At 44.8% G+C, this 72089-nt stretch overlaps 2 protein-coding genes across 2 annotated transcripts; both read right to left on the bottom strand.

Moving 5' to 3' along the window:
• Window positions 1-33994: 33994 nt before the first annotated feature.
• Window positions 33995-34680, bottom strand: LOC109754585 (cell number regulator 10). Its single transcript, XM_020313499.4, has one exon. It carries the CDS (start codon window positions 34600-34602, stop codon window positions 34135-34137), a length of 468 nt encoding a protein of 155 aa, XP_020169088.1. The 5' UTR covers window positions 34603-34680; the 3' UTR covers window positions 33995-34134.
• A 4154-nt stretch (window positions 34681-38834) lies between these two features.
• On the bottom strand, window positions 38835-39763 carry LOC109754584 (cell number regulator 10). Its single transcript, XM_020313498.4, has 2 exons — window positions 39576-39763; window positions 38835-39469 (listed from the first exon to the last, which is right to left on the bottom strand). Exons 1-2 carry the CDS (start codon window positions 39679-39681, stop codon window positions 39099-39101), a joined length of 477 nt encoding a protein of 158 aa, XP_020169087.1. The 5' UTR covers window positions 39682-39763; the 3' UTR covers window positions 38835-39098.
• Window positions 39764-72089: the final 32326 nt, after the last annotated feature.

Consider the following 72089-nt stretch of genomic DNA (forward strand, 5'->3'; position numbering starts at 1 on the left):
CTCCAAATGATGAGGTTCATGGCAGCAATGCGCGCCTCTCCTTTCGAAAAGAGTAACAGTGTGAGTGGGACTATATACCCCGAGGCGGAAGGAGCTAGGCGCTTCCTCACTTCGGCTAGACAGCGATGACGAGGCCAGAAGAGCTTCTATGAAGACTGCCATGGTGCGGTATAATGGCATCCCACAGGAGGTGCTCGTTGATCCCATGGTGCAGGAGGCCATCGCAGCAGTCAATGCTATCAAGGTTGGAGTGGGCGCCCCACAGAGCGACAAACGGAGGGCATTGGCCTTGCTGGATGATGTTGTGCCGGACAAGGGCACTGAATCTCCTGTCAAGGCGCAGTCTCAACCAATGGCAACTGAAGAACCTAGCTACCCCCTGGCTTCGGACCCTCTCCACGCTTTGTCGGGGTGGCCACCACAGCTGATGACATTGCTCTGCTGGAGATCGTGGCTCAGAACAAGGAGGATTCAGGCAGTGTAGCTGGGGTGAAAGGAGAAGAGCAAAAGGAACAAGCTAAGGAGGAGGAGGTCATGAAAACCTCTGACCTCCCAGATCAGGAACAAGACAAGGCTGGTGATGGCCAAGTGGATGCGCGGGGTGTTGGGGAACGTAGCATGCAATTTCAAAAAATTACTACGATCACGCAAGATCTATCTAGGAGATGCATAGCAACGAGAGGGGGAGAGTGTGTCCATGTACCCTCGTAGACCGAAAGCGGAAGCGTTAGTTTAACGCGGTTGATGTAGTCGAACGTCTTCACGATCCAACCGATCAAGTACCGAACGTATGGCACCTCCGAGTTCAGCACACGTTCAGCTCGATGACGTCCCTTGAACTCTTGATCCAGCAGAAGGTCGAGGGAGAGTTTCGTTAGCACGACGACGTGGTGACGGCGATGGTGATGTGATCCGCGGAGGGCTTCGCCTAATCACTACGACGCTATGACCGGAGGAGTAAACTGTGGAGGGGGGCACCGCACACGGCTAAGAAACAACTGTCGTGCTTTGGGGTGCCCCACTGCCCCCGTATATAAAGGAGGAGGGGAGGAGGCTGGCCACCAGGGGCGCGCCAGGGAAAGGGGAGTCCTACTAGGACTCCAGTCCTAGTAGGATTTGGCCCCCTTTTTTCCTTCTTTCGGAGGGGGGAAGGAGAGGGAGGAGGGGAAGGAAAGGGGGGCGCCGCCCCCTCCCCTCGTCCAATTCAGACTCCCATGGGGGGCGCGTGGCCACCCCATGTGGACTGTCTCCTCTCTCCCCTATTGCCCATGAGGCCCATTACTTTCCCCGGGGGGTTCCGGTAACCTCTCGGTACTTCGAAAAATATCTGAAACATTCCGGAACTATTGAGATGTCCGAATACCATCATCCAATATATAAATCTTCACCTCTCAAACATTTCGAGACTCCTTGTCATGTATGTGATCTCATTCGGGACTCCGAACAAACTTCGGTCACCAAAACACATAACACATAAAACAAATCGTCATCGAACGTTAAGCATGCGGACCCTACGGGTTCGAGAACTATGTAGACATGACCGAGACACCTCTCCGGTCAATAACCAATAGCGTAACCTGGATGCTCATATTGGCTCCCACATATTCTATGAAGATATTTATCGGTCGAACCGTTATGACAACATACGTTATTCCCTTTGTCATCGGTATGTTACTTACCCGAGATTCGATCGTTGGTATCCTCATACCTAGTTCAATCTCATTACCGGCAAGTCTCTTTACTCGTTCCTTAATGCATCATCCCGTAACTAACTGATTAGTCACATTGCTTGCAAGGCTTATTATGATGTGTATTACCGAGAGGGCCCAGAGATACCTCTCCGATACTCGGAGTGACAAATCCTAATCTCGATCTATGGCAACCCAACAAAACACCTTTGGATATACCTGTAGAGCATCTTTATAATCACCCATTTACGTTGTGACGTTTGATAGCACACAAGGTATTCCTTCGGTATTCGGGAGTTGCATAATCTCATAGTCAAAGGAACATGTATAAGTCATGAAGAAAGCAATAGCAATAAAACTTAACGATCATTATGCTAAGCTAACGGATGGGTCTTGTCCATCACATCATTCTCCTAATGGTGTGATCCCGTTAATCAAATGACAACACATGTCTATGGTTAGGAAACTTAACCATATTTGATTAATGAGCTAGTCTAGTAGAGGCTTACTAGGGACACTGTTTTGTCTATGTATCCACACATGTATCAAGTTTCCGGTTAATACAATTCTAGCATGAATAATAAACAGTTATCATGATATAAGGAAATATAAATAACAACTTTATTATTTCCTCTAGGGCATATTTCCTTAAGTCTCCCACTTGCACTAGAGTCAATAATCTAGATTACAATGTAATGATTCTAACACCCATGGAGTCTTGGTGTTGATCATGTTTTGCTCGTGGAAGAGGCTTAGGCAACGGGTCTGCCACATTCAGATCCGTATGTATTTTGCAAATCTCTATGTCTCCCTCCTTGACTTGATCACGGATGGAGTTGAAGCGTCTCTTGATGTGTTTGGTTCTTTTGTGAAATCTGGATTCCTTCGCCAAGGCTATTGCTCCAGTATAGTCACAAAAGATTTTCATTGGACCCGATGCACTAGGTATTACACCTAGATCAGATATGAACTCCTTCATCCAGACTCCTTCATTCACTGCTTCCGAAGCAGCTATGTACTCCAATTCACACCTAGATCCCGCCACGACGCTGTGCTTGGAACTGCACCAACTGACAGCTCCACCGTTCAATATAAATACGTATCCGGTTTTTGACTTAGAGTCATCCGGATTAGTGTCAAAGCTAGCATCGACGTAACCATTTACGATGAGCTCTTTGTCACCTCCATAAATGAGAAACATATCCTTAGTCCTTTTTAGGTACTTCAGGATGTTCTTGACCGTTGTCCAGTGATCCACTCCTGGATTACTTTGGTACCTCCCTGCTATACTTATAGCAAGGCACACATCAAGTCTGGTACACAGCATAGCATACATGATAGAACCTACGGATGAAGCATAGGGAATGACTTTCATTTTCTCTCTATCTTCTGAAGTGGTCGGGCATTGAGTCTGACTCAACTTCACACCTTGTAACACAAGCAAGAACCCTTTCTTTGACTGATCCATTTTGAACTTCTTCAAAACTTTATCAAGGTATGTGCTTTGTGAAAGTCCAATTAAGCGTCTTGATCTATCTCGATAGATCTTGATGCCCAATATATAAGCAGCTTCACCGAGGTCTAACATTGAAAAATTCTTATTCAAGTATCCTTTTATGCTATCCATAAATTCTATATCATTTCCAATCAACAATATGTCATCCACATATAATATTAGAAATGCTACAGAGCTCCCACTTACTTTCTTGTAAATACAAGCTTCTCTAAAAGTCTGTATAAAACCATATGCTTTGATCATCTCATCGAAGTGTATATTCCAACTCTGAGTGGTTTGCACAAGTCCATAAATGGATCGCGGGAGCTTGCACACTTTGTAAGCACCTTTAGGATCGACAAAACCTTCTGGTTGCATCATATAGAACTCTTCTTTAAGAAATCCATTAAGGAATGCAGTTTTGACATCCATTTGCCAGATTTCATAATCATAAAATGCGGCAATTGCTAACATGATTCGGACTGACTTAAGCATCGCTACGGTTGTGAAGGTCTCATCGTAGTCAACTCCATGAACTTGTTGAAAACCTTTTGCGACAAGTCGAGCTTTGTAGAGAGTAACATTACCATCAGCGTCAGTCTCTATGGCTTGCCGATCATCGGGCAAGTTCAGCAAAGTCCATACTTTGTTCTCATACATGGATGGCCTCAAGCCATTTTGCGGAATCTGGGCTCATCATCACTTCCTCATAGTTCATAGGTTCGTCATGGTCTAGTAACATGACTTACAGAACAGGATTACCGTACCACTCTGGTGCAAAACATGCTTTGTTTGACCTACGACATTTGGTAGTAACTTGATCTGAAGTTTCATGATCATCAGCATTAGCTTCCTCACTAATTGGTGTAGGCATCACTGGAACTGAATTCTGTGATGAACTAATTTCCAATTCAAAAGAAGGTGCAATTACCTCAGCAAGTTCTACTTTCCTCCCACTCACTTCTTTTGAGAGAAACTCCTTCTCTAGAAAGGATCCATTCTTAGCAACAAAGATCTTGCCTTTGGATCTGTGATAGAAGGTGTACCCAACTTTCTCTTTTGGGTATCCTATGAAGACGCACTTCTCCGATTTGGGTTCGAGCTTATCAGGCTAAAGCTTTTTCACATAAGCATCGCAACCCCAAACTACAAGAAACGACAACTTGTTTCTTGCCAAACCATAGTTCATACGGTGTCGTCTCAATGGATTTAGATGGTGCCCTATTTAAAGTGAATGCAGTTGTCGCTAATGCATAACCCCAAAATGATAGAGGTAAATCGATAAGAGACATCATAGATCGCACCATATCTAATAAAGTACGGTTACGACATTCAGATACACCATTACGCTGTGGTGTTCTAGGTGGCGTGAGTTGTGAAACTATTCCACATTGTTTTAAATGAAGGCCAAACTCGTAACTCAAATATTCGCCTCCGCGATCAGATCGTAGAAACTTTATTTGTTGTTGCGATGATTCTCCACTTCACACTGAAATTCTTTGAACTTTTCAAATGTTTCAGACTTGTGTTTCATTAAGTAGATATACCCATATATGCTCAAATCATCTGTGAAGGTCAAAAAATAACGATACCCGCCGCGAGTCTCAACACTCATCGGACCGCATACATCGTTATGTATTATTTCCAATAAGTCAGTAGCTCCCTCCATTGTTCCGGAGAATGGGGTCTTAGTCATCTTGCCCATGAGGCATGGTTCGCAAGCATCAAATGATCCATAATCAAGTGATTCCAAAATTCCATCTGCATGGAGTTTCTTCGTGCGCTTTACACCAATATGACCTAAACGGCAGTGCCACAAATATGTTGCACTATCATTATAAACTTTGCATCTTTTGGCACTAATATTATGAATATGTGTATCACCACGATCGAGATTCAACAAAAACAGACCACTCTTCAAGGGTGCATGACCATAAAAGATATTACTCATATAAATAGAACAACCATTATTCTCTGATTTAAATGAATAACCATCTCGCATTAAACAAGATCCAGATATAATGTTCATGCTTAATGCTGGCACCAAATAATAATTATTCAGGTCTAAAACTAATCCCGAAGGTAGATGTAGAGGTAGCGTGCCGACGGCGATCACATCGACCTTGGAACCATTCCCGACGCGCATCGTCACCTTGTCCTTAGCCAATCTTCGTTTAATCCGTAGTCCCTGTTTCGAGTTACAAATATGAGCAACCGAACCGGTATCAAATACTGATACGTCTGCAACGTATCTATAAATTTTGATTGTTCCATGCTATTATATTATCTGTTTTGGATGTTTAATGAGCTTTAATATGTTCTTTTATATTATTTTTGGGACTAACCTATTAAGCGGAGGCCCAGTGCCAGTTTCTATTTTTTTGCCTATTTGAGTGTTTTGGAGAAAAGGAATATCAAACGGGATCCAAACGGAACGAAACCTTCGCGAGGATCTTTCTTGGAACAAACGCAATCCAGGAGACTTGGGGTGGAAGTCAGAGACGCAACGAGGCGGCCACGAGGCAGGAGGGCGTGCCCAGGGGGCTAGGCGCGCCTCCCACCCTCGTGGCCCCTCGTAGCTCCACCGACCTAATTCTTTCGCCTATATATACTCTTATACCCTAAAAACATCAGGGGGAGCCACGAAACCAATTTTCCACCGCCGCAATCTTCTGTACCCGTGAGATCCCATCTTGGGGCCTTTTCCGGCGCTCCGCCAGAAGGGGAATCGATCACGGAGGGCTTCTACATCAACAGCATAGCCTCTCCGATGATGTGTGAGTAGTTTACCACAGACCTTTGGGTCCATAATTATTAGCTAGATGGCTTCTTCTCTCTCTTTGATTCTCAATACAAGTTCTCCTCGATGTTCTTGGAGATCTATTCGATGTAATACTTTTTGCGGTGTGTTTGCCGAGATCCGATGAATTGTGGATTTATGATCAAGTTTATCTATGAACAATATTTGGTTCTTCTCTGAATTCTTATATGCATGATTTGATATCTTTGCAAGTCTCTTCGAATTATGAGTTTGGTTTGGCCTACTAGATTGATCTTTCTTGCAATAGGAGAAGTGCTTAGCTTTGGGTTCAATCTTGCGGTGTCCTTTCCAAGTGACAGCAGGGGCAGCAAGGCACATATTGTATTGTTGCCATCGAGGATAAATAGATGGGGTTTATATCATATTGCTTGAGTTTATCCCTCTACATCATGTCATCTTGCTTAATGTGTTACTCTGTTCTTGTGAACTTAATACTCTAGATGCATGCTGGATAGCGGTCGATGTGTCGAGTAATAGTAGAACATGCAGAATCGTTTCGATCTACTTGACACGGACGTGATGCCTATATTCATGATCATTGCCTAGATATTCTCATAACTATGCTCTTTTCTATCAATTGCTCGGCAGTAATTTGTTCACCCACCGTAATACATGCTATCTTGAGAGAAGCCACTAGTGAAACCTATGGCCACCGGGTCTATTTTCCATCTTATAATCTTCTATTTTACATCATATAAGTTTCCAATCTACAACTCTAGTTTCCTATTTATTTTATTTTGTAATCTTTACTTTCCAATCTATACAACAAAATACGAAAAATATTTACTTTATTATCTTTATCATATCTCACTTTTGCGAGTGACCGTGAAGGGATTGACAACCCCTTTATCGCGTTGGTTGCAAGGTTCTTGATTATTTGTGCAGGTACTAGGCGATTTGTGTGTAGTCTCCTACTGGATTGATACCTTGGTTCTCAAAATTGAGGGAAATACTTACGCTACTTTGCTGCATCACCCTTTCCTCTTCAAGGGAAAACCAATGCATGCTCAAGAGGTAGCAAGAAGGATTTCTAGCGCCGTTGCCGAGGAGATCTACGCCAAGTCAAGACATACCAAGTACCCATCATAAACTCTTCTCCCTCGCATTACATTATTTGCCATTCGCCTCTCATTTTCCTCTCCCCCACTTCTAAAATGATTTTCGAAAACATTTGCCTTTGCCTTTGCCTTTGCCTTTTCTTCGCATTTTTCTCGTTCGTCTATTTTCACTTGTTTTTGTGTGCTTGTTTGTTGGATTGATTGCTTGTCACGATGGCTCAAGATAATACTAAATTATGTGACTTTTCCAATACCAACAACAATGATTTTCTTAGCACTCCGATTGCTCCTACTACCGATGCTGAATCTTGCGAAATTAATACCGCTTTGTTGAATCTTGTTATGAAAGATCAATTTTCTGGCCTTCCTAGTGAAGATGCCGCTACCCATCTAAACAACTTCATTGATTTGTGTGATATGCAAAAGAAAAAAGATGTGGATAATGATATTGTTAACTTGAAGTTGTTTCCGTTTTCGCTTAGAGATCGTGCTAAAACTTGGTTCTCTTCTTTGCCTAAAAATAGTATTGATTCTTGGAATAAGTGCAAAGATGCTTTTATCTCTAAGTATTTTCCTCCCGCTAAGATCATCTCTCTTAGAAACGATATTATGAATTTTAAGCAACTTGATCATGAGCATGTTGCACAAGCTTGGGAGAGAATGAAATTAATGATACGTAATTGCCCTACACATGGTTTGAATTTATGGATGATTATACAAAATATTTATGCCGGATTGAATTTTTCTTGTAGAAATCTTTTAGATTCGGCCGCGGGAGGCACTTCTATGGAAATCACTTTAGGAGAAGCTACTAAACTCCTAGATAATATTATGGATAATTATTCTCAATGGCACACCAAAAGATCCACTAGTAAAAAGGTTCATGCGATTGAAGAAATTAATGTTTTGAGTGGAAAGATGGATGAACTTATGAAACTGTTTGCTAATAAGAGTGTTTCTTCTGATCCTAATGATATGCCTTTGTCCACTTTGATTGAGAATAATAATGAATCTATGGATGTGAATTTTGTTGGTAGGAACAATTTTGGTAACAACGCGTATAGAGGAAATTTTAATTCCAGACCGTTTCCTAATAATTCCTCTAATAATTATGGTAATTCCTACAACAATTCTTATGGAAATTTTAATAAGATGCCCTCTGATTTTGAGCTTAGTGTTAAAGAATTTATGAGGTCGCAAAAGAATTTCAATGCTTTGGTTGAAGAAAAATTGCTTAAGATTGATGAGTTGGCTAGGAACGTGGATAGAATTTCTCTTGATGTTGATTCTTGAAACTTAGATCTATTCCATCTAAGCATGATATCAATGAGTCTCTCAAAGCCATTAGAACTTCCATTGATCAGTGCAAAGAAAGAACCGCTAGGATGCGTGGTAAAAAAGATTGCTTTATAAAAGCGTGTTCTTCTAGTTTTCATGATAATAATGATGAAGATCTAAAAGTGATTGATGTGACTCCTATTAAATCTTTGTTTTCCAATATGAATCTTGATAAAGATGGGACTGGAGGTGAGTCAACTTTAGTTAGAAGGTGTCCCAATGATTCGGAGTTTTTAGATCTTGTTGCTAAAATTAATAAAAGTGGGATTGAAGAGGTCAAAACTTTACATAGCAAAGAACCCACTATTTTGGATTTCAAGGAATTTAATTATGATAATTGCTCTTTGATAGATTGTATTTCCTTGTTGCAATTAGTGTTAAATTCTCCTCATGCTTATAGTCAAAACAAAGCTTTCACTAAACATATCGTTGATGCCTTAATGCAATCTTATGAAGAAAAGCTTGAACTAGAAGTTTCTATTCCTAGAAAACTTTATGATGAGTGGGAACCTACTATTAAAATTAAGATTAAATATTATGAATGCTATGCTTTGTGTGATTTGAGTGCTAGTGTTTCCATGATTCCAAAAACTTTGTGTGATGTGTTAGGTTTCCGTGAATTTGATGATTGTTCTTTAAATTTGCACCTTGCGGATTCCACCATTAAGAAACCTATGGGTAGGATTAATGATGTTCTTATTGTTGCAAATAGGAATTATGTGCCCGTAGATTTCATCGTTCTTGATATAGATTGCAATCCTACATGTCCTATTATCCTTGGTAGACCTTTCCTTAGAACGATTGGTGCAATTATTGATATGAAAGAACGAAATATTAGATTCCAATTTCCATTAAGGAAAGGCATGGAACACTTTCCTAGAAAGAAAATCAAATTACCTTATGAATCTATTATGAGAGCCACTGATGGATTGCATGCCAAAGATGACAATACCTAGATCTATTCTTGTTTTTATGCCTAGCTAGGGGCGTTAAACGATAGCGCTTGTTGGGAGGCAACCCAATTTTATTTTTGTTCCTTGCTTTTTGTTACTGTTTACTAATAAATAATTCATCTAGCCTCTGGTTAGATGTGGTTTTGTGTTTTAATTAGTGTTTGTGCCAAGTAATACCTTTAGGATAACCTAAGGTGATAGTTAATTTGATCTTGCTAAAAAACAGAAACTTTAGTGCGCACGATATTAGTTTTCATAAATCACAGGAACGTGCTTTTCAATTGATCCTTTTTGCAGAAGATTAAAAAACAAATTTCTTAGGACTTCCTAATCTCTCAGGATTTTTGGAGTGACAGAAGTATTCGAAAGTTACAGATTGCTACAGATTGTTCTATTTTTGACAGATTCTGTTTTTCGTGTGTTGTTTGCTTATTTTGATGAATCTATGAGTAGTATCGGGGGGTATGAATCATAGAGAAGTTGGAATACAGTAGGTTTAACACCAATACAAATAAACAATGAGTTCATTACAGTACCTTAAAGTGGTGGTTTGTTTTCTTATACTAACGAAGCTCACGAGATTTTCTGTTAAGTTTTGTGTTGTGAAGTTTTCAAGTTTTTGGGTAGACATTTGATGGATTTTGGAATAAGGAGTGGCAAGAGCCTAAGCTTGGGGATGCCCAAGGCACCCCAAGGTAAAATTCAAGGACAACCAAAAGCCTAAGCTTGGGGATGCCCCGGAAGGCATCCCCTCTTTCGTCTTCGTCTATCGGTAACTTTACTTGAGGCTATATTTTTATTCACCACATGATATGTGTTTTGCTTGGAGCATCTTGTATGATTTTAGTCTTTGATTTTAGTTTACCACAATCATCCTTGCTGTACAGACCTTTTGGGAGAGACACACATGAATCGGAATTTATTAGAATACTCTATGTGCTTCATTTATATCTTTTGAGCTAGATAATTTTGCTCTAATACTTCACTTATATCTTTGTAGAGCACGGTGGTGGTTTTATTTTATAGAAATTATTGATCTCTCATGCTTCACTTATATCATTTTGAGAGTCTTTTAGAACGGCATGGTAATTTGCTTTGGTTATAAAACTAGTCCTAATATGATGGGCATCCAAGATGGGTATAATAAAAACTTTCATATAAAGTGCATTGAATACTATGAGAAGTTTGATGCTTGATGATCGTTTTGAGATATGAGGATGGTGATATTAGAGTCATGCTAGTAGGGTAATTGTGAATTTGAGAAATACTTGTGTTGAGGTTTGCAAGTCTCATAGCATGCACGTATGGTAACCGTTGTGTGACAAATTTGAAGCATGATTTATTCTTTGATTGTCCTCCTTTGTGTGGAGGTCGGGATCACGCGATGGTTAACTCATACCAACCCTTCCCCTAGGGGCATGCGTGTAGTACTTTGTTTTGATGACTTGTAGATTTTTGCAATAAGTATGTGAGTTCTTTATGACTAATGTTGAGTCCATGGATTATACGCACTCTCACCCTTCCATCATTGCTAGCCTCTTCGGTACCATGCATTGCCCTTTCTCACCTCGATAAGTTGGTGCAAACTTCGCCGGTACATCCAAACCCCGTGATACGATATGCTCTATCACACATAAGCCTCCTTATATCTTCCTCAAAACAGCCACCATACCTACCTATTACGGCATTTCCATAGCCATTCCGAGATATATTGCCATGCAACTTTTCACCGTTCCGTTTGACACGTTTCATCATTGTCATATTGCTTTGCATGATCATGTAGTTGGCATCGTATTTGTGGCAAAGCCATCATTCATAATTTCATACATGTCACTCTTGATTCACTGCACATCCCGGTACACCGCCGGAGGCATTCACATAGAGTCATATTTTGTTCTAGGTATTGAGTTGTAATTCTCGAGTAGTAAATAAATAGAAGTGTGATGATTTTCATTATTAGAGCATTGTCCCGTGTGAGGAAATAAAAAAAGAAAGAGTCTCCAAAAAAAGTGGGAGGCTCCAAAAAAATGAGAGAAAAAGAGAGAAGGGACAATGTTTCTATCCGTTTTTTCACACTTGTGCTTCAAAGTAGCACCATGATCTTCATTATAGAGAGTCTCTTATTTTGTCACTTTCATATACTAGTGGGAATTTTCGTTATAGAACTTGGCTTGTATATTCCAACAATGGGCTTCCTCAAATGCCCTAGGTCTTCGTGAGCAAGCAAGTTGGATGCACACCCACTTAGTTTCTTTTGTTGAGCTTTCATACATTTATAGCTCTAGTGCATCCGTTGCATGGCAATCCCTACTCACTCACGTTGATATCTATTGATGGGCACTCCATAGCCCATTAATATGCCTAGTTGATGTGAGACCATCTTCCTCTTTTTTTGTCTTCTCCACAACCACCAATCTATTCCACCTATAGTGCTATGTCCATGGATCACGCTCATGTATTGCGTGAAAGTTGAGGAAGTTTGAAAAAACTAAAGTATGAAACCATTGCTTGGCTGAAACCGGAGTTGTGCATGATTTGAGTATTTTGTGTGACGAAGATGGAGCATAGCCAAACTATATGATTTTGTAGGGCTGAACTTCCTTTGGCCATGTTATTTTGAGAAGACATGATTACTTTGTTAGTATGCTTGGAGTATTATTATTTTTATGTCAATATTAAACTTTTGTCTTGAATCTTTCAGTCTGAACATTCATGCCACAATAAAGAAGATTACATTGATAATTATGCTAGGTAGCATTCCTGTAGCGACCAGACCTCAAACAGTCTAGTCTCTGTGCATCAGTGTCATCCCTGGATCGGTAATGCTGACACACGGCATCACTGAGTATAAGACCACGAACTATGGCACCTTACTCGTCGTCTGAAAAGTCTGCAACATGATACGTTGCAGCCCGAAAACGGGTCAGCACATGGAATATGCTGGCAATGTAACACATAGAGAGTAATGAACAGAATAATGCTATCACTACATGCATATTTGGTTGGTGGAAAGCTCTATGGTTACAGTTTTGCGAAAAGCCAATTTTTCCCTACCACAAAGGAATAAATTTTATTTAACTATCATGGTGGTTGTTAAACATTGAGAAGGTACCTCCAACTCAATCCCAATTAAGAATGTGATTAACCCAATCAAATTAAATTAAGTAACATGATGATGAGATTCACATGATAATCCAAGAACTAGATACTCAAGATGTCCATAACCGGGGACACGGCTAACCATGATTAGATTGTACACTCTGCAGAGGTTTGCGCACTTTTCCCCACAAGACTCGATCGCATCCGCTTGATTACCCGCACTACATGGTGTTTGAGAAACGGATGACCGAGACACAGTCTTTCAGAAACAATACTCTTTACTCCGGGTGGACAGTTACACCTACTTTCCCCTACATCTGCTAGCCCACCTCTTCAAGAGGTCATGTAACCTACTCAACTATGCTAGAGCCCATAATAGCTTGTGGCTGCACACGGAAATTTCTAGTATGAATAATCTCATGATCCCTTTGAGTTTGGGTGGCGGTCCATAGGATGATCACACGGGTACTCCGGGATATCCAAAAATACAGGCAACACTGGGTTCTCCAGGTGCCTCAATCCACCCAGATGTAAATTAAAGTAGCCACCTTAAGTTGAACCATTAATTAACAATCTCACATCTGTCATGGAAAAATCTCAAACCCAATCCACGTCTATGAGCATAGCATAGCAATATAAGCAAACGTAGAAGTAACTCCCAATGGTTTGATATAAACAGGGCAATAGGTAATACCTCAACTACTTCCCAAAACCCACATTTTAATCAGATCCTAATCATGCAATAGTTTGAAGATTGATCTAATGCAATAAAACTGGGTGGTAAAGAGGTATGATCAAAGTGTTACTTGCCTTGCTGATGATCCGTGAAACCTAGAGACTCGTGGTAGCACGCTTCGCACTCTGGGTACTCTATCGCAAACAAACAATACATACATAAGCAATCAAGCAAGGGTGCACGGATAAAACTCAAAATAAGAGATCTAACCAGAAAGTTCAACTTAAGAACTCCGGTTTGCAAAAAGAATCAAATCGAACAAAGCAACGAAACTCAAACAGCGAATGAAACAAGCTTTGTTTACTAATCTGGACCTAAGTCAAATTTTACAGTACCAAAATCTTGTTCAAGTTCGTTAAACAGAAAGAGGGTTTCGAGACTAAACTCTAGGCGCTTGAATCGCCTGATTCCGATAAACGAGCGAAAAGTTATACTAAAACGAAAAACAGATCGGAAATCGCGATCGAAAATAATCGCGAAAAATCCAAGAAAAAGAAAAACTGACGAACAGGCTAACGAATGAACGTTCGTTGTCTGTAACTATCGGGCGAAAACCGTTTGTCAAAACGAACATACGGGCGAACGTCCGCAAAATAAATAAACCGGGAAAAAAATAAACCGATCTATATATATAAAAAAACAACCGCGGGTTTTATAAAAAAACCGATCGGTTTTCCGGGAAAGACCGGCGGCGGCGGCTACCTCGGGTCCGGCGGGATTCCGGCGAGGCGCGGGACGGCGGCGGCTCCAGCGGCGGGCTCCGGCGGGGTTGGCGTCGGGCGGCGGGGCGGCGGTGAGGGCGGGCGGCGGCGGCTCCCTGCGGCGGCGGCGGAACGGCGACGGCGGCGGCGTTCGGCGGCGCGGGCGGAAAAAAATATATTTTAAAAAAAATCAAATTTGAAACTTAAATAAATCCTAGAAAAATAAATAAAAATCTAAAAATGCCAAAAAAAATTCTCTGTCTAAATAAAATATTTAGCACAAGATGAACATTTATTTGGGCCTAAAATGCAATTTTGAAAAACGCATATTTTTTCTAGTTCAAATAAAATCAAATATTTGTTTTTAATATTTTTCCTCCAATATTTCATTATTTTTGGAGAAGTCATATTATCCCCTCTCATATAATTGATATTTCGGAGAGAAAATAATTAAAATAAATGATCCTATTTTTAAAATTTAAGAAAACCCAAATATGAAAATAATGAAATCTCCAACTCTCTCCGTGGGTCCTTGAGTTGCATAGAATTTCTAGGATCGCAAAACAAAATGCAATAAAATATGTTATGCAAGAATGATCTACGTTTAACATTCCAATTTGAAAATTTGCGATGTTACAAACCTACCCCCCTTAAGATGAATCTCGCCCTCGAGATTCGGGTTGGCTAGAAAATAGGTGAGAGTGGTCCTTCCATAGATCTTCCTCTCGCTCCCACGTGGCTTCATCCTCAGTATGGTGACTCCACTGAACTTTGCAAAACTTGATAACCTTGCTGCGGGTGACTCGGCTGGCATATTCGAGAATCTTGACTGGTTTCTCCTCATAGGTCAAATCGCTATCCAGCTGAATCGCTTCCAATGGCACTGTATCTCTCAGTGGTATCTCAGCCATCTCTGCGTGGCACTTCTTCAGCTGAGAAACATGGAACACATCATGAACTCCCGACAATCCTCCGGGCAATTCCAACTTGTAAGCAACTTCACCCATACGCTCCAAAACTTTGTATGGTCCTACAAAACGTGGCGCTAACTTTCCCTTAACTCCAAAGCGCTTCACTCCTCGAAGTGGTGATACTCGAAGATAAACTCTGTCGCCGACTTCATAAACTGTCTCCTTGCATTTAGAATCCGCATAACTCTTCTGCCTGGACTGGGCTACCTTGAGCCTATCGCGAATCAACTTCACTTTCTGTTCAGACTCTTTAATCAAATCTGGTCCAAACAACTGGCGGTCTCCAACTTCGTCCCACAACAACGGTGTCCTGCACCTCCTTCCGTACAGAGCTTCAAAAGGGGCCATCTTCAAACTGGATTGATAACTGTTGTTGTAAGAGAACTCTGCGTACGGCAAATTGTCGTCCCAACTAGATCCATAATCTAGCGCACAAGCTCTCAGCATGTCCTCCAAAATCGGATTGACTCTCTCGGTCTGTCCGTCTGTTTGTGGATGAAAGACTGTACTGAACTCTAGCCTGGTACCCAAAGTTTCGTGCAATTGATTCCAAAACTTTGAAGTAAACTGGGTTCCTCTATCTGATACAATGGTCCTCGGAACTCCATGCAGACATACAATCTTGGTCATGTATATCTTTGCCAACTTAGCACTTGTATAAGTGCTCTTAACTGGGATGAAATGAGCTACCTTCGTCAAACGATCGACTACAACCCATATCGAGTCATAGCCTGAACGAGTCCTGGGCAATCCTGTGATAAAATCCATGCCTAGCTTATCCCACTTCCATTCGGGTATCGGCAATGGTTGTAGCAATCCTGCTGGCTTCTGATGCTCTGCCTTTACTCTCTGACATACATCACAAACTGCTACATACTCCGCAATATCCTTCTTCATTCCGGTCCAGCAGAAATTGTCCCTTAAATCCATGTACATCTTGGTATTTCCTGGGTGAATCAAATATGGTGAATCATGGGCCTCTTGCAAGATCAACTTCCTGATCTCTGGATCATTGGGCACATAAATGCGGTCCTCAAACCATAAGGTATCGTGCTCATCCTCACGAAATCCCTTGGCTTTTCCTTTACTCATCCTTTCCTTTATCTCGGCAATTTCCTTGTCTGTCTTCTGAGCTTCTCTGATCTTATCCATCAAAGTAAACTGAATCTCCAATGCTGCTACATAGCCTCTCGGAACTATTTCCAAACATAGTTCACGAAGATCTTCTGCTAACTCCTTGGGTAACTCTCCGGTCATGAGTGTGTTGACATGGCTCTTGCGGCTCAACGCATCGGCTACTACGTTAGCCTTCCCTGGGTGATAATGCAATCTCATATCATAATCCTTAATGAGCTCCAACCATCTCCTTTGCCTGAGATTCAACTCCTTCTGCGTGAAAATGTACTTCAAACTCTTGTGATCCGTGTACACCTCACAATGGTTTCCGATGAGAAAATGTCTCCACGTCTGCAACGCATGTACTACGGCTGCTAACTCCAAATCATGTGTAGCATAATTCAACTCATGGGGTTTAAGCTGTCGTGAGGCATATGAAACAACTCTTCCCTCCTGCATTAGCACTGCTCCAAGTCCTCGGCGAGAAGCGTCACAATATACTTCATAATCCTTGTGTTGATCTGGCAAAATCAACACTGGCGCTGTAACCAAACGTTTCTTCAACTCCTGGAAACTAGCCTCACATACAGTCCAATTGAATTTGGTGTCCTTCTTCAACAACTCTGTCATAGGCTTTGCAATCTTCGAGAAATTCTCGATGAATCTCCGGTAATATCCTGCGAGTCCCAGAAAACTCCGGATTTCTCCAACTGTCGTGGGTGACTCCCAATTTGTCACAGTGTTAACCTTGGTGGGATCTACTGCTATTCCTTCTCCGGATATAACATGTCCAAGGAATCCAACTTCCTTCAACCAAAACTCGCACTTGCTGAACTTGGCATATAACTGATGTTCTCTGAGCTTTCCAAGTACCAAACGCAAATGCTCCTTATGCTCTTCTTCATTCTTCGAATAGACCAGAATATCATCAATGAATACTACGACGAACTTATCCAAAAACTCCATAAACACTTTGTTCATCATGTTCATGAAATAGGCGGGTGCGTTAGTCAGGCCAAATGACATAACGGTGTACTCATATAGCCCATACCTTGCGGTAAAAGCTGTCTTGGGTATATCCTGCTCTCGAATCTTCAACTGGTGGTATCCTGATCGCAAATCAATCTTGAAAAATAGTTTAGCTCCTTGTAGTCGGTCAAACAGATCATTGATCATCGGCAGTGGGTACTTGTTCTTAATTGTTACTTCATTCAATCCACGATAATCAACAACCATCCTCAACGATCCATCTTTCTTCTTCACTAGAAGTACGGGTGATCCCCAAGGTGACAAACTTGGGCGAATATATCCTTTATCCAGTAACTCCTTAATCTGCTTCTTAATTTCTTCCAAATCCTTAGCGGGCATCCTGTACGGTCTCTTAGATATTGGCCCAGTGCCTGGCAAAAGCTCAATCAAAAACTCGATGTCTCTATCCGGTGGCATGCCTGGCAACTCCTCTGGAAATACGTCAGGGAAATCCTTCACCACTGGCACTTCCTCCTGTACAACTCCTGATAAGGAATTCACTTGAGTCCTCTTCGGCACATGCCGGGATACATACTTAATCCTTCTTCCTTCTGGGGTAGCAAGCAAAATCGTCTTACTGGCGCAATCGATGTTTCCTCCATACATCGATAGCCAATCCATTCCCAAAATCACATCCAAACCTTGCGACTCCAAAACTATTAGGTCTGAGGGGAAAACATGCCTACCTATGGTTAATGGCATCTGGAAACATCCTTGGCTTGCCATATACTCTGCTCCTGGCGAGGTTACTAACATAGGTGTTCTAAGAACTTTGGTGGGCAACTTAAACTTATCCACAAATCCCCTTGATATGTATGAATGCGATGCACCGGTATCCAAAAGAATGATTGTAGTAAATGACTTAACCAAAAACTTACCTATTACTGCATCAGGCTGTGCTTCAACCTCCTCCACATTAACGTGGTTCACCTGTCCCCTGTTGAAAGGGTTTGGCTTCTTCCTCGAGCTTCCATTGCCATTTCCATTCTTAGCTTCCGTACATTCAGTTGCATAATGTCCAGTCTTCTGGCACTTGAAACAAGTAACGTGGCTTTGATCCCTCTTGGCTGGGGTTGATGGGTTGGTACGGTTCTGTCCGTTGCTTCCTCCGTTCCCATTGCCATTCTTGGGGCCACTATGATTGTGCGAGCTCCCTCCATTATAATTGTGACCTCCATGGTTATGCTGAAGGTGTCCTCCCGAGTTCGGGGTAAAACGAGGCTTCTGGTGAGCTCTTGTACTATACTTTCCTTGTCCATACTTCCTCTTACGGCTCTCAATCTGCTGCTGCTTCCCTTCAATCATGAGAGCTCTATCTACCAACTCCTGGTAGTTGTTAAAAGTTGCCACCATCAACTGCATGCTCAGCTCATCATTCAGTCCTTCCAGAAACTTCTCCTGCTTAGCTGCATCCGTAGCAACGTCATCTGGGGCATAACGTGCTAACTTACTGAATTCCTCCACATACTGGCCAACGGTACGTCTTCCTTGGCGTAAGTTGCGAAACTCACGCTTCTTCATGGCCATAGCTCCTGCTGAAACATGGGCAGTACGGAAAGCTTACTGAAACTGGTCCCATGGGACGGTGTCAATGGGGTGAGTGGCTGTGTAATTCTCCCACCATGATGTTGCGGGTCCATCAAGCTGATGTGCGGCAAAACGCACTCTCTCCGCATCTGTGCATCCTGCAGTGGTCAGCTCCCTTCCAACCTTGCGGAGCCAATCATCTGCCACAATCGGCTCGGTGCTACTGGAGACACCGACGGATTCAGTCTAAGAAAACGGGCTAAGTGATCAACAGGTGGTGGTGGTGGTGGGTTGTTGTTGTTGTTGCCTTGGTTCTGAACTAGCGCTTGCATCAGGGCATTCTGCTGCTGAATCAACTGAGTGATCTCCAGTGGGAAAACAAATCCGGTGTCGCGTCTCAGAGGCATCTGATGGGTTTAGAAAAGATGAGAAAATAGGATAGAATGAGGTCTAGAGGGAAAACACTACCCATATGCACATGAGACAAACACAATCATATCACTCCAATCAATTCAAACAAGGCATACAATCGGTCTAACTATCGTTACAAAGTGCTTGGACTATACTATATACATGGTGGAATACTACTACTAATTTGGTGGTCTACCATAAAAATTGCTCAGTCGAAGACTCCATGATATCTGCTCCGGCTTCATCCTCCCAATCATCATCACTGGGGTTCGAGTCAGTGGCGTTGATGATGATGTAGTTCTCCGGGCAAGTAGAATCATCATCATCTCCTCCTGGTGCTGGGTCTCCCATGAAAACTCCTAGCTTCTTTATCAGGTCGTCATTCTTCTCCAACAATGTTGCGATTTCCTCCTCATATCCATCGCATGTAGCCTTGAGTTCTTCCTCCAGTTCCATGATCCTTGTCTTTGCCTTCTTCAGTTCTATCATGTCTGCGCACATCTGGTCCTCCTGCGACGAATGTGCTGGTTTAACTCCTGAATGAAAGCTACAATAGATCTATCCTTCCTGGTGCTGATCATCTCCCATTGCTCGTCTCGGCGCCCACAAATCTGATAGATAGTATCCTTGAGATCATTGTGGTACACTTCTCCAATGCGTCCCATGGTGATGTGGGCTGCCATGCTCTTTCCTAGACTCCAGGTTGGTGCATCAAAGGAAAACTCTATGGGCTCAGTGACTGGCATGAACGTCCTTCCTGGAACTTGAACTTGAATCATCCAGTGCTCCTCTTCTGGTAGTGTGGCGTTGTAGGTTCCGGTGAAGCTTGGTATTCCGATGTTCAGGTACTTAATAACTTCCTTCAAGTGTCGTCCAAAAGGTGTATCCTCATCCGGTTGCGCGAACTTGTTCCTTGCATCCGCCATCCTAAAAGAGTGGAAGAGAAGGAGAGGAGTTAGAAATGAGAAGAGAGTAGTGATCTAGGGCTTTAGCTTAGTGGTCGTGTCCTACAGTCAGCGTGTGCTCTGATACCATCTTTGTAGCGACCAGACCTCAAACAGTCTAGTCTCTGTGCATCAGTGTCATCCCTGGATCGGTAATGCTGACACGCACAGTACTTGAAGGATTTATAACAGAGTAGCAATCACACACTTATTACATCGAATATCTCAAAAGAGAACTTAATACAATAAATATGGCTTAAGGCCATCTAAAAAACAATAACAGCGGAAGGCTTGGAAGATAGAGTGAGTCCATCAACTCCAATGGCATCACTGAGTATAAGACCACGACCTATGGCACCTTACTCGTCGTCTGAAAAGTCGGCAACATGATATGTTGCAGCCCGAAAATGGGTCAGCACATGGTATGCTGGCAATGTAACACATAGAGAGTAATGAACAGAATAATGCTATCACTACATGCATATTTGGTTGGTGGAAAGCTCTATGGTTACAGTTTTGCGAAAAGCCAATTTTTCCCTACCACAAAGGAATAAATTTTATTTAACTATCATGGTGGTTGTTAAACATTGAGAAGGTACCTCCAACTCAATCCCAATTAAGAATGTGATTAACCCAATCAAATTAAATTAAGTAACATGATGATGAGATTCACATGATAATCCAAGAACTAGATACTCAAGATGTCCATAACCGGGGACACGGCTAACCATGATTAGATTGTACACTCTGCAGAGGTTTGCGCACTTTTCCCCACAAGACTCGATCGCCTCCGCTTGATTACTCGCACTACATGGTGTTTGAGAAACGGATGACCGAGACACAGTCTTTCAGAAACAATACTCTTTACTCCGGGTGGACAGTTACACCTACTTTCCCCTACATCTGCTAGCCCGCCTCTTCAAGAGGTCATGTAACCTACTCAACTATGCTAGAGCCCATAATAGCTTGTGGCTGCACACGGAAGTTTCTAGTATGAATAATCTCATGATCCCTTTGAGTTTGGGTGGCGGTCCATAGGATGATCACACGGGTACTCCGGGATATCCAAAAATACAGGCAACACTGGGTTCTCCAGGTGCCTCAATCCACCCAGATGTAAATTAAAGTAGCCACCTTAAGTTGAACCATTAATTAACAATCTCACATCTGTCATGGAAAAATCTCAAACCCAATCCACGTCTACGAGCATAGCATAGCAATATAAGCAAACGTAGAAGTAACTCCCAATGGTTTGATATAAACAGGGCAATAGGTACTACCTCAACTACTTCCCAAAACCCACATTTTCATCAGATCCTAATCATGCAATAGTTTGAGGATTGATCTAATGCAATAAAACTGGGTGGTAAAGAGGTATGATCAAAGTGTTACTTGCCTTGCTGATGATCCGTGAAACCTAGAGACTCGTAGTAGCACGCTTCGCACTCCGGGTACTCTATCGCAAACAAACAATACATACATAAGCAATCAAGCAAGGGTGCACGGATAAAACTCAAAATAAGAGATCTAACCAGAAAGTTCAACTTAAGAACTCCGCTTTGCAAAAAGAATCAAATCGAACGAAGCAACGAAACTCAAACGGCGAACGAAACAAGCTTCGTTTACTAGTCTGGACCTAAGTCAAATTTTACAGTACCAAAATCTTGTTCAAGTTGGTTAAACAGAAAGAGGGTTTCGAGACAAAACTCTAGGCGCTTGAATCGCCTGATTCCGATAAACGAGCGAAAAGTTATACTAAAACGAAAAACAGATCGGAAATCGCGATCGAAAATAATCGCGAAAAATTCGAGAAAAAGAAAAACTGACGAACAGGCTAACGAACGAACGTTCATTGTCTGTAACTATCGGGCGAAAACCGTTCGTTAAAACGAACATACGGACGAACGTCCGCAAAATAAATAAACCGGGAAAAAAAACTAAACCGATCTATATATATAAAAAACAACCGCGGGTTTTTATAAAAAAACCGATCGATTTTCCGAAAAAGACCGTCGGCGGCGGCTACCTCGGGTCCGGCGGGATTCCGGCGAGGCGCGGGACGGCGGCGGGCTCCGGCGGGGTTGGCGTTGGGCGGCGGGGCGGCGGTGAGGGCGGGCGGGCGGCGGCTCCCTGCGGCGGCGGCGAAACGGCGACGGCGGCGGCGTTCGGTGGCGGGGCGGCTCGGCTCGGGGTGGGGAAGAGGTGGCGGCGGGCGGGGTACTTAAAGGGGTCGGGGGCGTCCGACTTGGGGGAGGGGGCACCCCCGGGCGGCGGCGGCGGCGTTGGCCCGGACTCCGGCGGGAGTCCGGCTCGGCCACGCTCGGGCGAGGCGGCGCGGGCAGATGGGCCGGATGGGCCTTCGGCCCAGTTCGGTCCGCGGGCGAAAAAAATTTAAAAAAATCAATTTCGCCGAAACTTAAATATATCCTAGAAAAATAAATAAAAATGTAAAAATGCCAAAACAAATTTTTTCCGTCTAAATAAAATATTTAGAACAAGATGAACATTTATTTGGGCCTAAAATGCAATTTTGAAAAACGCATATTTTTCCTAGTTCAAATAAAATCAAATAGTTGTTTTTAATATTTTTCCTCCAATATTTCATTATTTTTGGAGAAGTCATATTATCCCCTCTCATATAATTGATATGAAATATTTTCGCAGAGAAAATAATTAAAACAAATGATCCTATTTTCAAAATTTGAGAAAACCCAAATATGAAAATAATGAAATCCCCAACTCTCTCCGTGGGTCCTTGAGTTGCATAGAATTTCTAGGATCGCAAAACAAAATGCAATAAAATATGTTATGCAAGAATGATCTACGTATAACATTCCAAATTGAAAATTTGGGATGTTACAATTGCACATCAAAAATTCTGTTTTTATCATTTACCTACTCGAGGACGAGCAGGAATTAAGCTTGGGGATGTTTGATACGTCTCCAACATATCTATAATTTTTTTATTGTTCCATGCTATTATATTATCGATTCTGGATGTTTAATGGGCTTTAATATGCTCTTTTATATTATTTTTGGGACTAACCTATTAACCAGAGGCCCAGTGCAAGTTTCTGTTTTTTGCCTATTTCAGTGTTTCACAGAAAAGGAATATCAAACGGAACGAAACCTTCGCGAGGATCTTTCTTGGAACAAACGCAATCCAGGAGACTTGGAGTGGAAGTCAGAGACGCAACAAGGCGGCCACGAGGTAGGAGGGCGCGCCCAGGGGGGTAGGTGCGCCCCCACCCTCGTGGGCCCCTCGTAGCTCCACCGACCTACTTCTTTCACCTATATATACTCGTATACCCTAAAAACATCAGGGGGAGCCACGAAACCACTTTTCCACCGCCGCAACCTTCTGTACCCGTGAGATGCCATCTTGGGGCCTTTTCCGGCGCTCCACCAGAGGGGGAATCGATCACGGTGGGCTTCTACATCAACACCATAGCCTCTCCGATGATGTGTGAGTAGTTTACCACAGACCTTCGGGTCCATAGTTATTAGCTAGATGGCTTCTTCTCTCTCTTTGATTCTCAATACAAAATGCTCCTCGATGTTCCTGGAGATCTACTCGATGTAATACTTTTTGCGGTGTGTTTGCCGAGATCCAATGAATTATGGATTTATGATCAAGTTTATCTATGGATAATATTTGGTTCTTCTCTGAATTCTTATATGCATGATTTGATATCTTTGTAAGTCCTTTCGAATTATCAGTTTGGTTTGGCCTACTAGATTGATCTTTCTTGCAATAGGAGAAGTGCTTAGCTTTGGGTTCAATCTTGCGGTGTCCTTTCCCAGTGACAGCAGGGGCAGCAAGGCACGTATTGTATTGTTGCCATCGAGGATAAAAAGATGGGGTTTATATCATATTGCTTGAGTTTATCCCTCTACATCATGTCATCTTGCTTAATGCGTTACTCTGTTCTTATGAACTTAATACTCTAGATGCATGCTGGATAGCGGTCGATGTGTGGAGTAATAGTAGTAGATGCAGAATCGTTTCGATCTACTTGACACGGACGTGATGCCTATATTCATGATCATTACCTAGATATTCTCATAACTATGCGCTTTTCTATCAATTGCTCGGCAATAATTTGTTCACCCACCGTAATACATGCTATCTTCAGAGAAGCCGCTAGTGAAACCTATGGCCCCCGGGTCTATTTTCGATCTTATAATCTTCTATTTTACATCATATAAGTTTCCGATCTACAACTCTAGTTTCCTATTTATTTTATTTTGTAACCTTTACTTCCCAATGTATACAAAAAATTTGAAAAATATTTACTTTATTATATTTATCAGATCTCACTTTTGCGAGTGACCGTGAAGGGATTGCCAACCCCTTTATCGCGTTGGTTGCAAGGTTGTTAATTGTTTGTGCAGCTACTAGGCAATTTGCGTGTAGTCTCCTACTGGATTGATACCTTGGTTCTCAAAACCTGAGGGAAATACTTACGCTACTTTGCTGCATCACCCTTTTCTCTCCAAGGGAAAACCAACGCATGCTCAAGAGGTAGCAAATACCCAGGCACTACTACGAGCATTAGTAAGGTACACATCAATAATATGTATATCAAATATACCTTTGTTCACTTTGCCATCCTTCTTATCCACCAAATACTTGGGGCAGTTCCGCTTCCAGTGACCAATCCCTTTGCAGTAGAAGCATTCAGTTTCAGGCTTAGGTCCAGACATGGGCTTCTTCCTGGGAGTGGCAACTTTCTTGCCATTCTTCTTCAAGTTCCCCTTCTTTCCTTTGCCCTTTTTCTTGAAACTAGTGGTCTTGTTAACCATCAACACTTGATGCTCCTTCTTGATTTCTACCTCCGGGGCTTTGAGCATTGCGAAGAGCTCGGGAATAGTCTTCTCCATCCCTTGCATATTATAGTTCATCACGAAGCCTTTATATCTTGGTAGCAGTGATTGAAGAACTCTGTCAATAACATTATCATCAGGAAGATTAACTCCCAGCTGAGTCAAGTGGTTATGGTACCTAGACATTTTGAGTATGTGTTCACTGACAGAACTGTTCTCCTCCATCTTGCAGCTATAGAACTTGTTGGAGACTTCATATCTCTCAACTCGGGCATTTTCTTGAAATATTAACTTCAACTCCTGGAACATCTCATATGCTCCATGATGTTCAAAACGTCTTTGAAGTCCAGATTCTAAGCCGTAAAGCATGGCATACTGAACTATCGAGTAGTCATCAGATCGAGCTTGCCAGACGTTCATAACATCAGCATCTGCTCCTGCAGCAGGCCTTGCACCTAGCGGTGCATCAAGGACATAATTCTTCTGTGCAGCAATGAGGATAATCCTCAAGTTACGGACCCAGTCCGTGTAGTTGCTGCCATCATCTTTCAACTTAGCTTTATCTAGGAATGCATTAAAATTCAAGGGAACGGTAGCACGGGCCATTGATCTACAACATAGATATGCAAAAACTATCAGGACTAAGTTCATGATAAATTAAGTTCAATTAATCATATTACTAAAGAACTCCCACTTAGATAGACATCCCTCGAGTCATCTAAATGATCACGTGATCCAAATCAACTAAACCATGTCCGATCATCACGTGAGATGGAGTAGTTTTCAATGGTGAACATCTCTATGTTGATCTATCTACTATATAATTCACGTTCGACCTTTCGGTCTCCAGTGTTCCGAGGCCATGTCTGTACATGCTAGGCTCATCAAGTTTAACCCGAGTATTCCGCACGTGCAAAACTGTCTTGCACCCGTTGTATGTGAACGTAGAGCTTATCAAACCCGATCATCACGTGGTGTCTCGGCGTGATGAACTGTCGCAACGGTGCATACTCAGGAAGAACAATTATACTTTGAAATTTTAGTAAGGGATCATCTTATATTGCTACCGCCGTACTAAGCAAAATAAGATGCATAAAAGATCAACATCACATGCACTCAAAATATGTGACATGATATGGCCATCATCATCTTGTGCTTTTTCTCCATCTCCAAAGAACCGTCATGATCTCCATTGTCACCGGCTGGACACCTTGATCACCATCGTAGCGTCGTGGTCGTCTCGCCAACTATTGCTTCTACAACTATCACTAACGTATAGTGATAAAGTAAAGCAATTACATGGCGTGTGCATCTCATACAATAAATCGACAACCATAAGGCTACTGCCAGTTGCCGATAACTGTTACAAAACATGATCATCTCATACAACAACGTATATCACATCATGTCTTGACCATATCACATCACAACAAGCCCTGCAAAAACAAGTTAGACGTCATCTACTTTGTTGTTGCAAGTTTTACGTGGCTGCTACGGGCTTCTAGTAAGAATCGTTCTTACCTACGCATCAAAACCACAACGATGTTTCGTCAAGTTTGTTGTTTTAACCTTCAACAAGGACGGGTCGTAGTCAAATTCGATTCGACTAAAGTTGGAGAAACAGACACCCGCCAGCCACCATTATGCAAAACAAGTAGCATGTCTGTTGGTGGAACCGGTCTCATGAACGCGGTCATGTAAGGTTGGTCCGGGCCGCTTCATCCAACAATATCGCCGAATCAAAATAAGATGTTGGTGGTAAGCAGTATGCCTATCATCTCCCGCAACTCTTTGTGTTCTACTCGTGCATATCATCTAAGCATAGACCTGGCTCGGATGCCACTGTTGAGAAATGTAGCATGCAATTTCGAAAACAATTCCTATGCTCATGCAAGATCTATCTAGGAGATGCATAGCAAAGAGAGGGGGAGAGTGTGTCCACGTACCCTCATAGACCGAAAGCGAAAGCGTTAGCTTAACGCGGTTGATGTAGTCGAACGTCTTCTCGATTCAACCGATCAAGCACCGAACGTACGGCACCTCCGAGTTCTGCACATGTTCAGCTCGATGACGTCCCTCGAACTCTTGATCCAGCAAAGTGTCGAGGGAGGGTTTCGTCAGCACGACGGCGTGGTGAAGTTATCTGCGCAGGGCTTCGCCTAAGCACTACGACAATATGACCGGAGGAGTAAACGGTGAGGGGGGCACCCCACACGGCTAAGAACAATTGATGTGCCTTAGAGGTGCCCCCCCACCCCCCTATATAAAGGAGGGAGGGAGAGGAGGCCGGCCCTAGGCGCGCTCCCAAGTGGGGAGGAGTCCTACTAGGACTCCAAGTCCAATTTGGACCCCCCCCCCTTCCTTTTACCGGAGAGGGAGAAGGAGAAGGAAAGGGGGGCCGCGCCCCCTCCCCTAGTCCAATTCGGAGTCCCCATGGGGGGCGCCACCCCTTGTGGGCTGCCTTGCCTCCCCCTTATGGCCCATATGGCCCATATCTTTCCCCCGGGGGGTTCCGGTAACCCCCTGGTACTCCGATATGTATCTGATGCACTTCGGAACACTTCCGGTGTTCGAATACTATCATCCAATATATCAATCTTTACCTCTTGACCATTTCGTGACTCCTCGTCATGTCCGTGATCTCATCCGGGCCTCCGAACAATCTTCGTTCACCAAAACACATAACTCATAATACAAATCGTCATCGAACGTTAAGTGTGCGGACCCTACGGGTTCGAGAACTATGTAGACATGACCGAGATACCCCTCCGGTCAATAACCAATAGCGTAACCTGGATGCTCATATTGGCTCCCACATATTCTACGAAGATCTTTATCGGTCGAACCGTTATGACAACATACGTCATTCCCTTTGTCATCGGTATGTTACTTGCCCGAGATTCGATCGTCGGTATCCTCATACCTAGTTCAATCTCGTTACCGGCAAGTCTGTTTACTCGTTCCGTAATGCTTCATCCCGTAACTAACTCATTAATCACATTGCTTGCAAGGCTTATTATGATGTGCATTACCGAGAGGGCCCAGAGATACCTCTCCGATACTCGAAGTGACAAATCCTAATCTCGATCTATGCCAACCCAACAAAACACCTTCGGAGATACCTGTAGATCATCTTTATAATCACCCATTTACGTTGTGACGTTTGATAGCACACAAGGTATTCCTCCGGTATTCGGGAGTTGCACAATCTCATAGTCAAAGGAACATGTATAAGTCATGAAGAAAGCAATAGCAATAAAACTTAACGATCATTATGCTAAGCTAACGAATGGGTCTTGTCCATCACATCATTCTCCTAATGATGTGATCATGTTAATCAAATGACAACACATGTCTATGGTTAAGAAACTTAACCATTTTTGATTAACGAGCTAGCCTAGTAGGGGCTTACTAGGGATACTGTTTTGTCTATGTATCCACACATGTACCAAGTTTCCGGCTAATACAATTCTAGCATGAATAATAAACATTTATCATGATATAAGAAAATATAAATAACAACTTTATTATTGCCTAGCATATTTCCTTCAAGGGTTTTCCCCGATGCTCGAGGAGGGGCACGGAGAAGGCCATGGCAGCGCCTACAAGAAGGGGACAACACCCACAGGTGTCGCTGCCGCTGGTATTTGTTCAATGATTTTGCCCAGGCCTATGACCGAACAATCCCACTGCCGCCGGATCAGGATTTGGACTTGTGGGGACCAAAATGCTCGTTGGACTTACTAACGCAGGGAGGCAAGTTCTGCTTGTCATCGAACGAAGGAGACATCGGGCGCCGCCGGACCCTCCACCAATCGCGCTGCACACACGAGCCGCCACCAACTGCCCAGAACCGCCGCACCAACCAGCCTGAGAAAGAGCGAGGCATGGCTGGACCAAGCTACCGGGAGAGGCAGACACCGGTGGATCTGGCTGCAGCAATCACTGGAGGTCAAGGGCTGGCCGAGGTAGAGCAGCCGGTGATTTGAAGTGGGAGGAGGGTAGGGGGCTGGATGAGGTGGTTCTCCACCACGAGCAGGGCAAGGAAGACCAATGCCGGGGTGCGGGGGAGATGGACCACGGGGGGAGCGGCACCCGCAACACCGCTTGCATGAGGCGTGGCAGTCACCTCAAGATTCAGCGCGGGGTGGGGGAAGGGCGGCTGGAGGAGGTGGTACTCCACCCCGAGCGGGATTGATTGTGTTCTCGCTCTCAGTCTCAGCTAATTCCTAAGCTAATTGCTTTATTTAGCGGGTAGCTAGCTGACCATTATTCTAAAGAGCCCTGTTATGTACACTAATTGTTTTCATTTTGCGCCAACTTTCAGGCTCAATACGAGTACATAGACGTTCAATTAGTACTGTTTCTATCAGATCAATTATCGATATTACTCTCTCCATCCGATAATATAAGAGCGCATTTGACACTACACTATCAAAAGCGTTCTTATATTATGGAAGGGAGGGTGCAGAATGTGCTCGTGAATACCAGCTGCACAAACACATAATCTGCAAATAAAAACGTCATATTCGGTACTAAAACTCTGAAAGATTGGTACCCTAAAAAAACTCTGAAAGATTGGAGACTGTCACGGTTCTCTCTCTCTAGGAGTTTTTTTTAGTTAGTACTCTTTCCGATCTAAAATAAGTATCGTGGTTCGAAGGGAGTATATGTTTGGCGCATCTGCCACGGTCTTTGTGCAGGACGAGAGCTACCCACAGGCGAGACGTACTCGCACCAAGATCACCTGCGTGCAAACTAATTGAGGTCGTCAAATGAGTTCCTACCGCCACACATGCACGTCATAGACCCGGCCACCAGCTCGTCCATGCAAGTTGGACGCAGTTTCTGTGCTCTTTCCTGCGGGGGCACTCAGGTCACGTGACGCGTCGGGTCCAGTTTCGTGCCACACTGCACATTCCCGTCGCGGCCAGCTTGACGTACGGCTCGAACACGCACGGTCCCCTGACCGGCTGTCCTGGAGTAAAGTCTGCAATAAACCTTGACTTTATAGAGGCGGACGCAAATCTCATCTTTAAATCCCGGAAATTGGTACCCTAATCTCTTTGATCCCGGTCTATTTTAACCCTATACATGTTTGGCGCATTGGGAATAGAAACGATCTCAGCCGGGTTTATCCGCTGCTCTCAAGTATAGGTCCACAAGTCATATTAGTCCCTCTTCGTCCCCGATCCCCCTTTCCCTCTCCACTGCCGATCCCTCTATATTTTCCTACGAGGCGGGCGGCGGGGTCTCGGTTTCGGTAGAGCGCGTCGTGGCCAGCGGAGCTCACATGCGATGCAGCTGAGGCCTGGCGGTCGCCGTCCTGCATGCGTGGCGAGACGCGGCGGCCAGCGCGCGCCAGCGGGGCGCGATGGCCAGCACGCGACTCGACCACAGCGAGCCGGCCGGTGACATGCGCGACCAGTGGGACGGGAGGCACGCGGTGGGCGGTGCGTAGGTGCGAGCAACTGCATGAAGCAAGTGGCGCCGGGCACAAAACCAAGCACGGCGCCGCGGCTACCAGCGAGCCGAGCCAAACGGCTACGCGGTCAGTGAGCAACAGTGCGGCCAACGGCTGGATGGACGCGTAGATGCGTACATGCATGCCTGTGGACAGACGGACATGAGTGCAGCCTACGGGACGTCGGCTTGGTATACGGCAAGGCTTGATGGCGTCTATGATCGCTACCTCTAGCTCATCCATAATGGCGTCAATGGCCGAGCCGGTCCCGTCGTTATGAGGTCGGACGTACGAGTCCCAGGTGAACACGCTGTTGAGGAGCTCATCGGCGCCGTTGTTATCGCCGCTGCACCGCACCTGACAGGCTAGCTAGCAAGTGTACTTTTGAGGTGATGCATATTACAAGTGGGCCCACGTAGTAAGTCGCAGTAGAAATCAATCCCGGCTGGGATCACATCTTTCCTATTGCACCAAATAACATTTTAGTCATGCAGGGTCGGGATCAACTGGGATTTGTAAATACAGGGTATCAATTTCAGGGATTTGAAGATGATGGTTCATTTGCGTCGGCCTCTACAACTTCAGGGTTTATTTCAGACTTCACTCGCTGTCCTGCATCCATCGGTCGTACTTGCCGATGCCGGCCGTGTCAGCTGGCCGATGTCGTCTTTCACTGTAGTGCTGGTCAAAATATTAGGCGCACGAAAGGAAGCGGCAACAAGTTACTCCCTCCTTTTTGGTTTATTGGTCTCGTCTTTTTGGTTCTTTTCATATTATAAGTCTCATTTTCACTTGTTCCACCACATGTTCACATTTCAAGGTGCATTAAATTGATGGATGCAAGGATTAGTAAAAGAAACCAATCAATGCATGTAACCATTCCTACTTACTAGTGGTCATCCATGCATACACACTGCAATTAATGCAGATTAAAGTTTGAATAAATTTGTGAACTACGAGATACATTCCTCCACTCACCACCTTGGTTGATAAGATTTCAGATTTAAGCCCTATAAACCGGAAAGGAGGGAGTACTACTCGGAAGATGTACGTTGATGGCGACACAAGTCAAACTAGCAAGAGGGGCATAATACTGCTACTGTTTTGAAACCTTTTTAATGTATTTCCTTCGTTCGCAAATTAAAAGTTTCTAGCGAGCGATGGCAGTGATGCGCAACTAGTTCCATGCAGAGAGTGCCTTGGCAAACGCACAAAGAGTTAGCGAATGGGCCGGCCCATGTAGGCGCTCCGCACTCATTAGCGAATGGGCACAGCTTTAGGATTCTTAAAAAAAGGCATGGCTTTATAGTTAGACTAAAAAAAGGGTATGGCTTTATAATTGGTTTTCTCAAACCCTTAAACTGGTTTTCTCGAAAACAAAAGCTGCAGTAGAAAGGCTAAAAAACCGTAAGACTAAAAATAAAATGAATTAAAAAAGTTAATGGAAAAGTATTCTAGAGTTTTAAAATGTTCAAGTTTTCAAATTGGTTTGAATAAAAAAAAGTTTGTGCATCTCAATTTTGTTTTAAATTTAAAAAATATTCTCAAAAATTGGGAAAACATCTTGAATTGAGATATTTTTCATGTATTTTAAAATATGTTAAATAAAAAAATTAAAATCTAGCAGAACCGAGGAAATATAAAAACAGAAAAAAAATACTAGGCGAACAGAAAAGATGCCCGAGCTACACCTTCGCGAAAAACAGGGAAAAATTGCCAACGAACAGAAGATATCACGTCAAAACCAGTAGGCCCCTCGTGTGTACATGGGTCAGCCCAAGTCTCTACGTTTATGCGTTTACTCGGCATTTTGTCGTAGAGAGTGACAAATAGGGGTTACCGTCATGAAAATTTAGGTTTTCTTTTTCAAACAAAGTTTAGATATCTTTTCTTTGTTAGTTTTGTGTTTTTTGGTGTTGGCGTCTCGGCGGTGGAGAGAACTGCCTCTGGAATATGTATCTTCTAACTTTACCCTCATCCTGCCTGGTCTTCGTGGCTGATGTTAGGGAGTTACTTGTGTTTTGGTTTGTTCCCTTTTTTCTTTCGTTATTATGAGAACATAGCAAAGCTCAAGTGGATAGCAGTGCGTGTCTACGCCTTGCCCGCCTGAGTTCAATGCCCGTGGCTACCATTTCTTCTTAAATGCCGACTCAGATGCTAGTATCCTAGAGTTTGCATTTTTTATATCATGGTCTTCTTCTTTGGCGGTACAACTAGTACTGCGATGAAGCATCGTTCAATTCTATCTTGTGAGGAGCAAAATTTCTTTTATGACCTGGATTGTAGCCTAGTGGTAGATATTGGTGGTGTGTGCTTGCTAACTAGGGTTAAATATCCTTAAATGTTAACGATCTGATGTCAACTTTGAGGTTTTTTTAGCGAACACACCGTGACATGTTCAACTTTTGTGTACAAAGCTTAAAGCAAGACACGTGGCAATCAATGATCGGTCCCATGCAACCTGCTGAGCGAGTTACAAGCTAATGACACTAAATGGGTGGCTCTGGATGTCAATCTGAGCGAACACATGTAAGATGCAAATTCCATTTCTTGGAACATGACAATTTTCACCAGGTCCTATTGGTATAGCATGACAATTTTGTTCTACGAGGATGGCAAACCTTGAAGAAATTAGAAATTTTCTTTTATAGGATGACAATTTTCCATGTTATCGTCATGAAAAATCTCTGCAAACGCATGTCAATTACTCTCCTGCAGCCTGACAAATTCCTCACAATATTTCTACTACCATTGCCTTTTTTTCGCAACATGTCAATAGCATGGCAAATATATCTATTTTGGCATGGCAATTCTCGGGCGTTCGTTGGGAGTGTTTTCCTTTGAAGAAACACTCCCAGATCGTAGCGTTCACTCTTGTAGGGAATGATAGTTCCTCAGGCTACCTCCTAAGGGAATGTCGGCGCAATATTGGGATCATCAAGAGCGAGTTTGATATATCGGATCTGTTTCTGCCCTAATTAAACTCCACTTGGCTCCTCCCCGTTGCACTAGTTTATGAGGCATCATCACCACCAGAGCTGAAGCCCCCAAACTCGTATGTTCCACTCTTCTTGAAAAGCAGCACACCTATTCCTCCTATTGGGTTAGCCTTTTTAACTCACATTATACCTGCGGCATGATTGATGACACACATGCCTGTTATTCTCAGTGTGAAATTATATGCTACCAACATTTGTTTAATATCTCAGCAACGGGATTAGGTGCATGGTTGATTTTGAAAGGTAAAAGGGATGAAAAACAAACTTAGATAACTAATAAGGCATCATATGTACTTGATATTTTTGGCTGGTCAAATCTTTTTCGGCCTAATAAAAGGACAAAAAGCCCGCAGTTTGCTCTTTTTTTTAAACAAATACTCCATCCATTTCAAAAATATAAGTGTATCAATTTTCCTGCAAGTCAAACAGTTGTATGTTTGACCAAGATTAGAGAGTAAAATATCAACATTTGCAATACCTACTAGATAATATATGAACATGCTTTTCATGATGGATCAAATGATAAATTTTTTGGTATTGTAGATATTGATATATTTTTCTAGACACTTGGTCAAACATGGACTTGGTTGATTTTTGAAGAAACTAATACACCTTATATTTTGGAACAGAGGGAGTATAGTATACAATACAATGAATAAAATGCAAATATAAAGTACATTGAAAAAGTGCATGGAGGCATTAGGGACGACACACGTTCTGGTAATCCTCCCACTCCTGACATCAACTCATAACTCTGGTGCACGGTGTGTGCACTTATAGCAAACCAAAACATTATTGAAGTTGCAAGAGCAAAACATCAAGTCATCACATCACTATCCAACATACTCACACAAGTTACTACGTACTAATACAATATATCAACAATTTATCAAACATAAAAGACGCAAACAGAAATGGCAATAATAAAGCAGCAGCTGAGTTCGAGCAGCTAGCCAGCTAGCGGCCCATCTCCTGAACGCCCGGCGGGTTGACGGCGCCGGCGCCGGCGCGGCGCTCCATGTTGAGGTGCCAGCCGATCTCGGGGTCGTAGCCGCGGGCCTTGAGCTCCTTGTACTGCTGCACGAGCGCGCATGGCTCGCAGCAGAAGTGGACGCAGCAGTCGCAGCAGGGCGCGTCCGGGAGCGCGTACTGGGCGCGCATCTTGGAGCGGTAGGTGCACGAGTAGATCCACTGGCAGCCCGTGAGCGAGCACAGGAGCGCGTACAGCGCGCCGCTGGTGCCGCACGACGTGGAGCCCCTGTCCACGATCTCCGCCACCTTGCCGAAGGTGATGCACGGGCACCAGTAGGTCACGCAGCAGAGGCCGCAGTCGTCGAAGCAGTCGAAGAGGCCGGAGGACCAGGCGGCCGGCGCCGCGCCGACGGGGACGCCGGTGACCGGCTGCGCGGCGGGCTTCATCTCCATAACGGCCGGTGAACTGGAAAGATGTGATGAGGTCTTTGTGTGTTGATGATGTATCTGGCTAGCTGTGGTGCCGGGAATGGGCAAGGTTGGGGTGCTTATATATAGGTGGTGATCCGGCGGGGGTGGGTACGAACGTTAATTAATCCATATGCGTTTGCTTGGTGATAAGCACCAGGAAAATTAGCTGCAGGTCAGAGAGGCGTTCCCTTGACCCGAACTAGCCGTGCGTACATACTCTATACATGTCTAAGTCGTTGAAGGTGACAGCCAAGCTGCCCCGAAGCTCACACCGTAGACTTGTAATCTTTTTTTTTACGAGAACATTTCTTCAGCGTGTGGTACTGTATACTCCACTAATAAGTAATAACACGGCTAATTGATTTTTTTTCAACTGGAAAATTCTTCGCCGTCTGCGCGTTTGTGTAATTTTGTTCGTTTTCTTCTTCTTATTGCTCGAGAGGGAATAACGTGCGTATTAATTACCAAACTACGGCAGATGCAAATTGTTTTGCCTAGTTTCAACTACTACGTGCGCGCTGGTTTTCTTCCCCGTTCATATGGCTTGACTTGTTGATTAAGTACCAACTCCGTATATGATTGTGCTTTTTAAGCCAGCCTCTCACTCTCACGTACGTCTCAGCTAACCCCAAATATAATTGTTTGTTGTGCAAACTTTCAAGTCCGACGTAAGAGTACATACGCACGCACGGATAATTGTTTCCTGGCAGATCAATCATTAAATCTGTCCCTAAACTATGCCATCTACATCTTGTAGTTGGCCTGTTGCACAAATTAATATTGCTAAGCTCGACAACAGTTTATTCAGCGTACGCATTCTGATAGATTAGCGCTGACTATCAAAGCTCATTGCAAAAAAATCTTTGATAAATATGACGAAGGGTTTTAGATCAATAAAGAAGGGGCACTTGCAAAGGGTGCCTATGGGACCAACGCGGCCCTGGCTCGCGGGCGCGTGGGGCCACGGGGACCGCCTTCCAGCCCTTTCAGGTGTCATACCAGGAAGGCAGGAAGTGATATCCTTTATCTTCGTCAATTTGACCACATTGCTTCTCGGGTACGCCTCAAGCAGCAGTTGGGAGAGTATGTATCCCTTTGGGAGTGGGTCAGTCAGCTTCAACTCACTCCCAACCAGGCGGACTCCATCTCTCAAAAAAAAAAAAACAGGTGGACTTCATTTCGTGCAAGTTGATCACTGATGGCGTTTACTCTGCGGCATCCGTCTATGCGGTCCAGTTCTATGGTTCATATCCCACTTTTGACTCGGTAAGATTTGGTCGGCAGACACGGAGCCAAAGTGCAAGTTCTTCGCCTGGCTCTCCCTTCATGGGCGTATTCGCACGGCGGACATGCTTGCAACCCAGGGCTGGACACACGACCCGTGATGTCAGCTATGCCTACAGGCGCCAAAGACTGCGACCCGGTTGTGCAAAGACTGCCCTTTCTCGGTCATGGTACGGAACCAAGTGATCAACTGGACAAACGAAGATCTCCCAATGGCTAACTTTCTGCTGAGCCCGTCGGCATCTCCAACTGGTGGGATGGGATGTTAAGGAACGAGTCCAAGAAGACATGCAAACGCCGGAGTGGTAGACTTATCTATACCATCTGGAATATCTAGAAAGAGAGAAATAGACGAGTCTTCATGGGACATCGCATGAGTCACCGTGAAGTGGCGATGTTGGCTTACGAGGACATCACGCAACGGCACGCCGCGTTTGTAGGTGCCGTGCCGACTACGGGCATTGGCTAATTATACCATGGTACCTTTTTATTAGCAGTTTCAGCCACGTTTTCCCGCAAAACGTGCAACCCTGTGTACATAAGGTTTCACCTCTTCCTCTCTTAATGAAAATAGGCAGTGGTCCTGCCGGTTCCTCAAAAAAGAAAAAGAAAAATAAGCACCCCTTTCATCCCGCATTTTCGCCCATCTTCACAATATTATACAAGCATGCATGCCATCATTCATCACAAATAATAAATCAACATGTAACATAGCACTATATATAAACCACAAACGAAATAGCTAGCAACTAACAATACTAATTAATACTCACAACTACTACCTCAATGCGAACCAACCTGTGGTTGGATGGTTAGGAGGACAGTGATATCCCAAGCCCATCAGAGTTGACGTTCTAGACTTGACACCGGTTTTCGCATATCTCTGGATTTATTTCAGCACTTTGGGCGATGTGCGTTCAATGGGAGGAGATGTTCCCGTTGACTACGAAGACGTCTGTGGCGACTTCATCAATCTCAAGATGATATACCTGGCTCCTTCTCTCGAAAATGCTCATAGGGGCAGTGTGTACATGCGTGCGTTCATAGGGGTGAGTGTGTGTGCATATGTCTGGGTGTCTGCGTCTATATCGTGTTAAAAAAACAACTACCTCACTCTCTGCCCCCCCCCCCCCCCACACACACGTAGCACATTTTATTAATTATACACAAGATTAACTAAATAGCTAGCTACTAACAATAGTAACTAATACTAACAACTACTAACTAATAACTTACTAACAACCAATAAACATTTCACATTTTACCTATAAAAGAATAGAAAATAATGGTGAAGAAGCTCACACTAGTTTATTGTCAGACGAGGAGATGAGCCGGTGGAGGAGGAGGTTGGCCGGGTGGAGGAGGAGCAGGTGGTAGAGGGGGTCGTTCGGGGCCCGTAGGGAGATTGCCGAAGTGCCACCCAAAGGAGGAGCGGTGGGGGACTAGCTCGCAAGGGAGACGGCCGGGAGATACGTGGAGCAGGGTGAGCGGAGACGAGAAGGCGGTGCAGTGGCAGTGGCGAGATGGCTAGGGTTACAACTGAGCCAGCCACGCACGGAATCCTTTATAAAACAGGAGTGATGATGATGAAGGGGCACAAGGCTAAGCCGAGTGCTTTCTTTCGAGCACTCGGCTTGAATTTGGCATTAAAAGAAGGCAGATGTATGGAGATTGTGACGCTAAAGAACACTTGTAGTGTTTGTTGTCACGGAGTCGTCAAGTGCGGTGAGGATGGCCCCGTGCCAGGTGCTTTGCCAAGCCTCGTGTGTAAGCCGAGTGTTTTTTGTGAAATATGCCGACTTATCTTTGTAAGCCAGGTATTTTTCAAGCGCTACTCAGTTTACTCTGGTCAAGGACGAGGGCCCTATAGTTGATTTGTATTTTTGGTGGGTACTCATCTTACAGTGGGCTGAAACCGAGTACCCGAGAAGTAGCACTCAACTTATGCCCAAACACTAGGCGCGGTGCATTTCTCATGTGACAACCATGTGATGTTATTTTCAGTGTGAACTTATATACCATTAACAACAAGTTTAATATATCTCAGGAACAAGATTAGGTACACATTATTTGACTTTGAAAGGTAAAAGGGCTGAAACAGTTACATAGGCATCATCTATGCACTTTGATATTTTCTGCTAACAAAGATGGTTAGAATTCGGTGGTAATTTGCAATGGATGTGAGGGCGGCTTACCCCTTCGCCTCTCCTCCAAGCGAACCGGACAACTAGGGTTTACGCCTCTCGTCGGCGGTGCCACCGATCTGCCACATCTCCTGTGGCCTGAGGGCCATGAGGCCGTGGTGGATCCCGGCCCGTACCGACGGGAGGGGTCTGTTTTTATATGTTAATTTGAATTTTGCTAGGGTTTGTTTCTGTCCTGCTCGGGAAGACAAGATGGCAGCCGCTCCTGTAAGATGGAATAAGGTTCTTCCTACCTATCCTCCATTTTTGTGGTGCGTCTAGCATCGTCGAAAGGCGTGTGTGGAGGTGTATCTCCGGCGGATGTTGTGGAATTCGGTCGGCGCTTGTCTTTGGTGGATCCGCTCGGATTCGCTCTTCGTTTGTCTATGTTAGTGTGCCTTTCGGTTGTATCCTTTGGATCTACACTTCTCTTCATTGGCGGCGGTTGCTATTCTTATGCGCTGGTCCTATGGAGTCTTAACATGATGGTTTCCTGACCGTCTACGACAACAAGTATGCCCGGCTCCGCCGAGGGATGTGTGATGACGGCTGCGCGCTTTCGGCTCGCTCCTGTGCTTGTATCGTCACTAGGTGGTCTGCGTATCTGGACGAAAATTTTATTATTTTTGGTGCTCATTGTAGTGTCATGATTGATGGTGAATAGGTCGAAAGTTTTCTCGCAAAAAAAAAACAGATAAGAATATTTTTCGGCCTAGTATAAGAGGAGAGATCTTGTCCTTTGCTCGATTTGTTTGTACAAATATACAATACACAATACAATGAACAGAATACAAATATACACTACAATGAACAAAATACATTGCGGCATACTCGTTTCCCCTTGCTCCTCCTCCCACTCCTGACAGCCACTCATCACGCCACCATATACAACACTCCTCCACGTGCAGAACTTAACAAAGCTAGTACGTACTATACTATGCAATAATACCAAGTACGACGAAAACTTGCTCGACCGATCCTCCATTCACACGTACGGCAGAGTTGGACGATCTAGCGGCCCATCTCCTGCATGCCGGGCGGGTTGACGCCGCCAGCACCGGCGCCGCCGTTGCCGCGCTCCACGTTGAGGTGCCAGCCGATGTCGGGGTCGTAGCCACGGGCCTTGAGCTCCTTGTACTGCTGGATGAGGCCGCAGGGCTCGCAGCAGAAGTGGACGCAGCAGTCGCAGCAGGGCTCGTCCGGGAGCGCGTACTGGGCGCGCATCTTGGACCTATAGGTGCAGGAGTAGATCCAGTGGCACCCCGTGAGCGAGCACAGGAGCGCGTAGAGCGCCCCGCTGGTGCCGCACGACGTCGAGCCCCTGTCCACTATCTCCGCCACCTTCCCGAACGTGATGCACGGGCACCAGCAAGTCAGGCAACCTGCACAGATCATATGTATTAGACATGCATTTCCTGGCGATTGAGACACATGGAGATGAGTTGGAGGATGATTGGCATGAGAGGTAGGGTATATATATGCGCGTACAGAGGCCGCAGTCGTCGAAGCAGTCGAAGAGGCCGGAGGACCAGGCGGCTGGGGCGGGGGGGCCACCGACGGGGACGCCGGTGACCAGCTGCGCGGCGGGCTTCATCTCGACAACGGCCGGTGAACTCGAAAGATCTGATGAGCTCTTTGTGTTTGATCGATGTCGCTAGCTGGTGTCCTGTGCTGGGAATGGGCGCCATGGGATGCTTATATATAGGTCGTGGCTACTGGCTTAGGATCGAGGCGGTGGGTTTGAATTTTTGCACTGTCCCGAATTGTTCAGTATGGTAATTAATCCATCCACGTTTGATTGGTGATAAGCACAAGGAAAATTAGCCTCGAGTCAAAGCGGCGTTCCCTTGACCCGAATGAGCCGTACGTCCATACTCTATACAGGAGTGTACGTCGTTGAAGGTGACAGCCAGCTGCCGCGAAGCTCACCCGTAGACTTGTAATCTGTCTGATCTGATCTGATCGTTTCTTCAGCGTGTGGTAACAGGTACTATATGCTCCACTAATAACACGGTCAATTGACTTTTTTTCATCAGAACAATACTTCGCCGTGTACGTGTTTGTGTAATTTTGTTCGTTTATTTTTTTCCTATCTGCTCGAGAGAGAAATAACATGTGTAATTTCCAAACTACAGCAGATGCAATTGTTTTGTTTAAATGAAGTTTGACGAAAAAAGGTCCCCCTCGCTTTGTATTACAAAGCAACCATCCGAGACAACCAATGATAGGTGCTGGGGCGGAAACAACACAGTCACGCGAAAAAAAATGAAAGAGAAAATAAAAAAGAAACAAATGCCGATAACGGCGGATCGACAAAAACGGCGAAGCCTCGCGACCGACCGTTTAAATGAAGTTTGGCCGGAGATGAGGTGGAGTGAGCCTGAGCCAGTGCATGTCAAACTAAATGTGGATGCAGCATCCTTTGTTGATGATGGTATGGGTGCTACTGCAGCTATTTTATGGGATGGAAAAAGATATTTTCCTTGCTGCCCAATGCAAATTTATACATTATGCAGCTGATGTGATCACAACTGAAGCACTTACAATGAGAGATTGGAGTTTGCAAATTCCCTTGGTTTTAATCGCCTTGATGTAGAATCAGATTCTTCACAAGCAAATTGACTTTCGCATCGGGCAAACACAATGGTGGGACGAAGCTTCAGCACTATTTGCAAAGTGTGTGGATTTAGCTTCGATAATTGAGAAGGTCATGCTTAAGCGCTGTTCTAGAACTGCTAATGAAGCGGCTCATGTGCTAGCAAATCATAGTTATTGTAATAAGAACTCTTTTACTTGGCTAGGCGAGCCGCCTGATTTTGTTATCAGTATGCTCGCAAACAATGTAACCCTATTTGAGTTTGAATAAAGCTAGCCATGATGGCATTCCCTAAATAAAAGTTTGGCCAAGGTGCATGCTTGTTTTCTTCCTCAATTAATATAATTTAACCCCTTTCTTTACAGAAAACTATCGAACTATTCTTCAAACATCATGAAAGTACAAAGAGCATGAGAAGTATCAAAAATGAAATTCATATCCGTAGATCACCTAAGGACGACTACACACACCGGAGTTAGCTGAAGGCTCGTCCCCGTCATCGCCCCTTTCTCACAGGAACCGGACAAACCTTGTTGTAACGGACAGTCAGAAAGTCGCCGCGCTACGACTCCTAAGGACCAGCACCAGAACAACAATCATCACCGACGAAGAGAAACATAGATAGGAAATATCCAATCCATAAACACAAGAACAGGGACGAACAAAGACGGGTCCATCTGGATCTACCGAAGACAAACACCGACAGAATCCCGCAAAATCCGTCGGAGACATACCTCCACACATCCTCCAATGACGTGCGAGGCACCGTCGTGCTAGGGGCTAGGCAGGGTGAAACTTATTTCATCAAGATGTCGCCACTGTCTCACCTTCCTAAGCGGGACACAAACCGTAAACATATTAAAAAAACACCTAAAACCGAAGTTGGAGCCCTTCCACTGACAAGGCCCGGGATTCATCACGCCTTCATGACCCTAAGCACAGGAGACGAGGCAGATCGACGACGGCACAGATGGAAGGTGGGAAATCCCAAGATGCGTAGGACTCTCTTGTGGGGAGTAGGACTCTCTTGTGGGGAGGAGAAAACCGTTTAGAGGTACTAACTCTGTATATGATTGTGCTTTAAGCCGGCCTCTCACTCTCGCATACGTCTCAGCTATCATCTAATCTAATTGTCTGTTGTGCAAACTTTCAAGCCCGATGTACGTACCTACGCACAATGTATTGTTTCCTGGCAGATCAATCATTGAGTTTGTCCCTAAACTTTGGCATCTACATCTTGCAGTTGGGCCAGTTGCACAATAAATATTAGTGCTAATCTTGACAAGAGTTTAATCAGCATACGTATCCTGAGACTGGTCACAATGAGAGTATCATAACTAGTAGTATCATGCATATCAACTAGAATTTTTGTTAAGGTGTCACACAATTAAATGAGAAGAGAGAGGATTTTCGTAAAATTACTCAAACAAACCCTCAATCTTAACTCCTCACTAGTTATGTTAATTGTGTTTCAAATAGTGTTTGGCAAGACTAGTTTGCGCAAATTTGTGTTTCAAATAGTGTTTGACAGGACAAATTTGGGTGCTAAAAAGGTTAACTTATCAAAATTTGAAGAGGAGGTGCTAAATTGTTTGAACTTAAAATTAGTGTAGTTAAATTTGGAGAGGTGTTTTTGAGGTTGAGGAGTTTTTTTAGAGAGAAGAGGTTGAGGAGTTAAGATTGAGAGATTGAGAGGAGCTAAAACTGCTCTCAATTTATCTTTGAATGTTAAAAAAATGCTCTTAATTAGATGGAGAGGCGACGTACTCACCCAAAAAAACGTGCAGAATACATGGCGTCATCGATTGCGTAGTTCCATTGTCGTAGTACACACTGTACACATGCACGACATCGATTGATCAGTGTCCATTGCGCCGGTCAGCTTGGAGAGAGATGCAGTTTCTGTGCTATTTCCCCTTCGTCAGGTCAGCTGCATGCAGAGCAAGCATCCCGGCCATAGCGCGTGACGCTCATGGCGTGGCCTCGTCTGCCCTGTCTGCATCCATGGGTCGTGCTTACCGATGCCGCCGTGTCAGCCGGCCGTACCCACCGATGTCGTCGTCTCAAACTGTGGTACTGGTCAAAATACCACTGGCGCAAGAAAGGGAACGGCGACAAGTTTTGTTCGGAACATGTCCATGGCGACGAGGCAAGTGCTAGCAAGGGGGAGCAGCGTGTGTGTGTGTGTGTGTGTCAGAGACTGATTTTTTTTGTTTGAAAAATTCAAACTTTCAGTTTCGAAAAATTCTGAAAAAACATATACAGGCATACAAAGGACGTAATGTATATGCATGTAAAATTTCACAATGAAATATCTTGAATTGGGTGTTGCATAAAAAAATTGTGAACTTTGAGAATGAACGGTGTGTGCGCGCTAGAAAGCCACATATTTGTTTCTTTTTGTGTAGCTGTTTTCAATCTATTTCATCATAAACATTTCCACACATATTTCTTTGGGTGTATCTGTATTTTTTTAAGTTAAAATGTGAAAGTATGAATTTCAATAAAAACAAATCGACCTCCATGGATCACAGCCTCCATTCAACATTTACGTTTGATTTTTCCTTCTTTGGAAAATTCATAGCTTCTTGGGAGTGATGGCAGTTCCATGCGGAGAGTGCCTTGATTGACATTGACATTTATTTTGGTAAGCGACTTGTCTTTGCTCTTCTGCATGCAACTAATATACATAAAAGAATTGTTCATAAGGGAGACAATTTCTTTTCGGCCAGCCTTTTACTTTATTCGAGGGAACTCTTACGGGGGACTCGCTATATGTCGCTCACTGCGGCATGTTGGCAAGCAATCGGATTTTGCTGTGGCGGTCTGTTTTCCCTGTAGCAACCGTTTTCTAGCTAGTATTCCCTCCGTCCCATAACATAAGAATGTTTACGACACTATCAAAACGGTTTACGGGTAGAAAACACTGTAGCGACCTTTGATTTGGGAAAACGCGGCCCCTTTTAAAATTTGTGAACAACTTTTGAAATGGGAAATATTTTTTAAAAACCGTTAGTATTTTTAAAAATTCTCAAACATTATTTTGTAAACAAGAACATTTGTTGAATTTTGTGAACAAAATTAGAAAACACGAACACTGTTTTAAATTCTGAACAGTTACTGAAAACACGACATTTTTTTGGAAATTCCAGAATATTTTTGAAAAATGTGATCATTTTCTGAAGTTGTGAGAAGAAAAAGGAAATGGGAACCTTTTTACAAAATGTGAATAATTTTTGAATAAAATAAACGTACTTTGAGAACTGTGAATATTATTGAAATTCTAAAACATTTTTTACAAACTAGAAATTTGCTGAATTTGTAATGAAAATTATACATGAACATTTTATTAAATTATGAAAAAATATTTTAAAATATGAACAGTTTTTAAATTCCTGAACATTTTTATAAAATGCGACCATGTTTGAAAATTTGTGAGATTCTTTTGATGGGGAACATTTTTCAAAAAATTGAATTAGGTCTTTTAAAACAAACATCTTCTAAAGTTCCTGAATTTTTAAAATTTAAGAATAAATTCCGAAAACATGGACAATTTATGAAATTTTGAACAACTTTGTAAAGCCATAAGCATTTTTTTAAATTTCCAAAAAAGTAAAATGAAAATAAATTTGAAAGGAAAAAAAGAAAGAGGGAAGAAGAAACATAAACAGAAAAAAGGAAAAATGAGAAAAGAAAAAGAAAAAAATGAAAGAAATCAGGAAAACCAAAAACCAGTTCAGAACCTTCTATAAGGTTTGCAAAACCAGTTGGCTGTATTATGCAATACGATCGGAAGTGGGCTAACACACGCGCGGGGGCTCAGACAAAGGCGCGGCGTGCCGTTGTGCCTTCCGCCTACTAGTTCTCCTAAATTTAAGTATGTAAATACTCATGTTACCCAATTAAAAATTCATTTTGAGAACTCGCTTGTAGACGACTGGTGTGTCCATGCCAAAAGTTCCATCACAAACAAGTTCCGTATGTAAAATTAATTTCTGCATCAATTAAAATTTCATGGGGCTCCTCCCTATTAGAAAAGTTTACAAAACGAGGCTACCTTTTTCTTCCCGAAAAGCATTCAAATCTATTATAAATGTTCATCAGAATAACAAAGGACCCCAACCATAGTATCAATCGAGATCCCTGGACGATCGAACAACCACTACCATTGCCAAAATAAGCCGTCGACACGCCACTGTCGCCGCTCCTATATCAAAGCCGACCTGACCTTGTCGATGACAATCGAAAGTCCTTGTGGACATGCTCCAAGAACCAACGCCCCGAAGCCATAGTTGTCGTCGAACCCTTGAATGGACCTGAACAATCTGACACCAATTCTTGCCATCACGTACACACGATGAGAAACTCCTAACCTCGCTGCACCGAGTAGCCAACATAAATCAACAATAGAGCTCCATCGATTCCGTCCCGAAGGATGAACTCGAGAAGAATCGGAGCACAAAAGAACGACTCGAAGAAGAAGCGGCGCCCTCCACCCGAATGTTACCCTTACGAGGACAAAAACTCTAATCTATCTATTAGTTGGAGCCGAGGCACCAGGACTCCCCTCCCCGCTATCGGCTGTCAGAGTGTCAGTCAGAGTGACAACGAATCCACGGGCTCAACGGCGGAGTTCATGGGGAGGATGTCTTTTGTCCTGGCCGAAAAGCGGGAAAAAAGTCACATGTGAAATTTGAGGTAATCTGGATGTTAAGGACATGTCATCTTAGCCACTGGAGTCAGAGGCCCCGATTTCATCATTTCTGATGACACACAATCAAACACATTAAGGTACGGGACAAAGTCGTTCCCTCGTGCTATCCACCTGTCCACTTACTGTGGTGATATTTGAAGGAAATATGCCCTAGAGGCAATAATAAAGTTATTATTTTATTTCCTTATATCATGATAAATGTTTATTATTCATGCTAGAATTGTATTAACCGGAAACTTAGTACATGTGTGAATACATAGACAAAACAGAGTGTCCCTGGTATGCCTCTACTTGACTAGCTCGTTAATCAAAGCTGGTTATGTTTCCTGACCATGGACATGTGTTGTCATTTGATGAACGGGATCACATCATTAGAGAATGATCTGATCGACAAGACCCATCCGTTAGCATTATGATCGTTGAGTTTTATTGCTATTGTTTTCTTCATGCCTTATACATGTTCCTCTGACTATGAGATTATGCAACTCCCGAATACCGGAGGAACACCTTGTGTGCTATCAAACGTCACAACGTAACTGGGTGATTATAATGATACTCTACAGGTGTCTCCGAAGGTGTTTGTTGGGTTGGCATAGATCGAGATTAGGATTTTTCACTCCGATTGTCGGAGAGGTATCTCTGGGCCCTCTCGTAATGCACATCACTATAAGCCTTGCAAGCAATGTGACTAATGAGTTAGTTACGGGATGATGCATTACTGAACGAGTAAAGAGACTTGCCGGTAACGAGATTGAACTAGGTATTGAGATACCGACGATCGAATCTTGGGAAAGTAACATACCGATGACAAAGGGAACAACGTATGTTGTTATGCAGTTTGACCGATAAAGATCTTTGTAGAATATGTGGGAGCCAATATGAGCATCCAGGTTCCGCTGTTGGTTATTGACAGGAGATGAGTCTCGGTCATGTCTACATAGTTCTCGAACCCGTAGGGTCCACACGCTTAACGTTCGATGACGATCGGTATTATGAGTTTATGTGTTTTGATGTACCGAAGGTTGCTCGGAGTCCCGGATGTGATCACGGACACGACGAGGAGTCTCGAAATGGTCGAGACATAAATATTGATATATTGGAAGGTTATGTTTGGACACCGGAAAGGTTTCGAATGAGTTCGGGCATTTTCCGGAGTACCGGGAGGTTACCGGAACCCCCCGGGGAGTTAATGGGCCTTAATGGGCTTTAGTGGAAGAGAGGAGGAGGCGGCCAAGTGGGAGGCGCCCCCCAAGCCCAATCCGAATAGGGGAGGGTGCTGGCCCCCCTTTCCTTCTCTCCCTCTTCCCTTCCTTTCCCCTCCTAGTTGGACTAGGAAAGGGGGGAAACCTACTCCTAGTAGGAGTAGGAATCCCCCCTTGGGGCGCGCCATAGGAGGCCGGCATCCCCTCGTCCACTCCTTTATATACGGGGGAGGGGGCACCCCACAGACACACAAGTTGATTGTTTAGCCGTGTGCGGTGCCCCCCTCCACAGATTTTCAGCTCGGTCATATCGTTGTAATGCTTAGGCGAAGCCCTCCGTCGGTAACTTCATCATCACCGTCATCACGCTGTCGTGCTGACGAAACTCTCCCTCGGCACTTAGCTGGATCAAGAGTTCGAGGGACATCACCGAGCTGAACATGTGCAGATCGCGGAGGTGCCGTGCGTTCGGTACTTGATCGGTTGGATCGCAAAGACGTTCGACTACATCAACCGTGCTGAAGAAACTCTCCCTCGGCACTCAGCTGGATCAAGAGTTCGAGGGACGTCACCGAGCTGAACGTGTGCAGATCGCGGAGGTGCCGTGCGTTCGGTACTTGATCGGTTGGATCGCAAAGACGTTCGACTACATCAACCGCGTTGCTTAACGCTTCCGCTTTCGGTCTACGAGGGTACGTGGACACACTCTCCCGCTCGTTGCTATGCATCACATAGATAGATCTTGTGTGATCGTAGGTAATTTTTTTAAAATACTGTGTTCCCCAAGAGTGGCATCTGAGCCAGGTCTATGCGTAGATGTTATATGCACGAGTAGAACACGAAGAGTTGTGGGCGATAATAGTCATATTGCTTACCAGCATGTCATACTTTGATTCGGCGGTATTGTTGGATGAAGCGGCTCAGACCGACATTAGGCGTACGCTAACGCGAGACTGGTTCTACCGACGTGCTTCACACACAGGTGGCTAGTGGGTGTCTGTTTCTCCAACTTTAGTTGAATCGAGTGTGTCTACGCCCGGTCCTTGTTGAAGGTTAAAACAACACACTTCACGAAAAATCGTTGTGGTTTTGATGCGTAGGTTAGAACGGTTCTTGCTAAGCCCGTAGCAACCACGTAAAACTTGCAACAACAAAGTAGAGGATGTCTAACTTGTTTTTGCAGGGCATGTTGTGCTGTGATATGGTCAAGACGTGATGATATAAATTGTTGTATGAGATGATCATGTTTTGTAACAGAGTTATTGGCAACTGGCAGGAGCCATATGGTTGTTGCTTTATTGTATGCAATACAATCGGCATGTAATTGCTTTACTTTATCACTATGCGGTAGCGATAGTCGTGATAACAATAGTTGGCGAGACGACAACGATGCTTCGATGGAGATCAAGGTGTCAAGCCGGTGACGATGGTGATCATGACGGTGCTTTGGAGATGGAGATCAAAGGCACAAGATGATGATGGCCATATCATATCACTTATATTGATTGCATGTGATGTTTATCCTTTATGCATCTTATTTTTCTTAGTACGGCGGTAGCATTATAAGATGATCTCTCACTAAAATTTCAAGGTATAAGTGTTCTCCCTGAGTATGCACCATTGCGACAGTTCTTCGTGCTGAGGCACCACGTGATGATCGGGTGTGATAAGCTCTACGTTCACATACAACGGGTGCAAGCCAGTTTTGCACACGCAGAATACTCGGGTTAAACTTGACGAGCCTAGCATATGCAGATATGGCCTTGGAACACTGAGACCGAAAGGTCGAGCCTGAATCGTATAGTAGATATGATCAACATAGTGATGTTCACCATTGAAAACTACTCCATCTCACGTGATGATCAGACATGGTTTAGTTGATATGGATCATGTGATCATTTGGATGACTAGAGGGATGTCTATCTAAGTGGGAGTTCTTAAGTAATACGATTAATTGAACTTTAATTTATCATGAACTTAGTCCTGATAGTATTTGCATATCTATGTTGTAGATCAATAGCTCGCGATGTAGTTCCCCGTTTTATTTTGATATGTTTTCTAGAGAAAATAAGTTGAAAGATGATAGTAGAAATGATGCGGACTTGGTCCATGATCTGAGGATTATCCTCATTGCTGCAGAGAAGAATTATGTCCTTGATGCACCGCTAGGTGACAGACCTATTGCAGGAGCAGATGCAAACGTTGTGAATGTTTGACAAAGCTCGGTATGATGACTACTTGATAGTATAGTGCACCATGCTTTACGGCTTTGAACCGGGACTTCAAAAACGTTTTGAACGCCACGGAGCATATGAGATGTTCCAAGAGCTGAAATTAGTATTTCAGACTCATGCCCGTGTTAAGAGGTATGAGACCTCTAACAAGTACTTTGCCTACAAGATGGAGGAGAATAGCTCAGCTAATAAGCATGTGCTCAGAATGTCTGAGTACTACAATCACTTGAATCAAGTGGGAGTTAATCTTCGAGATAAGATAGTGATTGACAGAGTTCTCTATTCACTATCACCAACTTACTAGAACTTCATGATGAACTATAATATGCAAGGGATAACGGAAACGATTCCCAAGCTCTTCGCGATGCTGAAATCGGCGAAGGTAGAAATCAAGAAAAGCATCAAGTGTTGATGGTTGACAAGACCACTAGTTTTAGGGCAAAGGGAAGAAAGGGAACATCAAGAAGAAAGGAAAGCGAGTTGCTGCTCAAGTGAAGAAGCCCAAGTCTGGACCTAAGCCTGAAACTGAGTGCTTCTACTGCAAAGGAAATTGTCACTGGAAGTGGAACTACCCTAGATACTTGGCGGATAAGAAGGATGGCAAAGTGAACAAAGGTATATTTGATATACATGTTATTGATGTGTACTTTACTAGTGTTTATAGCAACCCCTCGGTATTTGATACTGGTTCAGTTGCTAAGAGTAGTAACTCGAAACGGGAGTTGCAAAATAAACAGAGACTAGTTAAGGGCGAGGTGATGATGTGTGTTGGAAGTGATTCCAAGGTTGATAAGATCACCATCGCACACTCCCTTTACCTTCGGGATTAGTGTTGAACCTAAAATAAATGTTATTTGGTGTTTGCGTTGAAGCATGAATATGATTGGATCATGTTTATTGCTATACGGTTATTCATTTAAGTCAAAGAATAATTGTTGTTCTATTTAGATGAATAAAACCTTCTATGGTCATACACTCATATAAATGGTTTATTGAATCTTGATCGTAGTGATGCACATATTCATAATATTGATGCCAAAAGATGCAAAGTTAATAATGATAGTGCAACTTATTTGTGGCACTGCCATTTAGGTCATATTGGTGTAAAGCGCATGAAGATACTCCATGTTGATGGGCTTTTGGAATCACTTGATGCTTGCGAACAATGCCTCATGGGCAAGATGACTAAGACTCCGTTCTCCGGAACAATGGAGCAAGCAACTGACTTATTGGAAATAATACATACTGATGTATACGGTCCGATGAGTGTTGAGGCTCGCGGCTGGTATCGTTATTTTCTGACCTTCATAGATGATTTGAGCAGATATAGGTATATCTACTTGATGAAACATAAGTCCGAAACATTTGAAAAAGTTCAAAGAATTTCAGAGTGAAGTGGAAAATCATCGTAACAAGAAAAATAAAGTTTCTACGATCTGATCGCAGAGATGAATATTTGAGTTACGAGTTTGGCTTCATTTGAAACAATGTGGAATAGTTTCGCAACTCACGCCACCTGGAACACCACAGCGTGATGGTGTGTCCGAACGTCATAACCATACTTTATTAGATATGGTGCGATCTATGATGTCTCTTACCGGTTTACCACTATGGTTTTTGGGGTTATGCACTAGAGATAGCTTAATTCACGTTAAATAGGGCACCATCTAAATCCGTTGAGACGACACCATAACTGTGGTTTGGCAAGAAACCTAAGCTGTCGTTTCTTAAAGTTTGGGGCAGCGATGCTTATGTGAAAAGCTTCAACCTGATAAGCTCGAACCCAAATCGGAGAAATGTGTCTTCATAGGATACACAAAGGAAACTGTTGGGTACACCTTCTATCATAGATTCAAAGGGAAGATATTTGTTGCTAAGAATGGATCCTTTCTAGAGAAGGAGTTTCTCTCGAGAGAAGTGAGTGGGAGGAAAGTAGAACTTGATGAGATAATTGTACCTGCTCCCGAATTGGAAAGTAATTCATCACAGAAATCAGTTCCAGTGATTCCTACACCAATTAGTGAGGAAGCTAATGATGATCATCATGAAACTTCAGATCACGTTACTACCGAACTTCGTAGGTCAACCAGAGTACGTTCCACACCAGAGTGGTACAGTAATCCGGTTCTGGAAGTCATGTTACTAGACCATGATGAACCTACCAACTATGAGGAAGCGATGATGAGCCCAGATTCCGCAAAATGGCTTGAGGCCATGAAATCTGAGATAGGATCCAAGTATGAAAACAAAGTGTGGACTTTGGTTAACTTGCCCGATGATCGGCAAGCCATTGAGAATAAGTGGATCTTGAAGAGGAAGACGGACGCTGATAGTAGTGTTACTATATACAAATCTAGACTTGTCGAAAAAGGTTTTTGACAAGTTCAAGGTGTTGACTACGATGAAATTTTCTCACTCGTAGCGATGCTTAAGTCTGTCCGAATCATGTTAGCAATTGCCACATTTTATGTAATCTGGAAAATGGATGTCAAAACTGCATTCCTTAATGGATTTCTTAAAGAAGCGTTGTATATGATGCAACCAGATGGTTTTATCGATCCTAAAGGTGCTAACAAAGTGTGCAAACTCCATCGATCCATCTATGGACTGGTGCAAGCATCTCAGAGTTGGAATATACGCTTTGATAGTGTGATCAAAGCATATGGTTTTATACAGACTTGAGGTGAAGCCTGTATTTACAAGAAAGTGAGTGGGAGCACTACAGCCTTTCTGATAAGTATATGTGAATGACCTATTGTTGATCAGAAATGATGTAGAATTTTCTGGAAAGCATAAAGGAGTGTTTGAAAGGAGTTTTTCAAAGAAAGACCTCGGTGAAGCTGCTTACATATTGAGCATCAAGATCTATAGAGATAGATCAAGACCCTTGATAAGATTTTTCAATGAATACATACCTTGATAAGATTTGAAGTAGTTCAAAATTGAACAGTCAAAGAAGGAGTTCTTGCCTGTGTTGCAAGGTGTGAAGTTGAGTAAGACTCAAAAACCGACCACGGCAGAAAATAGAAAGAAAATGAAAGTCATTCCCTATGCCTCAGTCATAGGTTCTATAAAGTATGATATGCTGTGTACCAGACCTATTGTGTACCTCGCCATGAGTTTGGCAAGAGGGTACAATAGTGATCCAGGAGTGGATCACTGGACAGCGGTCAAAATTATCATTAGTGGAATAAGGATATGTTTCTCGGTTATGGAGGTGATAAAGAGTTTGTCGTAAAGAGCTACGTCGATGCAAGCTTTGACACCGATCTGGATGACTCTGAATCTTGATCTAGATACATACTGAAAGTACATACTGAAAGTGGGAGCAATTAGCTAGAGTAGCTTCGTGCAGGGCATTGTAAACGTAGAAATTTGCAAAATACATACGGCTCTGAATGTGGCAGATCCGTTGACTAAATTTATCTCACAAGCAAAACATGATCACACCTTCGTGCTCTTGGGTGTTAATCACATAGCGATGTGAACTAGATTATTGACTCGAGTAAACCCTTTGAGTGTTGGTCACATGGCAATGTGAACTATGGGTGTTAATCACATGGTGATGTGAACTGTTGGTGTTAAATCACATGGCGATGTGAACTAGATTATTGACTCTAGTGCAAGTTGGAGACTGTAGGAAATATGCCCTAGAGGCAATAATAAAGTTATTATTTTATTTCCATATATCATGATAAATGTTTATTATTCATGCTAGAATTGTATTAACCGGAAACTTAGTACATGTGTGAATACATAGACAAAACAGAGTGTCCCTAGTATGCCTCTACTTGACTAGCTCGTTAATCAAAGATGGTTATGTTTCCTGACCATGGACATGTGCTGTCATTTGATGAATGGGATCACATCATCAGAGAATGATGTGATGGTCAAGACCCATCCATTAGCTTAGCATTATGATCGTTGAGTTTTATTGCTATTGCTTTCTTCATGACTTATACATGTTCCTCTGACTATGATATTATGCAACTCCCGAATACCAGAGGGACACCTTGTGTGCTATCAAACGTCACAACGTAACTGGGTGATTATAAAGATGCTCTACAGGTGTCTTCGAAGGTGTTTGTTGGGTTGGCATATATCGAGATTAGGATTTGTCACTCCGATTGTCGGAGAGGTATCTCTAGGCCCTCTCGGTAATGCCCATCACTACAAGCCTTGCAAGCAATGTGACTAATGAGTTAGTTACGGGATGATGCATTACGGAACGAGTAAAGAGACTTGCCGGTAACGAGATTGAACTAGGTATTGTGATACCGATGATCGAATCTCGGGCAAGTAACATACGGATGACAAAGGGAACAACGTATGTTGTTATGCAGTTTGACCGATAAAGATCTTCGTAGAATATGTGGGAGCCAGTATGAGCATCCAGGTTCCGCTATTGGTTATTGACCGGAGATGAGTCTCGGTCATGTCTACAGAGTTCTCGAACCCGTAGGGTCCGCACGCTTAACGTTCGATGACGATCGGTATTATGAGTTTATGTGTTTTGATGTACCGAAGGTTGTTCGGAGTCCCGGATGTGATCACGGACATGACGAGGAGTCTCTAAATGGTCGAGACATAAAGATTGATATATTGGAAGGTTATGTTTGGACACCGGAAAGGTTTCGGATGAGTTCGGGCATTTTCCGAAGTACCGGGAGGTTACCGGAACCCCCCGGGGAGTTAATGGGCCTTAATGGGCTTTTGTGGAAGAGAGGATGAGGCGGCCAAGTGGGAGGTGCGCCCCCAAGCCCAATTCGAATTGGGGAGGGGGCCAGACACCCTTTCCTTCTCTCCCTCTTCCCTTCCTTTCCCCTCCTAGTTGGACTAGGAAAGGGGGGAAACCTACTCCTAGTAGGAGTAGGAATCCCCCCTTGGGGCGCGCCATAGGAGGCCGGCCTCCCCCTCCTCCACTCCTTTATATACGGGGGAGGGGGCACCCCATAGTCACACAAGTTGATTGTTTAGCCGTGTGCGGTGCCCCCCTCCTCAGATTTCCACCTCGGTCATATTGTTGTAGTGCTTAGGCGAAGCCCTGCGTCGGTAACTTCATCATCACCGTCATCACGCCGTCGTGCTGACGAAACTCTCCCTCAGCACTTAGCTGGATCAAGAGTTCGAGGGACGTCACCGAGCTGAACGTGTGCAGATCGCGGAGGTGCCGTGCGTTTGGTACTTGATCGGTTGGATCGCGAAGACGTTCGACTACATCAACCGCGTTGCTTAACGCTTCCGCTTTCGGTCTACGAGGGTACGTGGACACACTCTCTCGCTCGTTGCTATGCATCACGTAGATAGATCTTGCGTGATCGTAGGTAAATTTTTTGAAATACTGCGTTCCCCAACAATATTACTGTACCAACTGAGAGAAAGTAAAACGAGCACCCAGCGTCCCTTCTTTTTCCTTTTCCTGCCATCTAGGCTAGGGTTAGCGCCACTGCCGTGGCCGCCCTATCCATCTCCTGCCCCGACCTCCACATCATCCAGCCTCTGCCTGCGATGACCATGAGGCCTGGCCCACGCCTAGGGTTCACGAGGGAGCTCTCCCGCCTTCGCCTTCGCCTCCACCTTCGCCTCCACCTCCGCCTCCTCCGCCGGCCATGTCAGTCCGATCCGGCGGTCGCAAGCTCTCATTCGAGCTCCGGCCCTGCGGCCTCACCGCCGGCGACGTCGACGACATATCCCTGCGCTCCCTCCCTGTTGGGAATATGACTATTGGATATGGCCCGCCCAGGAGGGGACGAGTTATCTTGATGGCGGTTCATCGAAGACAAAGCCCATGAGTATGTTGAAGATGGTGGTTCATGAAGTAGGACTGTCAAAGGGCCCAAACCGAGAGGCGGCTTAAGGCCCATGAGTAGAAACCGCCATGTATATGTAAACTTGTATTGTAAGACATGTAAGATAAGTCACCGAGCTAAACACGTTTGTATGATCCGGCCGGGACTCTGTAGGCGGCAGGCGTCAATCTATGTATATAAGGGGACGACCCGGCAGCGGCTTAGGGCAAGAAAACAACAGATTGAAAGCCGGGCAAAGCGTATTCGCTCCCTGGTAATCGAAACCCTAGCAATACCACCTCAAACTGGATTAGGCCTTTACCTTCACCGCAAGGGGCCGAACCAGTATAAACTCCTTGTGTCCTTTGTCCCGTTTAACCCCTTTAAGCTAACTCTGTCGCAATGGCTCCACAACTAAGTCCTTCCATGAGGACATCTGCTGTGACATTTCCATGATAGTTGGCGCCCACCGTGGGGCCTGCGCACGGTGGTTTTGAGTTCTTGAAGGGCAGCTTCGAAGGGATCAAGGGATACACTGTGGGCCGGATGACCAAGAGTCATCGCGGCAAGCTCTACATCGACGACGCAGGCTGGGGCCCCGAGGCCGGCCCAATTGAGTACGGGTACCGGGTCCCCTTCGGCGGAATTCATGTCTTCATCAGCAAGATCGGCGAGCCGGGCCTTGAGCCGGACACCTGCACCGACATCATCGAGACAGCTCAGCGTGCACGACCCGGCCGGGTTCAACCCGCCGTGAAGCATGCCTTTGTTGGATGTATCCACGGGGCCGAATTGGAAGGCTCTGTGTCTGGTGGTGAGACAGCCATCTACTCTGATGGTGAGTCGTCCACAGGCGAAACCGATTCAATGTATCAACTGCAAGACGGACGGCATGGGGGCTGTTCCGATGGCGACAGTATTCCGGACCCCCACGAGCCGCCGAATAGAGTGGCGATCTTCATGGCTGGCACCCAGCCGGTTCTCGGTTCAACAGCCGCCGCGACCATGAGTTCTAGTGCGGCAGCGGTAACAACGGCTGGTGCTGGCGGGTCAGCTCGCCCGCCGGCTCAAGTTTTAACAGATCTGTTGGACGATCTGGCGACTCTGATGGGAGTGGAGGTAACCGCAGACAACCAGGAACAGCATAAGGTGGATGTGGCTAAGTTGCGTGATGAGATAGCGCAAGCTAAAGCGGAATTGGCAGCGGAAAACACTAGGATGGCTGCAGATTCAAGTAGATTCATACCGGCTTATGGTGGATCAGAACGCTTCAAACAAAGTCTTGAGGAGAAAACGCCAGAGTCGTCTGCCCTTGATTTATGAGTCAAGGAACCTCTTCAACACACCAGGAGCGGGGGCTAGTAACCCGCCGGTGATAAACCAGACGCCTGAGGCGCCAGGGGGTGGGCTGTCGGGTCAGCCGCGCATAGCAGGTTCTCCGCATATGAATAACACCCCGTCTCAGCATGTAGTGACGCCGTCGGCTCATTACTCCACACCTCTAGACAACATGATTGCTGCAGCAATGCAATTGTTGGCTCTGCCGGTCGAGGGCGAGACACCGACGGTGATTGAAACCAGAAGGGCCAGGGAGCTCCTTCAAACATCTTTGGTACAACAGCAGGCTTATTCCTATAGTCGTGACCGGATTCACTTGACCCCTCTTCCAAGCCGGAGTTACAGTAGGCACATTGACTCGTCAGCAGTCTCGAGTACTGAGCAGCGCTTTAATCAACCTCATGGACATAACCCGGCGCGCAATGGGGCCAATGCACGAGATTTGGTGGACCTAGGCAGAGCACGCCGGGAGGCCGAGCTGGCAGCTCACTAGCACGCGCCAGTTTACCCGACGGCTTCAGTTGAGGCGGGTGTAACTTCTAGAGCTTTCAGTGTGCCGTGTCTAACGGCGGCCCTACGAAACGAGCGCCTGCCCAAGGATTTCAAAGGCCCTCGCAAGGTGCCCAATTACACAGCATATCAGCCCCTTGAGGCCTGGGTTCAGAGTTATGAGATGGCTATGGAGATGCTGGATGTTAGTGAGGCTGCGTACGCTAAGTACTTCACCATGATGCCGGAGGGGACGTCTCGTACCTGGTTCAATGTGACACCCAAAAAAAATTTATTTGGATTTATCAAATTCTTTATTTGATTTGAAGGAGGTCATTTAATTTTTTTTTCTAAAGGACTCTCCCCTTCAAAAAATTTTCTTTGATGACAATTATTTTCTTTGGGTTCATCCAAAACTTGATCTTTGGTCTTGAGGGTTTTTCATCTTATTTTGACTCAACACAAATGTTTTTTCATTGGGAAAGTTTTTGAAAATCTTTTCTTTTATAAATAGCCCTATGGCTTATGGAGTGATCTTTCCCCTTTCAAAAAAATCATCTCTTACCATGACCAAAGTTGAAAACCCCTCCCAAAGACCATCTTCCCACTTTGTGTCAAGTCAAACTTCCAATCCAGCAAGTTTAACTCCCCCATGATTTTATCTCCATTTATTTTTAATCAAAAATCTTTTCTGTCTTCTATTTTGGCCCTTAGAGATTTACAAAGGAACCACAAGATTTCCTTTGAGTTTTGATTCCAAACCAGCCTCCCTGGCTAGTCCTTAGAAGCCTCAACCAAGATCCAGGAAGATCCACTGGTCCCCAGTTCAAAATTTTCAAAATATGCTTGCTGCAAGTTTGGGCCATATTTGCCAAATTTGGTGAAATTCAATTGTTTTCTCCTCCTAAAAATCTGAGAAAAATCAGGCAGCCTCTGGATGCATCAAGAGGTCACCTCACCAAGTCCCAGCTCCAGAAAATTTTTCCTCGTGCCCAAATCATATCGTCGAACACCTGGCATGCACTGTGCCTGTCGAAATTCAGAGTTTCAGAGAAACAACTTCAGGTGTCAGTGTCGTTTTCTTCAGAACCCCACGCCGATCTCGCCAGTAACTGCAGTGGCGCCTTGCTCCATGTTCCTCCTTCTTATCCACCGCGCCGCACGGTCGCCTGGACGCTTGCGGGCGTTGGCGGCGAGCTGGCAGAGGTGCGTCACCCCGTGAGCGGCGGCAGCAGCACCCGCTGCGGCTGCCAGAGAGGCGCAGCGAGGGACGGCGCCGTCCAGCACCGCCCAAGCCACCAGAGGCCACCGCGTGGCCGTCCCCTCCCCTGTGCACGCTGCAGAGCCATCGCCGTGAACCGGAAGGCACGGAGCACGCTCCCTGCCGCCGCCGTGCCCGTACGGCCATTCCGTCGAGGGCCGGAGTATTACCCAAGTCCGACCAAGGTTTTAACTAAGAAACGGTACCAGTGGACCACCATGATGATGCCAGATCACCTAAACCTCCTGCCCGACCTCTACCTCGCCGTAATTGCTCGCCGGCGTTATCCCGTTCACGGCCACCTCCTCGGATCGTCTATAAAAGGAGGTCCCGGGCTCGATCTCGACCACGCACCATCACTCCACCCCACAAGAACCACGCCAAGCCACTGGGAAGGCCTCGAGGAGGTCTTCTTCCCCAACTCCGGCCGCCTCGACCCGCTTCGGGATCCGGCAAGATTCACTCCAGTGCGTGCACCCCCGCCTCTCAACTCATGCCAGTAGCCTCCTAGTGCATCCACCTCTCTAACCCGCGCACTAATTTGAAGTTTGCAGCACCCACCGGAGAGTTTCATCCTCGCCCGAAACACCGTCCGCCGGAGATAAGGCCGCCGTCGCCGTGGTGCTCGCCGACGGTCAAGTCCACCACCCACCGACGCGGAAGGGCACAGTGAACCCGTAGGTACCCTCCGATCCCCCTACATTGCCGTGGATCAACGCCGGCGACCACCGCAGCCCTCGGGCGCCGGCGAGCTCTGTTCGAAGTTTGAACCTGACGGGTGGGCCCCCCCGTCAGCCTCTCTTTCTTTTCTTCGAACCGTTTTCTGAAGGCGCCTTCGGGCAAAGTGTGTTTTCCTTCTGGGCTGGCGTATTTCGTACCGAGGCATTTCCTGCTTTTTCAAACAAGCCCCTGGATCTTTTCTGTTTCATCACAGATTAGTCCTTGGACTAAAACCGTTATATCTTTTAAACAAAAGATGCTTTTTGATTGATTCTTTTTTTTCAGTCTTATATTTTTGTCTAGTTTTTTATAGTATTTATTTGGAAATTTTTTGGAATAATTTTTATACACACACGGTATTCACGTTAGTATACGGTTTCTTTATACCGTAGATACCGGAGGAGGTAACGGAGCCGCGAACTTCGCCGAGCTAGACTCTGACTTCTCCGAACCAGGCAAGCATGTTTGAACCTTTGATATGATGAGTTTTTTGCATGTTTGCTTGCATGGTTAGTGCATAGCAGGTTTATGTATGCATCAGTGAGTGTCATGTTGCGTGCAAGGCAACTACCAACATGCTTCGAATATTGATGTGATCTTTAGGATGGGAGATAACCTGATCATGTGGTGACATGAAAGGTTGTAAGATGGTATTGTTGAAGCATGCCAGTCTTATGTCAACCGTTAAACTCCGACGTTAATGTGGACCGAGTCACGTTACCGTCCGCCTCTTTTCGTGCTACCACATGTTTTCTGCAAAGAATACGGTTTAGTAAGTTGCAAACCTCTTTCCGTGTACACACCAAACAGAGGGGCCGTGATGAGGGTTCCATGGCCCTGGATTAAAGCCAGTCATCCGGTCAGGGGGCATGGGTGTTTCCGGTTGGGACCGAGAGGGGGGCACCCCTTAGAGCGCGCGATATAAATTTGATCCCATGCTACGCGAGGTTGTAGCCTCCCCGTCTTAAAAGTTTTTCTTGAACGTTGCCTAGGGTGATTCCTGGCAGCGAAATGTGCAATGGATGTGTACTGGTTAGATGTCTTTCTCCCAAAATACCGTAAACGGAACTAGTCCTTTGTGACTACTGAAATCCGTTGGCTGTGGTTAAAAGTACAAGCTCTGCAGAGTCAAAACCTTCCGAGAAATCGTGTCCCTGGTCAAGGACCTTGGTCAACATATCCATATCCATGTCAGTCTCTATGTCAGTTTCCGTGAAAATCCCCGGTGAACAAACATGAGTGGTAATCCAGGTTGAAGGTTATTACTGTGGATGGACTAACCGTTTTCATTATTACATACCTGAGCATTCCCTTGAGATGAGTTAAATTCATGAGCCACTTGAATTCGTAAAAATGAAATATAAGCCCTTTATGTGATGTTGCTCAGACGTCCGACTGTGGCACTCTTGTTATTTACTTTCAATATAAGCCCTTTATGTGATGTCGCTCAGACGTCCGACGGTGGCACTCTTGTTATTTACTTTTGATATAAGCCCTTTATGTGATGTCGCTCAGACGTCCGACTGTGGCACTCTTGTTATTTATTTTCGATATAAGCCCTTTATGTGATGTCGCTCAGACGTCCGAATGTGGCACTCTTGTTATTTACTTCCGATATAAGCCCTTTTTGTGATGTCGCTCAGACGTCCGACTGTGGCACTCTTGTTATTTACTTTCGATATAAGCCCTTTATGTGATGTCGCTCAGACGTCCGACTGTGGCACGCACCGTTGTTTATATTCCAATATAAGCCCTTTATGTGGTGTCGCCTTGACGCCCGACTGAGGCATTGTTTGTTTTATTTTTACCCTTTCGAGGCGTCATTTCAGACACTCGATTGGCCTCCAGTATTACATTGGGATTTCGGGTGGACTACCGCCCGACTTCCTTTTTATTTCCCTTGCAGTGCCAAGTTTATTATCGGAGTGCGCATTACTAATCTGCTCATGTGCATCATGTTTGCATTTGTTATATCTTATGTCCAAACTGTCTTGCGAGTACTTTCATAGTACTCACCTGGCTTGTTGATTTGGACAGATGTTGACGAAGGCGATCTTATGGATGAAGAGTTCGATAGCGAGTCTGACGCCTAGAGGAGTCCCAGTCAGTCCCTGTGCGATCCTGGAATTGGTCACTTGTTTATATACGCTTCCGCTACCCAGAATAAGTCCTCGAGCCTCACTCCGACGCTCGATGAGCTGTAAGATTTAGGAGTCCTGTCACCCACTTCACTGTGACATATCCACCACCACTTTTATTACGAGTCAGTAGTTATGCCACTATACCCCTTGTGTCATATCCGCCTTTATGTATAATATCGGCGTGCTTGTAATAAATTGTTGAGCAGCCTCCGCTCAACCTTGTATTATATTTAGTACTCCTGGATTTTTCTGTATCAAGGATTTGTCTATCAGTAAGAAGGATTCTTCTATACTGGTCCGTTAAAGGGATCGGTTTCTCAATAAGTGTTTTATTGGAAAACCGGTCGTGACAAACTTGGTATCAGAGCTAGGCTGACTGTAGGAAGCCACTAGGTGCGATCGCTAATCAGTTATTAGCGTGTTTAGTGTTTTTCGACATTTTACAAATGTAGCTATTTTCTGTTGGTCATCATAAATTTATGATTTGACTATTCGGAATTTTTGCCTACTTTTGTAGATGGCTGGCAACGACTGCGAGTCACAGGTGTTCGCTAATGTGCCTGAGGGATTTGTCAAGCTTCTCGTCTCGATAACGAAGCTCACGATCGGGCCATCGACTCGTCCAGAGTTCACACTTTATCAGCACAAGATTAGCGACAACGTGTCTATGCATCAGGCCGTGGTACAATTCAAGGGAGGACGTTCTGCGTCTCGCCACTTCCGTTTTGTGGGAAGGGCCATGCCTACGGAGAGGCATGCCATGCAGATGGCTGCACGTGAGGCGATAGCTCGCCTTCGGGATGTTCTGCCTACGATGAAGACTCGTCGCTACCGCTACCTCCCATGCCATGTGCCATATACTAGTCACTATGCGTTCGCTTGCCCTAGGGGAGAAAGAGATGAGGCTATTGAGATGCTTGTCGAATATCTCAAAGCTCTTGAGGCAGCTTTTGACAACCTCCTGGACGACCTTGTGGCTGCCCGTATGGACTCAGTTCAGGGCTGTTCCGCCAACAGGAGGGAGCTTCTCCACATGGCACCGCCACTGACTTTCGTCTCGTCCTCAGCATCCTATACACCTGCCATTTTAGCCACCGCTCGCCGTCTGCCTACCACTGAGGAATTTGACCAGGTCATTGCTCCAACTCCAATTAGAGCTGCACCACCGGCCGCACCCGCACCAACTCCTCAACGCAGTACTTCGCGCCTAGAGCCTATTCGTGAGGAGGAGGTTGAGTCTCCCGCACCACTGGGTCTTACCCTCGGCAGGCAGAAGGAAATTTTCACCATCTCCGACTGAGTGCGCCTAGCAGCCGTGCGATGTGCCAGCTTGTATGATATGTTTTTATGTACATAGGTTTGGTGAGAAGTAGTTTGTGTGCGCATCCTGTAGGGTCTCGGAGAAGTGCACTAGCCTAAATAACATGTCAGGAATGTGTACGCACACCCTGAGTGATGTATTGTATAATTACGAATCGCGTGTAAAATATGTACTAAGCAGCCCTTCTCCATGCGCAATCAAGTTTTTTTTTCTTGAAAAATCTTGGAGTCTTTTAAATTTCGCCTTTGCAAAAAAAAATTGTTATTTGTGCCACGCGATCTTTCTCATGAATTTTGCAAAAAATACCCTAGAGTGGAAAATGCCTCGTCCCTGGACTCGTTCCATGCCTAGTCCGTCGGAAGAAAATTATGGTGCCCAGACGAGCAACAACTTCACACAGGGGCAGTCTAGTCAGCAAGGCAGTGAAGCAGCATTTTCTCAAGTATGCCGCCTTTATGAGCAAAGCCAGCAGCAGCACCGAGAAATGATGAATCATGTCATCAATATGGGAAATCATCGTGAACCATACCAGCCGCAATCCAAACTGTCTGAACTACAAAGGACACGTCCCTCGACGTTCGCTCACACTGATAGGCCGCTTGAGGCCGATGATTGGCTTCGAGACATCGAAAGGAAATTAATTATTGCACAATGTTCAGACCATGAGAAGGTACTTTATGCTCCTCACTACCTCACTGGAGCAGCTGCAGCATGGTGGGAAAATTTTCTGCACATGCACCCCAATGAAAATAACATCACCTGGGAAGAGTTTAAGGAAGGTTTTCGTGGGGCGCACATTCCCAGGAGCATTATGAAGATCAAGAAAAGGGAGTTTGATGACCTCAAGCAGAGAGGTATGACAGTAACTGAGTACAATAGTCAGTTTACACAATTATCTCGTTATGCCAACGAAGAGCATATGACTGAAAACAAAAGGATGGATAAATTTTTGGACGGCTTGGCGCCAGCACTTAAATGCCAGCTGGTCGTACACACCTTTCCAGATTTCAAAACACTGGTTGACAAGGCTATTACATTGGAGAATGAGCGCCGCAGCCTGGAGGATATTCGCAAGCGCAAAAGGGACAAGACGACTCATGCTCGCAACAACCGGAGCAAGACTGATATTCAGAGGAATGAAGCGAGCAAATCCACAACCACTGCTCTAAGGCCAACCAAACATTTTCATTCAAGGGACAAGGACTTTACGTACCGCCCAGGTGTCACTTGCTATGCTTGCGGAGAGGAAGGGCACTATGCCAAACAGTGCCCAAAACCAAGGAGCTCGGCCCCCAAGCCGAACCATGGTGGGAATCATCCTGCCCCCAAGCGTAACAACTTCAACCCCAATAACAATCACAAGAAGGGTCACCTGAACCATGTGACCAAAGAGGAAGCACAGAATGCCCCAGACATCGTGCTCGGTACGTTCCCTGTCAACACAATACCTGCCACAGTTTTGTTTGATTCTGGAGCTTCTCACTCATTCATTTCGAAGAGTTTTGTTTTGCAACATGGTTTTCCGACACTTCCTTTGGAAAAATCCATGATCATCAAGTCCCCCGGAAATAAGCAAATCACTCAGAGTTACTGCCAAGGTGTGGTCATTGAATTTGAAAGACTAAAGTTTCAGGCGAATCTCATCGTGTTGGAAAATAAAGGACTGGATGTTATCCTAGGAATGGACTGGTTAACCACCAACAAGGGATTTATCGACTGTTTCAATCAGACGGTGATTCTCACTCATCATCACGGCAAGACAATAAAAGTTGCAGCTCAAGAGAGACCACGGTCACGGCAACCAAAGTTGAACAAGGTGGACATTTCAGAATTGAGAAAAGTTCCAGTGGTGTGTGAGTTTCCCGACATATTTCCCGAAGAACTACCAGGCATGCCACCAGACCGAGAGATAGAGTTCAACATTGAACTAGCACCTGGAACCACCCCTATTTACAAGAAACCCTATAGAATGGCACCCTCCGAGTTGGTAGAATTAAAGAAGCAAATAAAAGAATTACTGGACAAAGGATTTATACGAGCCAGCTCCTCACCTTGGGGTTCACCAGTATTATTTGGCAAGAAAAAGGATGGGACACTGAGATTATGTATAGACTATCGAGCACTCAACATGGTCACCATCAAAAACAAATATCCGATGCCACGGATAAATGATTTATTTGACCAGCTCGCACAAGCCAAGGTGTTCTCAAAAATTGATTTAAGATCGGGGTATCATCAATTAGAGGTACGGACAGAAGATATCCCTAAGACAACATTCACCTCCAGATACGGATTATATGAGTTCACAGTAATGCCGTTTGGACTGACGAACGCCCCCGCATATTTTGTCCACCTCATGAACAAAGTGTTTATGAAATTTATGGACAAATTTGTTGTGGTGTTCATTGATGATATTCTGGTATACTCAAAGACACCGGAAGAACATGCTGAACATCTCAGAATTGTACTGGGAGAATTAAGGAAACATCAACTATACGCCAAATTCAGCAAATTTGAATTTTGGCTAAGACAGGTTGGTTTTCTAGGCCATGTATTGACCCAAGAGGGCGTTGCCGTAGACCCAGAAAAAGTCAAGGCCGTACTTGGCTGGAAACCACCAGCCAACGTAACAGATGTCCGAAGTTTCCTAGGAATGGCTGGATATTACCGAAGGTTTATTGAGGGATTCTCCACCGTGGCAAAACCAATGACACAGTTACTCAACAAGGATAAGAAATTTGTATGGACTGAAGCATGCGAGAAAAGCTTCCAGGAACTCAAAAGGAAATTAACGACAACACCGGTTTTGGTTGTGCCCGACATACACAAAAGTTTTGAAGTATATTGTGACGCATCCCAGAAGGGCCTCGGGTGCGTATTGATGCAGGACGGCAAAGTTGTCGCATATGCTTCCAGGCAACTACTGAAGCATGAAGAAAATTATCCTACTCATGACTTGGAGCTAGCAGCAGTCATCCATGCACTCAAAGAGTGGAGACACTTTTTGCTGGGGAATCGTTGTGAAATATATACGGATCATAAAAGCCTTAAATATATTTTCAGCCAACCAGAATTCAACTTATGACAACGACGCTGGTTGGAATTAGTCAAGGACTATGACGTCGGCATTCACTACCATCCAGGAAAAGCGAATGTAGTGGCAGACGCTCTTAGTCGGAACCCCAGCTCGGGCAACGACAGTCTACAGAACTTGAGGCCTGAATTTCAGCAGGAGTTCGCCAAACTCAACATGGTGATGGTCACTGAGGGCAATGTATCAAATCTGGAGATACAGCCCACCCTTATGGAACAGATTAAGAAGGCTCAGCATGGACATCCCAGCATCGAAGGTATAAAGAGAAAAGTGAGTCTTGGCAAGGCTTCAGAATTCGTCATAGACAATGAGGGAGTATTATGGTACGGGAACAGACTTTGCGTACCAAACATTGAGGACCTCAAAGAACAAATCCTAACCGAGGGCCACACCGCCCCATATTCAATCCACCCTGGAGGAACCAAAATGTATAAGGACATTCAGGAAAGATTTTGGTGGCACGGTATGAAAAGGGATATAGCCACATTCATTGCGTGTTGTGATTCATGTCAGCGCATAAAAGCCGAGCACCAAAAACCAGCAGGGCTGCTACAGCCAAACAGGATACCTGAGTGGAAGTGGGACGAAATTGGGATGGATTTTATCGTCAGACTACCTCGGTCACAACACGGAAATGATGCCATATGGGTCATCACAGATAGACTAACCAAGGTAGCACATTTCATTCCCGTAAAGACCACCTACTCCACTCAAAAGCTTGCTAAGCTTTATCTCTCCCGTATAGTTTGTCTGCATGGAGTCCCAAAGACTATAATATCCGACCGAGGCACTCAATTTGTCTCTAGATTTTGGGATCATTTCCAACAAGCTCTGGGTACTCAACTGGCATTCAGTACAGCGTACCACCCCCAGACTGATGGACAAACTGAACGCGTGAACCAAATCCTAGAGGACATGCTGAGAGCCTGTGTTCTCACCTATGGAACCAGTTGGGAGGAAAGCTTGCCATATGCCGAGTTCACATACAACAACAGTTACCAAGCCAGCCTACAAATGGCACCTTTTGAAGCATTGTACGGACGGAGATGTCGTACCCCATTAAATTGGTCAGAAACAGGAAACAGTCGTATCTTCGGCCCAAGCATGCTCAAGGAAGCCGAGGAGAAAGTTAAACAAATCAGGGACCGACTCAAGACAGCTCAAAGCCGACAAAAGAGCTATTACGATCGAAAACATCGTAAGGTCAGCTTTGAACCCGGTGAATATGTATACCTACGAGTGTCTCATATGAGGGGCCTGCAATGGTTTAAAATTAAAGGAAAGCTAGCCCCAAGATTTGTTGGACCCTTCTGTGTAGTTGCACGAAGAGGCACAGTAGCCTACCAGCTAGACCTACCCAAAGAGCTGTCAGACGTCCACGACGTGTTCCACGTTTCACAGTTGAGGAGATGTGTAAGCAACCCGGAAAAGCATGTATCTCATGAGAGCATTGACATGCAGCCAGACCTCACCTACAGAGAGCAGCCAATAAAAATATTGGAAGAGTCTGAAAGGAGGACCCGTCAGAAAACAATAAAATTTTTCAAGGTTCAGTGGAGCAATCACACCGAGGATGAAGCAACATGGGAAAGAGAAGATTTTCTTCAGGCAGAGTACCCACATCTATTTAAGGATCAGCTGAAATCTCGGGGACGAGATTTTTCCTAAGGGGTAGGTGTTGTGACACCCAAAAAAAATTTATTTGGATTTATCAAATTCTTTATTTGATTTGAAGGAGGTCATTTAAATTTTTTTCTAAAGGACTCTCCCCTTCAAAAAATTTTCTTTGATGACAATTATTTTCTTTGGGTTCATCCAAAACTTGATCTTTGGTCTTGAGGGTTTTTCATCTTATGTTGATTGAACACAAATGTTTTTTCATTGGGAACGTTTTTGAAAATCTTTTCTTTTATAAATAGCCCTATGGCTTATGGAGTGATCTGATCTTTCCCCTTTCAAAAAAAATCATCTCTTACCATGACCAAAGTTGAAAACCCCTCCCAAAGACAATCTTCCCACTTTGTGTCAAGTCAAACTTCCAATCCAGCAAGTTTAACTCCCCCATGATTTTATCTCCATTTATTTTTAATCAAAATCTTTTCTGTCTTCTATTTTGGCCCTTAGAGATTTACAAAGGAACCACAAGATTTCCTTTGAGTTTTGATTCCAAACCAGCCTCCCTGGCTAGTCCTTAGAAGCCTCAACCAAGATCCAGGAAGATCCACTGGTCCCCAGTTCAAAATTTTCAAAATATGCTTGCTGCAAGTTTGGGCCATATTTGCCAAATTTGGTGAAATTCAATTGTTTTCTCCTCCTAAAAATCTGAGAAAAATCAGGCAGCCTCTGGATGCATCAAGAGGTCACCTCACCAAGTCCCAGCTCCAGAAAATTTTTCCTCGTGCCCAAATCATATCGTCGAACACCTGGCATGCACTGTGCCTGTCGAAATTCAGAGTTTCAGAGAAACAGCTTCAGGTGTCAGTGTCGTTTTCTTCAGAACCCCACGCCGGTCTCGCCAGTAACTGCAGTGGCGCCTTGCTCCATGTTCCTCCTTCTTATCCACCGCGCCGCACGGTCGCCTGGACGCTTGCGGGCGTTGGCGGCGAGCTGGCAGAGGTGCGTCGCCCCGTGAGCGGCGGCAGCAGCACCCGCTGCGGCTGCCAGAGAGGCGCAGCGAGGGACGGCGCCGTCCAGCACCGCCCAAGCCACCAGAGGCCACCGCGTGGCCGTCCCCTCCCCTGTGCACGCTGCAGAGCCATCGCCGTGAACCGGAAGGCACGGAGCACGCTCCCTGCCGCCGACGTGCCCGTACGGCCGTTCCGTCGAGGGCCGGAGTATTACCCAAGTCCGACCAAGGTTTTAACTAAGAAACGGTACCAGTGGACCACCACGATGATGCCAGATCACCTAAACCTCCTGCCCGACCTCTACCTCGCCGTAATTGCTCGCCGGCGTTATCCCGTTCACGGCCACCTCCTCGAATCGTCTATAAAAGGAGGTCCCGAGCTCGATCTCGACCACGCACCATCACTCCACCCCACAAGAACCACGCCAAGCCACTGGGAAGGCCTCGAGGAGGTCTTCTTCCCCAACTCCGGCCGCCTCGACCCGCTTCGGGATCCGGCAAGATTCACTCCAGTGCGTGCACCCCCGCCTCCCAACTCATGCCAGTAGCCTCCTAGTGCATCCACCTCTCTAACCCGCGCACTAATTTGAAGTTTGCAGCACCCACCGGAGAGTTTCATCCTCGCCCGAAACACCGTCCGCCGGAGATAAGGCCGCCGTCGCCGTGGTGCTCGCCGACGGTCAAGTCCACCACCCACCGACGCGGAAGGGCACAGTGAACCCGTAGGTACCCTCCGACCCCCCTACCTCGCCGTGGATCAACGCCGGCGACCACCGCAGCCCTCGGGCGCCGGCGAGGTCTGTTCGAAGTTTGAACCTGACGGGTGGGACCCCCCCGTCAGCCTCTCTTTCTTTTCTTCGAACCGTTTTCTGAAGGCGCCTTCGGGCAAAGTGTGTTTTCCTTCTGGGCTGGCGTATTTCGTACCGAGGCATTTCCTGCTTTTTCAAACAAGCCCCTGGATCTTTTCTGTTTCATCACAGATTAGTCCTTGGACTAAAACCCTTATATCTTTTAAACAAAAGATGCTTTTTGATTGATTTCTTTTTTGTCAGTCTTATATTTTTGTCTAGTTTTTTATGTATTTATTTGGATATTTTTTGGAATAATTTTTATACACACACGGTATTCACGTTAGTATACGATTTCTTTATACCGTAGATACCGGAGGAGGTGACGGAGCCGCGAACTTCGCCGAGCTAGACTCCGACTTCTCCGAACCAGGCAAGCATGTTTGAACCTTTGATATGATGAGTGTTTTGCATGTTTGTTTGCATGGTTAGTGCATAGCAGGTTTATGTATGCATCAGTGAGTGTCATGTTGCGTGCAAGGCAACTACCAACATGCTTCGAATATTGATGTGATCTTTAGGATGGGAGATAACCTGATCATGTGGTGACATGAAAGGTGGTAAGATGGTATTGTTGAAGCATGCCAGTCTTATGTCAACCGTTAAACTCCGACGTTAATGTGGACTGAGTCACGTTACCGTCCGCCTCTTTTCGTGCTACCACATGTTTTCTGCAAAGAATACGGTTTAGTAAGTTGCAAACCTCTTTCCGTGTACACACCAAACAGAGGGGCCGTGATGAGGGTTCCATGGCCCTGGATTAAAGCCAGTCATCCGGTCAGGGGGCATGGGTGTTTCCGGTTGGGACCGAGAGGGGGGCACCCCTTAGAGCGCGCGATATAAATTTGATCCCATGCTACGCGAGGTTGTAGCCTCCCCGTCTTAAAAGTTTTTCTTGAACGTTGCCTAGGGTGATTCCTGGCTGCGGAATGTGGAATGGGTGTGTACTGGTTAGATGTGTTTCTCCAAAAATACTGTAAACGGAACTAGTCCTTTGTGACTACTGAAATCCGTTGGCTGTGGTTAAAAGTACAAGCTCTGGAGAGTCAAAACCTTCCGAGAAATCGTGTCCCTGGTCAAGGACCTTGGTCAACATATCCATATCCATGTCAGTCTCTGTGTCAGTCTCCGTGAAAATCCCCGGTGAACAAACATGAGTGGTAATCCAGGTTGAAGGTTATTACTGTGGATGGACTAACCGTTTTCATTATTACATACCTGAGCATTCCCTTGAGATGAGTTAAATTCATGAGCCACTTGAATTCGTAAAAATGAAATATAAGCCCTTTATGTGATGTCGCTCAGACGTCCGACTGTGGCACTCTTGTTATTTACTTTCGATATAAGCCCTTTATGTGATGTCGCTCAGACGTCCGACGGTGGCACTCTTGTTATTTACTTTCGATATTAGCCCTTTATGTGATGTCGCTCAGACGTCCGACTGTGGCACTCTTGTTATTTATTTTCGATATAAGCCCTTTATGTGATGTCGCTCAGACATCCGACTGTGGCACTCTTGTTATTTACTTCCGATATAAGCCCTTTTTGTGATGTCGCTCAGACGTCCGACTGTGGCACTTTTGTTATTTACTTTCGATATAAGCCCTTTATGTGATGTCGCTCAGACGTCCGACTGTGGCACGCACCGTTGTTTATATTCCAATATAAGCCCTTTGTGTGGTGTCGCCCTGACGCCCGACTGAGGCATTGTTTGTTTTATTTTTACCCTTTCGAGGCATCATTTCAGACACTCGATTGGCCTCCAGTATTACATTGGGATTTCGGGAGAACTACCGCCCGACTTCCTTTTTATTTCCCATGCAGTGCAAAGTTTATTATCGGAGTGCGCATTACTAATCTGCTCATGTGCATCATGTTTGCATTTGTTATATCTTATGTCCAAACTGTCTTGCGAGTACTTTCATAGTACTCACCTGGCTTGTTGATTTGGCCAGATGTTGACGAAGGCGATCTTATGGATGAAGAGTTCGATAGCGAGTCCGACGCCTAGAGGAGTCCCAGTCAGTCCCATGCGATCCTGGAATTGGTCACTTGTTTATATACGCTTCCTCTACCCAGAATAAGTCCTCGAGCCTCACTCCGATGCTCGATGAGCTGTCAGATTTAGGAGTCCTGTCACCCACTTCACTGTGACATATCCACCACCACTTTTATTACGAGTCAGTAGTTACACCACCATACCCCTTGTGTCATATCCGCCTTTATGTATAATATCGGCGTGCTTGTAATAAATTGTTGAGCAGCCTCCGCTCAACCTTGTATTATATTTAGTACTCCTGGATTTTTCTGTATCAAGGATTTGTCTATCAGTAAGAAGGATTCTTCTATACTGGTCCGTTAAAGGGATCGGTTTCTCAATAAGTGTTTTATTGGAAAACCAGTCGTGACATTCAAGGGGCTGCCGGCTAATTCCATCGGGTCATGGGCAGAGCTGAAGGCCCGGTTCATCCAAAATTTTAAAGATACATGCAAGCAACCTATGTCGATCGTGGATTTGGTTTCTTGTGTTCAAGCTGAGGGCGAGTCAACAACCAGATGGGTGCGCTGGGTCTCGACTATCATACATTCTTCAGATAACATCAACATCGGCTCAGCAGTTCTAATGTTGGAGAAAAATTGCCATTTTATTCCACTCAAGCAAAAGCTTGGACGGCTCAAGCGTCATTGCAACGACATGGGGGAGCATATGGCAGATCTTGTTAAGTATGCCGACTCTGATGGTACCAAGGACCCCGACTCTGAGGATGAACGATCGGGAAAGGGAAAGAAGAGTAACGGCATGAAGGGACAACATTACAACCCTACCAATCAGGGCGGCAACGGTAAGCGCAAGGCTGATGATTTTGTGGCTAACACCGGTGCACGCAATTATAACCAGCGTCGTAAGGGACCGCCGGCTCAAGGGACAAGGTTTGACCTTGATGCAATATTAAATCAGCCATGTCCAAAACACGGAACGGATCTGAAGCCGGCTACTCATCTGTGGAAGGATTGTAGCATAATGAGAAGCTTTAGGAGTCCATCCAACACAACCATGGCCCAAACGGTGTTCCATGTCAATGTCAATTGTCAATGGGGAGTTGCACCATCACAGTGTCACAGGGGCGTTTCAGCGTTGTGTCTCTCCTGAAGAAGGCTCTGAGATTCTACGAGAGATTCACGAAGGAGATTGTGGTCATCATGCCAACTCTAAATCCCTTGTAGCCAAGGCTTTTCGTCATGGGTTCTATTGGTTGACGGCTCATGCTGATGCTGAGGATTTGGTCAGCAAATGTGACGGTTGTCAGAAGTTTTCACGACGAGCTTAGGTTCCGACTCAGGAGCTGAGGATGATTCCAATCACTTGGCCGTTCGCGACTTGGGGGCTTGATATGGTTGGGCCTTTTAAGAGGTCCAAGGATAAGAAAACCCACCTTTTGGTGGCAGTTGATAAGTTTACTAAGTGGGTTGAAGCAGAGCCGGTTAGTAAGTGTGATGCAGCAACGGTGGTTCAATTCATGAAGAAGGTGATCTTCCGTTTTGGCTTTCCGCACAACATTATAACAGATAATGGTACTAATCTCTCTAAAGGCGCCATGAAAGAATTTTGTCAACGGGAGCATATCCGG

The sequence above is a fragment of the Aegilops tauschii genome, chromosome 5, assembly GCF_002575655.3.
Source record: "Aegilops tauschii subsp. strangulata cultivar AL8/78 chromosome 5, Aet v6.0, whole genome shotgun sequence".
NCBI lineage: Eukaryota > Viridiplantae > Streptophyta > Magnoliopsida > Poales > Poaceae > Aegilops > Aegilops tauschii.

What these genes read in the sequence shown, in the direction of transcription:
- LOC109754584 (XM_020313498.4), bottom strand. Translation starts at nt 39,681, where the DNA reads ATGAAGCCCGCCGCGCAGCTGGTCACCGGCGTCCCCGTCGGTGGCCCC. An exon ending in CTTCGACGACTGCGGCCTCT is followed by an intron (nt 39,470 to 39,575) that starts GTACGCGCATAT and finishes TGATCTGTGCAG; the next exon opens with GTTGCCTGACTTGCTGGTGC.
- LOC109754585 (XM_020313499.4), bottom strand. Translation starts at nt 34,602, where the DNA reads ATGGAGATGAAGCCCGCCGCGCAGCCGGTCACCGGCGTCCCCGTCGGC.